The sequence below is a fragment of the Rhinopithecus roxellana genome, chromosome 11, assembly GCF_007565055.1.
Source record: "Rhinopithecus roxellana isolate Shanxi Qingling chromosome 11, ASM756505v1, whole genome shotgun sequence".
Lineage (NCBI taxonomy): Eukaryota > Metazoa > Chordata > Mammalia > Primates > Cercopithecidae > Rhinopithecus > Rhinopithecus roxellana.
The window spans coordinates 77,268,236-77,340,324 of NC_044559.1; the positions used below are offsets into that span (position 1 = coordinate 77,268,236).

General features: G+C 37.1%; 1 protein-coding gene across 14 annotated transcripts; it reads right to left on the bottom strand.

Annotated features, from left to right (window-relative positions):
• Positions 1-8,620: 8,620 nt before the first annotated feature.
• On the bottom strand, positions 8,621-43,131 carry ZNF518A (zinc finger protein 518A). Of its 14 annotated transcripts, none has more exons than XM_030940273.1 (7): positions 43,013-43,131; positions 40,455-40,539; positions 39,478-39,543; positions 20,833-20,978; positions 16,990-17,040; positions 16,316-16,439; positions 8,621-16,164 (listed from the first exon to the last, which is right to left on the bottom strand). In XM_030940273.1, exon 7 carries the CDS (start codon positions 16,036-16,038, stop codon positions 11,593-11,595), a length of 4,446 nt encoding a protein of 1,481 aa, XP_030796133.1. In that variant the 5' UTR covers positions 16,039-16,164; positions 16,316-16,439; positions 16,990-17,040; positions 20,833-20,978; positions 39,478-39,543; positions 40,455-40,539; positions 43,013-43,131; the 3' UTR covers positions 8,621-11,592. The 14 variants fall into 14 exon arrangements, with proteins under 14 accessions (XP_030796133.1, XP_030796137.1, XP_030796135.1 ...); XM_030940277.1 differs by having other exon boundaries at positions 16,968-17,040; XM_030940275.1 differs by adding an exon at positions 23,803-23,950 and having other exon boundaries at positions 16,316-17,040.
• Positions 43,132-72,089: the final 28,958 nt, after the last annotated feature.

Below are 72,089 nucleotides of genomic sequence, written 5' to 3' on the forward strand. Positions count from 1 at the left end.
ATGCATAATGCTTTATTTGATTGCCTTTTAATAAGAGAAAGGAAAATGAAGATGCAATGATATTCTCTTTTACACTTAATTACTTCTATGTAATGTCTCTTTTTTCCTGTGAATTCAAATTATTGTCTGGTGTCATTTGCTTTCAGTTTTAAAACTTTTAGTATTTGCTGAAAGGTAGGTTTGCAACCAATGAATTCTCATTTTGCTTATTTGAAATATCCATTTTGCTTTCAGTTTTGAAAGACAGTTTTGTTTCTCTTTCAAAACTTTGAATATGTTATCCTCTTCTCTTTAGCCTCCTTGGTTTTGCTGAGAAGTCAACTATTAATCTTATTGGGGATTCCACGCATCATTTTTCTCATGATAATTTCAAGATTTTTTTTTCTGTCTTTCAACATTCTGACGATAACATGTCTACTTATGAATCTCTGCATTTATCCTACTTGGAGTATGCTGAACTTCTGGAAATATGTTTTTCACCAAACTTGGGAAGTTTCTAGTCATTATTTCTTTGACTACTTAAAAAAAATCTCATTACACGTATGTTGCCCTTAATGGTGTCCCACATTATACGTGTCTCTGTGTGAGTTACTAAGATATCATTTGCACACCATATAATTCACACATATAAAATGTATACTTCAATGGTTTCTTAGTAAATTCCCAGAATTACACAACTATCACAATTTTAGAACATTTTATCACTCCCTGTCCTTTAGCAGTCCCCTATGTATTTCCTTTAAATGCTTTTAGCTCTAAGCAACCACTACTAATCTACTTTCATTCTTTCTAAATGCGCCTGCTGTTGACATTTCATATGAATGAACTCTTATGTTTTTGTTACTGGCTTCCTTCACCTAACCTAATGTTTCCAACATTCATCCAAGTTGTAGCATAAATTACTACTTCATTTATTTTTTTATGATTGAATAATATTCAATTGTACATATATATCACATTTATTTGTATATTCATCAGTTGATGGACTTTGGGTTATTTCCACTTTACACCACTATGAATAATACTGCTACGAACCTCCTTGTATAAATTTTTGTGTGAACACCTGTTCTAAATTATTTGGGGTATACACTTAGGAGAAGCAGCTCTGGGCCACAGGGTAACATTACATTTAACCTATTGAGAAAGTCCCATACTGTTTTCTGAGATGATTGTACCATTTTGCTTCCCAACAGTGTATGAGGGTTCCAAACTCTTCCTGGCCTCATCACCTGGGTTTTTATTTTCTCAACACCCATCCAAGAGGGTATAAAGTGGTATCTCACGTGATCTTGGTTTTCATTTCCCTAATAACTAATGATGTTGAGCATCTTTTCAGGTGCTTTTTGGCCATCTGCATGTCCTCTTTAGAGAAATGCTATTCAGATCTTTTGCCCACTTTAAATTGGGTTACATGTCTTCTAAGTTGTAAGGGTTCATTATTCTAAATTAAAATGCATAATCAGATGTATGACATACAATATTTCTTCCCAATCTGTGGGTTGTCTTCACTTTCTTGATGATATCCATTAAAGCAATAATTTTTTTCAAATTTCAATGAAGTTAAATTTATCTATAATGTGGTGTCAGTGAAAACAGCAGAGTAAAGACTTTGAAACTCTGCCCTAACATAAAAGCAATTAAAAGTCTGGCAAAGAAACTGTCAGAATCAACTTTTTTGGAACTTTAGAAACTAATCAAAAGCTTTCAGCATCCCAGGAAATGCTTACCCAAGAAAAATGGCTGAATCTCAGAACAACAGCTTTGTGGTATTTTAAGTTACTCTAGTCTCATTCTCCACTCCTTACCTCAGCAAAAGCCCTGAAAATAACAGCCCTCATTCCCAGTACTAGAGGAAGAACAGACTTCAATCACAAAACACTTTAACTATTTATACTGACCTGTCTGGTGGCTCCCTGGAAGACCAGCTCAGAAGGCCTGTCTTTATTTTGCCTAACTTGGAGTTGGTCCAGAGCTAAAGTTGCTAACTAGGGATAATGTTTAAAATATTAGCAGGCAAATGCTTTAATTGCTGCTGCCTGGGGTGACAGACAACAAATGGGACAGGCAATAGAATAACCAAAAAGCTTGGAAGAAAAGCCTGGGAAATGAGATGTCCACAGGGACTTTGGAAAGCTTTAACATATTCCTGAGAATTTAGAAGGTCACACTCATGCCCAGGGCCGTATGTGTGCTAAGAAAAGATGTGAGAAGGCCCTAAACTCTCACAATGGCCACTCTGGAGGCTGAAGGTGAAGGCAGAGTTGTAAGCCACCTGGCTGAATGTTGAAGATGTGTCACGAAAACACACAAGTCCCTTAGCAAACACTGGAAGATTTATTCATTCCAAGAGTTTATCTCTGTCTACTTATTAGTTGACCATTAAACTCACAGAACAAAGACTTTCATGGCCACAAATGGCAAAGAATACAAGCATTACAAAATCAGTTCAGAAAAGTCACTAGACAACAAGTACAAAATGCGGTAAGAATAACAAACCTGAGAGATCGGAGGGGAGAATCTGATTTTCAGTTGCCACATTACAAAATTCACACTTTTAAATTATTCAACAACAAAAAAATGAGATATGTAAAGAGGAAAGTATGACCCATACATAGAGAAAAAAGCAATAAACAGAAATTATCCCTAAGGCATCGTACATTTTGAACAAAGACTTCAACTCAGTTATCTTAAATATGTTCAACGAACTAAAACAAACCATGTTTAAAGAACTAAAGAGAAATACAGCTCAACCAGAAAGAGAACATCAACAAAGAGATAGAAATTATTAAAAGAACCAAATTGAAATTCTACAATTGAAAAGCACAGTAACTGAAATAAAAATTCACCAAAAGGGCTCAACAGTAGATGTAAGCAGGCAAAACAAAGAATCTGTGAACTCTAAGACTGATCAGTTGGCATACAGTCTGAGAAATAGAAATGAAACCAAAAAATGAACAGAGCCTGAAAGACCTGTAAGATACCATCAAGAATACCAGCATATGGCCAAACACAGTGGCTCACACCTGTAATCACAGTGTTTTGGGAGACCAAGGTAGGAGGATCCCTGGAGGCCAAGAGTTCAAGATCAGACTGGGCAACAAGCAAGATTCTATCTGTACAAAATTTTTTTTTAAAAGTTAGCTGGGCTATTTGGGAGGTTGTGGTGGAAGGAATGCTTGAGCCTAGGAGTTCAATGTTGCAGTGAGCTATGACTGTACCACTGCACTCCAGCCTGGGCAACAGAGCAAGAACCTGCCTTTCTAAAATAAACAGTAACAATACCGGCATACGCATAAGATGAGTCTCAGAAAGAGAGAAAAAAGATAATTCATCAGGAAGAATATCTGAATAACTGAAAACCTCCCAAATTTAATGAAATAAAAAAGAAATTTAATGAAAAACATTCATCTACCATTCTACAAAGCTCCAGAACCTCCAAGTAACATAAACTCAAAGATATGGACACTGGCACATTATAATCAAACTGCTGAAAGACAAGGACAGAAAGAGAATCTTGAAAGCAGCAAGAGAGAAAGAAGTGAGTCATCACATCCAAAGGACCTCAGGAGAATTAACAGCTGATTTCTCATTAGAAATCACGGATGCCAGAAGGCAATGGAATGACATATTAACAGTGTTGAATGGAAAATTAAAAAAAAAAAAAAAAACTATCAACCAAAAATTCTATATCCAGCAAAGCTATTCTTTTAAAAAGAAAAATTAAGATATTCATAGACGGACAAAAACTGAGTTTGATGCTAGCAGAATTGCTCTACAAGAAAAAAAAAAAGCTAAACGGAGTATCAAGCTAAAATCAAAGAACCCTAGACAGTAACTCGAACCCACACGAACGAAAAAAACAAAAACAAAACAAAACAAAAAAACAACACTGGAAAGACAAATATATTCACCAGCACAAATAAACATAAAAGAGTCTTTTAACTTGGAACACAAATGCTTTATTTAAGGGTGCATCTCAATTCCCATGTGGTGAGCAAAAAATAAAATAAAGGAGCAGATCCTGGCACACCATTCCCATTGGCCAAGTGGTTGAACCCTGCATCCAAGACCCAGTGAGCAGCCAAGTGAGGTGCAACCTCTGGGCCTCTCACTCTGACTCCAACAGAATAAGCACGTTGCCCTTGTGCATGGGGCTTTTTACATGGCAGATTTTGGAGCAGCAAGACAATGTATATCTGTTTGTAACTCTTGTTCTTCCCTCCTATCTGATTTTTAAAACTGCATAATTATAAAACTATGTTGATGGACACATAATTATTATAAAGATGTAGTTTGTGACAATAACAGCATGGGCAGAATGAAAAGTATATAGAGCAAATTTTTCACTATTGAAATTAACTTGAAATTAATCTGAAACAGATAAAACAGACTACTTTTACAATCTCCTGTAATAAAAATGCTGTCTTTTAAAACAAATTATCTATTGCATTTTTTTTTTTTGTTTTTGTTTTTGGTGTAATAGCTAAGAAAGCTTTGCCTAGAGAATGATCACAAATATTTGTTTATATTTTTTGTAAGAGTTTTACAGTTTTTGCTTGTATTTAGGTCTATGATCCACTTTGAGTTCATTTTTGTATACATAGTGTGAGGAACATTTTTTCTTCAAACTTATTTTTCTGTTTCACGTTGCATGTCTTCTATTAATCTATCTGCAGGTTTGCTGATTCTATCTTCTGCCAGCTCAAATCTAGTATTGAGCCTTTCTAGTAACTTTTTAAATTGTAGTTATCGTACTTTTCAACTTCAGAATTTTCATTTAGTTCTTAAAAAAAAAGTTCTCTATGTTCTCTACTTGGTGAGACATTAGAATACTTTCCTTAATTCTTTACACCTGGCTTTCTTTAGTTCTTTGGGTTTATTTATTTATTTATTTTGAGGTGGAGTCTCACTGTCTACCAGGCTGGAGAGCAATGGCACGATCTTGGCTCACTGCAACCTCTGCCTCCTGGATTCAAGCAATTCTCCTGCCTCAGCCTCCTGAGTAGCTGGGACTACAGGCACCCAACACCATGCCTGGCTAATTTATTTTTAGTAGAGGTGGGGTTTCATCATTTTGGCCAGGTTGGTCTCAAACTCCTGGCCTCAAGCGATCCACCCACCTCAGCCTCCCAAACTGCTGGCATTACAGGCATGAATCACTGCACCCAGCCTCTGATCACATAACAGCTGTTTAGCATTTATCCTAAATTTGGTATCCCTCAAAACAACTTTGTATTTCCTACATTTCTCTGTCATATGGGACACATACTTTTCTGTTTCTTTGCATATCTCAATTTTTGTGTTGAAACTGGACATTTTAGGTAACATAGGATCTCTGCACACTGACACACTGATCATCTTCCCTTTAGTGACTTGGCTTGACTAATTAATGTATGGCTTGAAGACTGCTTTCACTACTTAGGGAGTTTACAAGTTTGCCCTGCATTTGGCCAGGAACTTGTAGTTTAGAAGTTCTCTCTGGTCACTCCTCTGAGATGACAGCCTTCAGTATGCACACAGTCTTCCTGATGACAAGGAATGTCTGTAGTTTTATCTAGGTTGTCTCTTTCCCTGATTTTTTTTTTTTTTTTTTTAGACAGTCTCACTCTGTCACCCAGCCTGGAGTGCAGTGATGCAATCTCAGCTCACTGCAAGCTCCGCCTCCCGGGTTCACGCCATCCTCCTGCCTCAGCCTCCCATGTAGCTGGGACTACAGATGCATGCTGCCACGCCCGGCTAATTTTTTGTATTTTTAGTAGAGACGGGGTTTCACTGTGTTAGCCAGGATGGTCTCGATCTCCTGACTTTGTGAGCCGCCCATCTCGGCCTCCCAAAGTGCTGGGATTACAGGCGTGAGCCACCGTGCCTGGCCTCCCTGATCCGTTCTTGAAGCTTCTGGTTATCTGTTGGTATGACCTGGCAACTGTTTAACTTCCACTGTTACTGACTGCTCAACCTCCACTGTTACTGACTGCTCTACTGTTTTCTACAATACTCTAAAGTCTGTTACAAATAAAGTCAGGTCCTGTGAGAGTTAATTTTCAGTGTCAACTTGAATGGATTAAGGAACACCTAGAGAACTGGTGAACCATTATTTCTGGGTGTGTCTGTCAGAGTGTTTTCAGAGACTGGCATGTGAGCCATTAGACTGAATGGGGAAGATGTGCCCTCAATGTGACTGAGGCACAATCCAAACAGCTAGGAGCCTGGCCTGGACAGAAGGAAGAGAAAAAACTAATTCTCTTTCCCCGAATCTTCTCCTCTCAACCCCAACCGCATACCCCAGGAGCTGAGACAGCTTTATTCTCATGCCCTTGGACATCAGAACTCCAGGCTTTCAGGCACTTGGATTCAGGGACTTACACCCATCGCCCCTTGGTTCTCAGGACTTCTACGTCAGTCTGAGAGTTATACCATCAGTTTTCCTGGTTCTGAAGCTTCTGGACTTGGACTGAGTCATGCTACCACCATCACTAGGTCTCTAGCTAGCAGACAGCCTAGTGTGGGACTTCTCAGCCTCCTTAATTACATAATCCAATTCCCTCAAGACAAGACCTCTTACACTGGTTCTGTATCTCTGAAAAACCCTAATTCAGGCCTCTTGTAATGGTGTGTAGTCAGTTTTTGAAGCTCACTCCAACCCTCCACTGAACAGAACCTCTGTACCTTTATGCTATGGAACAGTTTGAGAGAATGGGAAATCAGCTCCTCAATGAATGCCCAAACCACAATCCTCCCTGTAGAACAGTTCTGTTGCAGGAAGAGGGGAATAGGGGTAGGGGTGGGGGACAAAGCTGTAAAAATGTAATCTGCCAAGTGGGTATATTTAGTCTTCCACTCAGAAATACTATGTATCTCCCAGTTACATCTTACAGGTTTGGTTTGGTGTCTGGTTTTGTTGTTGTTGTTGTTTTGCTTGCTGTTGTTTTTTGGCAGGCTCGTATTACTTTGTGCCTCTTATTATACACAGGTCTTATCAGCTGGGTGTGGTGGCTCACGCCTATAATCCCAGCACTTTGGGAGGCCAAGGCAGGTGGATCACTTGAGGTCAGGAGTTCGACACCAGCCTAGCCAACATGGTGAAACCCCATCTCTGCTAAAAATATGAAAATTAGCTGGGCATCGTGGTGGGCACCTATAATCCCAGCTACAGGAGCGGCACTTGAACCCGGGAGGCGGAGTCTGCAGTGAGCCAAGACTGTGCCACTGCACTCCAGCCTGGGCAAGAGTGAGACTCCAGCTCAAAAAACAAATAAATGGGTCTTCTTTTATTGTTTCCCAGTTGATTACTGTTAATTGTTAAGGAACGGTAATTTTCAGTGTACTCCTTTAAACTTTCAAGATATTAAAAGCATGTCATCTACAATTATGTTGGTCTCTCTCCCAAATTTAACTTTCATTTTGCTTTCCTATTCTTTGATATTAGCAATAGCTTATCATGTAATTGACGATAGCACGCAACATTTCACTCCTTAATTGAAAGACGTATTTCAAAAGCTGCCACAAAAACATAACCCTCACTTTTGGTTTAAGCACTTTAAAGTATATGGAAAAATTCTTATTTTAACACGTTAGAAATGTCTTCACTAAGTATTCAAATTGAGCACATTCTTGGCATCTCCTAAAATCATGACTTCTAAAATTGATGTACATTATATTTTTTCCACACTATTTACTTGAAAGTTTCCACTCTTGTAACAATTATTCTCTTTTCAAACAGAAAAGATTCCTAAATTTGGAGGCATTAACAGAAGCTTTGTTAAACTAGTCAAAAAGCACCTCAAAGATGACTTCATGAAATACTTCCTCCAAGATACTAATTACTTCTCAATTCTCCACTTATTGAGCGAGGCATACATAAATTAATAAACATCAAACTCAACCATTTCAACTCTCCATTATAGGGGAAATTTTCCACTAATGCCATACTCTGCGAACTAGCAACAACCAGCACCCTGAAAAATCCCCCCAGTAAGTTTTGCTAGATGAGATCCCTAATGGGTCAAGGTAAATATGCTGACAGCAAGGATCCTAAGAAGATGCTAAGGCAAAGAACAGAGCAAATGTCCCAAATGGCTCTGTTAAGAAAGTTAAGGAAGGAAGTAGATGTCAATGGTGAAAAGGAATCTTATTTTTTAAAAATCAAGATAAGTTGTATGGAATTAATATATAATATTCTGTTTTTAATTCACCTCCATTTTCTCCCATCCCAAGAACTTCTATTACTTTTTCTTAACAGCTATTTCAAATCACTATATCTAAGTCCTTTTCCCAACGAACCTGCACATAATTTCTCACAGCATTTCTGCTCTCATTTTTAATCCCTTCGTAAGTTGCATTACTCTTAGCACACAAATGACCTATTTTACCCACTAACCACTGTCATTACATTTACAGTCTCTTCATTTTTATACAAATACATCTACCCTAGAAACTTTATATACATACATTTTAGTTCGTACACTTTGTAGCCCTTTTACACAGGTGGAGTACATCACCAAACTTATCAAGCTTGTGTTTTGTAATAAAAATCCCACTCTGAAAGCAGACTTTAGGGAATTCAAGCAACAGTTGGTAAACTATGCCTGGTAGCCCAAATTCAGCCCACTTCCTGTTTTTGTAAATTGTTTATTAAAACATAGCCACACTAATTAATTTATATATTGTCTACAGTTGTTTCTGCGTTGTGAGAATTGAGTAGTTAAGGACAGAAACTAGAAGGCCTACGAAGTTTAAGTTATTTATCTGACCCTTTATTGAAAAAATTTGCTAGCCCCTCAATGAAAACATTTTTCATTAAAAAATGTATTACATTTCAATTCGTATTACTGAATACTTAGCAAGATAAATTCTTTGAAAAGTGAATGCTTTTTAAGTAGATGCCAAATAGTGAGAGACGCATTTCAGTGGAGATGGACAAATTGGAAAAAATAAAACAAATTCCTGACCCAGAATTTCAACTGCAAAACTAAAACTAACTCTTCAATTGTAATAAGAACCTTGAACTACTGAATATATTTTGGAAAGTCCTCTTTGAAAAGCCACAAAAAAATAAAGGATACAGGATTTTGTTTTGGATTTTCTGCAATGGCAAAAATGAAGCTCTAAGCAGGTTTGCCTCCCTCAGAATAACCCTAAGTTAACAAAATCAGAAAAAGTTCCAACTAGAATATCTGGAGCATGAAGCTTAAATGGCTGTTAAAACTTTAAGGCAAGAAGTACATATCTCGACATTATTTTCCTGATAGGGCTATTCTGAAATGTAATTTTATAGTGCTGCGAATATTAGCAGGGAAGTTCCTTCTCTCTCCTCTCTATTTACAGCAAATGATGCCACTGTAACAAACAGAGCATTTTATGTATGTAACAATCAGAGCATTTTATTTTTATTGCCGTTAGGGCACTGAAGACTATAAGCCTCTCTATGGCTTACCTTGCCAGCATAACCATAGTAAAATTATGGTATCTGTTACCTTTCTTAAACAATATATCATCTATGATTTGGGGAAGAAAAAAAATCCCACACTTTATCTTGTACAGTTAACTAGCATTGAAAAAACACATACACTTTAAAATCTGTATTTCCTAGTTAGGGAATAAAATGTCCATTAGATTTTAGCACAGTAAAAAAATTCTTGTGTAAACACAAACTTAAGATAAATTTAATTGAAAATGCTCATTACAGAAATTAACAATGCTTACCATTCTTTAAACACCATATACATTATTAATATATACTGTATATTTCCAATTAACTCCATTCTTAGGCTCAATTTAAGAAACACAATTGTAACATTTTATACAAAAAAATACTTCACTAAGAAAGTAGACAAACTGCACAAAACAGTACAAGTATAATGTGCATAGCAAGATAGCTTGAAGCATTCTATGTATGGCTTTCTTTAAAATAAAACTATTAGGGGAATGGGCCCATTTGGGACCTACTGTTACAGTTGACATATGTAAACGGTTTCACATCTTTTTTAGGCACTTGCTAACAATAGTGTTCAATCCCTGAAAAACGAATTTACCTCAAAAACAAAATCTACATCTGAAATAAAAACCAAGAAAATAACATGGGTAAAGTCTTATATATTCCTTTTAAAGTAAACAACCAGTTTTATTAGTGCATGCACAGAACTAAACTGAAAGAAAATAAACTTATGCCAAAAATTTCTGTGCAAAATTTACATAAAAGGTACAAAAATATGTACAGATTTAATTTGATATATACAGAAAAGAAGCCCTGAAGTTTTCATCAATCAATGAAAATGTCATTAACACTTGTAACAATGTAACAAAAAATCATGTAGCACGTAATTTTGTAATACAAGAACTCCATCATCCAAAGATCCAACAAAATTTGATTCAAACTTACAAGGTGAAAAATCTAAATCTATGATTCTGTTGTCATCATGAAAACATCCATTTTAAAACTCTGTTGGGCATGTCCCTTAGGAATCTATCCCAAGGTTTTATGCACTGCCTCTGGGTCCACTGTTGATGCTTCCTTTTTCAAATGCCAACAATCTGTATATATGTTTTGGGTTGTCAGTCACACTGAGAAGCAGCTAACCGAAATGGTTTGTCCTAATTTGGACATGTTCAAATAATAAAGTAAATACAGACAAAAATACATTGTTTTGGTAAAAAATTTTAACTTTCAAGAAAAGCCACTTCCTTGGAAGTGCTCCTATGTTCCATTCTTTTTAAAGGGATGGGAACCAAGAAGAAAAAATGGCCATTTGTTTATGGTGGACAAACAACTTAAATGAGATAAGCATAGTTCTGTGCCAGGGGATCATCAGAGAACATAATCAAATTCACAACTATGTTCAAGTTCTTTAACCAAACTTTCAATGAGACAAAAAGTTTAAATTCTTCTCTTGAAGCTGCCCATCTACTGAAATGTTTGACATAGTCATTTAGAAAAAGAAAATCACCTTGGGAGAGTGTTCCCAATCTCTGATACGTGACAGAGTTCAACTGGAAAACAAATTTACTTGCCAAAAACTCTTCAAGCATTATATGAGGTGTAACTGTAGTGAGTTAAATGTATTTTCAAGGAGCCTAATATCCTTCAAAATAACTATATTTAGCAGACATAGACTAACTTCTTTACCCAAATTCTCTCAAAGTATCTTCACAAATGTGAGAAACTCCTTCAGTTCTATGATGAAAGAGCTCTCCATCTCCAGAGGAGCTACACTTAGATGCATAAGGCTGGTGGAAGAAGAGAGGGAATGGGGGTGTCAGCCATTACCCTCTACTAAGAGTCACTAAAGAACTAAAGTGGGAAAATTGTTTTATCAAAATTTTCTTTAGCCCTAACTTCCCAAGAACACGTTTAAAAAATTAAATCAAGGTACTTCTGTGCTGTGATTAGTTTCTTTCAAAACTTCTGAGTGCAGGGATAGCAGTTTCAAATATCATACATACAACTTTTACTCTTCCACAGAAATATAATCAACTTTTTAAATGTTCAATTTCAGGTACTATACTGAAGTAGAAAATGTCTGCATTACGGTAATTCAACCCATTGTTTTCTCCTAAGGTAATTTTACTTCTCTTTTCCTTGGTAATTATGGTCAACTATTCTAACATGTTCCAATCCCGAGTAGCTTCCATTAAATGTCTCTGCCCATGACCAGCCCAAGTATCCTGATTGTCAAATACTCTACCACAAAACCAACAGTTAAATTTAGCCTTCAAAATATTTTCAGAGGTAGTCTTCACAATCTGGTAATTGTTTTTGCTTGTCTTTTTGAGTGTTAATTTTAGCACAAATCTTTCTTTCACAGAACTAACAGGTTTAAATGTTTTGTGCCTCTTGGAAAAATCATCGTAAGTTGTTTTAGGAGGGTTATAACAAACTGGTTTCAGTAAAGCATTTATAGTTCTTTTTGACAATGAAACCTTAAGTACACGTCCATTAAATTTAGCAATAGTTTTCATTACACTTACTACTTCTGGTGCATCTGCATCAGGATGATTCAAAACTACAACTGGTTGGTTCCTCCTAGGACATTTCACAAGCTGTTTAGAACTAAAAGGGAAAAGCCGCAAAGTTCTGACGGAATCTTTTGAAAGCCTAGGTCTGCTAAATCCAAATGTTTCACGGACATCTTCAGGTTTTGCCTTTTCTTTACACTTCCTATGCAATGTTGCTTTTCTTCTTGGAGGTTCTTGGTAACTATCCCTACACTTTCGTTTACAGTTTCTGTTTTTAGATACAAAGGCAGTTTCAGAATCTTTACTTCCATGAGTTTTTGTTTTTGAAAAAACTTTTTTGGAAGTCTTTTTTCTATTGAAGTTCCTCTCAACTGTACAATTTGTTTTACACCTTAATACTCTCGACTCTGAACAGTCACTGACACATATTGGTTCCGCAGAAGATTCTGGGCATGTTGCAGTAGAAGTTATCACAATTTCATTTGCTGGCATTAAGTCATCTAGTAAGAAGGGTAAGGCATCTCTAGAAGATTCTGGCTCTTTCTGCTCTCCTATAATCTGATTAGATGGTACATTGTCTTTTTGCAATGAGGATGCAGAGTTGCTTACTGACAGATTATTAGCAGCAGTCACATTTAAAACAGGGTTAAAAATTTTCAGCAATATTCTTTGTGGTGTTCCTTCAGGTTTCTTTGGCTGTATATTTTGATAAGTACTATTTTGGACTAATTTGGGCTTAAGCAGCTCAGTTTTATTTGGCATCACACACTTTAAAAAAACAGCTTGTTTGCCATCAGGCAAGAAGGTATAAAGAGGTGGTTTTGGAAAAATCTCATTCTGCTGTTTTACTGAATCAGAGATATTTAACTTAGTGCTCTGTTGCTCAGATAGCACGTTAGGAATAAGAACAGCTTTCACAGAACTTGTTGGTTTCAAAATGTAAGGGCCTTTTAATGGCAAAGTATTTTCTGAGCTACTTTTCATGCTCAAACAACTGCCAATGCTGGAACAAAGTCCAGGTGTAAGACAATTATTGTTTGGTTCTACCTTCAAAATAGGTGTTTTGCAAGGCTCCTTAGTCACAGTTGCATGAGCTTGGGCACCCTCGGTTTTGACAGCGGAAACACCTTCAAGTTTCCCATTATTAAGTGTTAAAATCATCCCAGGTTTCTTGTTGACAACAAGGGAAGCAGGGATACCTTGTGAATTAACCAATGGAAGTGCATTTCCGGGAATAACCGGTAGCCCAGGCTTGTTAGTAATGTTCAATGGTATTAAAAATCCTTTCGAAGTCTGAACAATTATAGTTTTTTTTTGTTCTGAATTTAAAAGTGGACTCTGCATATAAAAAGAACCTAAATTTTGTGTGGTGGCTCGTAGTTTGTCTTTTACAAGCTGCTGTGTTATTATTGCATCTGACTGAGTCTTAAGTAATGTGCCAAAACCTGAAATTCTAGGCATCTTCTCTGAATCTCTCACATCTTGTGGCATTGATGGCACTTGTTTTTCTTTTCCAAATTTCAAATTCAAATCATTTGTAGGCACATTCATACCCACACTGCCAGGTGGAACTGGGAAGATGCCTTGCACTTTGAAATCTTTCGAAGATTCAACAATTTTGCTTTCTCCCTCATGTTTTTGAAATGACTGGTCACAATGAAGTGGTAGGCCTTTATTTGGAGTGTTACTAGAGTCTTGTTTTACATCAGGTTTTATTTTCAATACATCCTGAAGCAATTGGTTTACTTCAGGTGGCAGAAATTCTGATGCCTGTTGGCTCTGGAGAGAGAAAACAGATGTGATTCTAGGCATCATAGGTGAATCGACATTAGAAAAGTCATCCCATTTAGATTTTTCAGTCGCACACTCTAAATTTTGATTTTCATTACTGTACAGGTTTTGTCCATCAATGTTTTGTCCTTTTTCTAAAACATACTGTTCTTCAATTTCAGATTTTGTTTTTAAAGTTCCATCTTTATCATTTAAAAGGCTAATAGATGCTAACAGGCTATCTGGTTTTGAGGTCTCCTGCCTCACTAGTGATAAAAATGATTCACTAATTGGTTGTTGGACAACTGTTTTGCTGGATGAACATTCTCTTTGAGGGTTTTCATACACTGCTGTTCCTGAAAACCTACGACGTTTATTAGAATTATTCACTTTTGAGTAATTATGAAAAGGTAATGATCCTTGGTTGGAGGATTCAACAGGTAGCTCAGAGTTGACATAATTAATGCAATAATTATGCATATCTCCACTGCTGTATGCATTTGGTTTGGCAACACAGTTGACTTTATCTGGACTTTTAATGGTGGTACCTAATACCTCGGGGTAACTCTGAGTGAGATGATTTCCCCAGAAGTCAACATTATCTCTTGTTTCAAATTTTGTGGTCAAATTCACTGATGATGTAACCAATTCTGACATTGTTGACAAAGAAGACACACTTTTCTCATTATCCATTGTTTGAAGCTTATTATTCCTTTGAGATATCAAAGTCATTTCTTTTTCTGAACTTGCTTTCCCTGAAAGTATAGAAGATGAACACGAAAATGGAGTAGCTGCTTTCATATAAACTGTGTCATTTAACTCAGTTGTTACTCCTGTCAAAAATCCATTAGTGTCCAAAGTCTGGGGCTGCAAATTAGCAGTACTGTCCTTTGCAGCACCTGAGTGTGAGTCTGGTGAACATGTATTTTGTTTGATAGGCACCAATTTTAATACAATATGCTGTTTTCCATCCATCATCCTGAAGCCCATAAACTTAGCACTATAGTTAGGGGGAACTGCTATTTTATTATTTTTCAGCATTAACAGCGTAGGTCCTAGTACAGCAGTCTTCACGAAACCTGAACTAGCATTTGGTCCCTCTTCAGCTCTATTACCTTGCCCAGTGGACACAGGGGTTGGCTTCTCTGACTCTGATTCAGGGGCTTTATCATTACTCTCACAGTGTAGTCCTTCATCCTTTTCTTCACTTAAATGCTCTTGAACAACATGGCTCTGGTCTTCAGATTTCGTCTGTGTTTTGTTCAGTTTTTGAAGCACTTGCGTGTTCTTTTCTATAATTCTATCACTTCCACTGTTAATTTTCTTACGTTTCCAGAATGTCTTCCTTGATGCACCTATTTTATATCTTTTCAGTATTAGCTTAAGTCCTGCTGAAGTCTTTGCCATTTTTTTTTCATATTTGTCTTTTTCCAGTTTTTCTTTTGCATATAAATGTTCTTTGTGCAAAGTTATAACATGTCTTACAAGGTGTTCTCTCTTGGTGGCACCATAGCTACAATATTGACAAGTGAAGGGAAAAGTACCAGAATGAATATGAAGGTGCTTCTGAAGCTCTCCTTTGGTAAAACATACATGATGACATTTACCACACTTATAATGAATTTCGTTATGTCTATGAATGTGCTGAACAAATGTGCCAACATCCTGGGTGGAGAACTTACACTTTTCACATTGAAAATTACCATTAACACAATGCGTGGATGTGAAATGCTTTGTCAAGTTCAGTAAAGTATATACACTCTCATTGTTACAAATGTCACATTTTACTAAAGTGCTTCTATGGGTTCGTCTGTGTTGTTTAAATACCTGAAAGTCATTTGCTGAAAAGCTACACATTTCACAAGGATATGAAGGTAATTCGCCATGGTGCCACATTTGAAAGTGTTTCTGCAAATCATTTGGACTATATCGAGTGTTGTCTCGGCATTTTAAACAGCTGAAATTGAGTATTTTTGCAGACATTTTTATACCCTCTTCTTCAGCTCTCTCAGACTTATGAAGCAATGTACACTCCTCTACACAGCTTACAGTCTTTATACTGATAGATTTTCTTGCAGTCTGCTGTTTACTCTGAAATAATTTTCTGTATTTGTCAACTTCATGTTTCAATAGGACTTCATTTGGAATATTTATTTTTGGCAAATGAATTTTCACATTTTTTAGTTCATAATGAATACTTTCTGAAATTTTTGGTTTAAGCACTGATCTATCAACTATCTCATTTTTCACATCATAATCTTTTTTTAAAGTAGTTTGTTTTTCATCACAAAATAACTCTTTCTGTTCAGATGGCATGATTTAACCAAAAAAGTCCCAATTTCTTTTTTTCTGAAAACTCTTGAAGTTATCTGTAATTTAAACAGGAAACGATACTGTGTAGAGACATCTTCAAAATACAGGATTTTTCCCACAATAACTCACCTAAAATTAAACAAAGAATTGAAATTCTCATCATAAAAAATAATAGTAAATTTTGTATCTGTAAGTTCATTTTGGCACAAAGTAGGAATGTTAATCAAAAACACAAATTAAATATACAAAAGACTTGTTAAGTATTTTAAGAACAGCTTACCAAGAAGTAATAGTTTGAAGTAAAAATAACACTAATCTGGAAGTCAGGAAATGCAAGCTCTAGTTCCAGCTCTGCTGTGTGACCTTGGGAAAGCTTCAACTTCTCTGGACCTCAGTTTCCTCATCTAAAGAAAACCACAGTTGGATAAGTACGCTCAAGCGCTAAGATTTTTATATTAAGGTGATAACACAGTTTTTAAACAAGACTTTAAAAATCTCAGAATCCTAAAAAGTTCCAATTACACACATGTGGTTTATCCATATACTATTAACTTTTTCATTTGCTTAGTTGATCTAATAGCTATTCCCTGTGAGAATCCCAACAGACTTCTCTCCAGATTTTCTACTTCCTTAGCTCCTCAGAGATAATCTACAGTTAAAACAAAAGCTTCATTCATCTAACAGAAACAACCAAAGACAGTATCTGCTTATCATTACTAACAGGTTAGCAAACAAACAAACAAAAAGAACAAAGAGGAAGAAATTTAAAAGAACAGCAGCACCATTTTCCTGGTGTAGTCCTAAAGTTTATCTACTTACTACCTTTCTGGTTCCCTACCATTTTGCTATGTGGATTTATATCCCTAGAACTCTAGCCAGATGACAGCAAGGAAAAGCCCTTGGCAGATTAGAACATACCCATCACTACCTACCTGCATTAATTCAAGCACTTACTGGTCATGTTACTTTAGACAAGTCTCAACCTCTGTGTCTTAGTTCCTTCATCTGTAAAATGGGGGAAAAAATTAGTACTTCCCCTATGTCTTTCACAATGTTGTTGTGAATATAAAATGAGAAAATACATGTAAAAATATCCTTAAAAGTGCTATATAAATCATAGCTACCACTATTACTCTATGTGATTATCATGTGTGGGACATAATATATTGTTGAGACAGGAATCTGAATACTGAAGGTTCAGTCATTAAAATATCAAATTGCATTATTAGAAAAATTACATGTTTTTAATTTTGTGCTATATATATATGAATAGACAAAATCAGATAAGCTAAACAAAACATAGTATAAATCACATTAAGCTCCCCTTCCATAATGTCTATCCAAAGGTCTCAGCTTTAAACTTCAATTAATCTAAATACCTATGAACTTTAGTGTTTTAGAAATCCTTTACTGAGGGAATGATTAAAAGTTGAATTACTTACATATTAAGAGATCTATAATAAATTAATCAGAAGGATACCAATTATTGAATTGTTTTACATGCCACGACTAATACAGTAAAATGTGAATCTAGAATGGGACGTTTGTCATAAAACTTTAGTATTACAAAGAAAAAGTAATACAAGATGAAGGCCTTATGAAGGGTTTTTAGGGCCCTAAAACAAGAAAAGCTGAAAAAGTAACTGGAACTGTCAGGAAACCAGGAGAAAAGGCTGAGAAGAATTATCTGACTGCTATTCTTAAACAAAGATGGGGCTTACAGATGATTTCAGAATGACTAGCAAAGCAGAGCACTTGCCTTTCTAGGAGAATGAACTAGACACTAATTACCAGTAAGAGAAGGCTCTACAATCCAACAGTCAGGTTTTAACTCACTGCTTTGTTAAGAGAAAAGAAAAGAAAAAAAGAAAAGAAAGAAGAAAGGAAAGAAGGAAAAAAAAGAAAGAAAAGAAAGGAAGGAAGGAGGGAGGGAGGGAGGAGAAAGAAAGGAAGGAAAGAAGGAAAGGAAAGGAAGAAAGAAAGAGAGAGAGAAAGAGAAAGAAAAGAATGATGACAGGGTCTCACTCTGTCGCTCAGGCTGCAGTGCAGTGGCGCCATCACGGCTCACTGCAGGCTTGACCTCCCAGGCTCAGGTGATCCTCCCACCTCAGCCTCCTGACGAGCAGCAGGGATTACAGGCATGCGCCACCATACCCAACTAATGTTCTGCATTTTTTGTAGAGATGAGGTTTCACCATGTTGCCCAGGCTAGGTGTAGAAAGAATTGTATGAGTTTATTAAAAAGAAAGTAGTATTACTAAATCAAGTGTTCAGTTCTCCTTCAGGGACTAGGGCAAGAGTGGGGAAATGGAATATATGTAGAGGTAGGAAATCAAACTGTCTAATCTTGTAAGATACTCTAATATGTAACTCAGGAGTCAAAATGGTTGTGAAATAAAACATAACAGCTTTGGCTTCCTTCTCTAATAATGTCTCACTTAGACTTTGAGAATAGGATTATTAAAATGTAATACACACTTTTTCTGTTTGAGTATCAAAAAATTTTAAGATGCCTAGCAGATGGAAACTCAGTATTTACACTGCTTATGTCCTATTTCACATTTGACACCTCTTCTGTGCTACTGGAGTTTTCATGTGTTTTCACTAGTTTCAACTTCAAATACAAGAGGTTCAAAAGCTTCACTGGGAACATTTTTGTAAGTCAAAAAAATGGCATTAACAATAAGGATAAAAGAGACCATCTTATTAGGAAATCCACTTAGCTCTTACTTAAGCTTGGTAACTGTTAAATAAAGTTGAATGTCAATCTTTTTCGTATTCAATGGCATATACAATATAGCACTAGAGGAGTTTGTGTATTTTAGGTAGTTTGGGGTTATTTGCCCTCAAATTTTAAGTTTCTCTGGAGAGTCTATTATATGTCTTCAATTATGTTCAATTTGTTGCATGGGGAAGCAATCTGTGATGGTTAATTTTAGGTATCAACTTGACTGGATTAAGGAACACCTAGAAAACCGGTAAAACATTACTTCTGGGTTTGTCTGTGAGGGTGTTTCCAGAGACCAGGATGTGAGTCAGTAGATTGAGTGTGGCAGATTTGCCTCAGTGTGGGTGGGCACCATCCAATCGGCCAGGGGCCTTGGCAGAACAAAAAAGGAGAGAAAAGGATTTCCCCTGCCTCTCTCTTGGAGCAAGGATACTCTTCCTCCTGCCCTTGGACATCAGAACTCCAGGCTCTCTAACCTTAGGACTCCAGGACTCAGACCAGCAGCCCCGCTTTGGTCAGGCCTTTAGCCTCAGACTGAGAATTGGACCATCGGCTTCCCTGGTTCTGAGGCTTTTGGACTTGGACTGAATCACACTACCAGCATCCCAGGGTCTCTAGTTTGCAGACAACCTGTTACAGGATTTCTCAGCCTCCATAACCGCATGAGTCAATTCCCTTAATAAATCCCCTCTCATGTATTTTTATATCTATCAATCCATATACACTCAATGCTGCATAATTATGTTTTAGTCAACAATGAACCAAATAAACGTGGTCTCAAGAGATTATAATACTGTAATACTGTAATTTTGCTGCATCTTTTCTACATTTAGATACACAAATACTCATCATTGTGTTACATTTGCATACACTATTCAGTACAGTCACATGCTATACAGGTAGCCTAGAAGCAGAAGGCTATACCACATAGCCTAAGTGTGTAACAGGTTCACCATCTAGGCTTTTGTAAGTACACTCTGATGTTCACACAATGACAAAATAACCTCATGACTCATTTCTCAGAACATATTCCCATCGTTAAACAAGGTATGACTGTGTATGTATCTTATTGGTTCTGTGTCTCTGGAGAATTCTGACTAATACACAAACATGATATCTGACAGTAATTTATACAAAGGTTGCCACGTATGGACAAAACATGTTGCGAACATCTCAACATAAAAAAAGAAAAATTTTATTACAATTGTAATCCTCCAACCTATGAGCTAATGTTCTTTTTACTACAGTCCAATCTCTACCCACCAACAAAGACTGCTGGTTTTATTTATTTATTTATTTATTTATTTATTTATTTATTTATTTATTTTGAGACAGTGTCTCGCTGTCGCCCAGACTGAAGTGCAGTGGTGTGATCTCAGCTCACTGCAGCCTCAACCTCCCGGTCTCAAGTAATCCTCCCACCTCAGCCTCCTAGGTAACAGGGACTATAGGTATACACCATCACAGTACACTAATTTTTGTATTTTTCTGCATAGATGAGGTTTTGCCATGTTGCCCAGGCTGGTCTTGAACTTCTGAGCTCAAGTGATCCACTCGCCTTGGCCTCCCAAAGTGCTGAGATTCTAGGTGTGTGCCACGACGTCCAGCCCAGATTACTGGTTTTAAATGTGCTAAACTACTGCCTTCTATATATTTATTATTACAGCATAAGACTTGACCAACATCTCAATAAGTCTTGAAATAATACAATTTTGTAAAAGTATTACAATAATCTGTAGTTTCCTATAAGAACATGGCAACTGAAAACATCTGACTTCCTCCTCCTCCTAACTGCCTAATGAAACAACCAAACAATATAACGTAAAAACTCCTACAAAATGGCTAGGAACTAGAAAAACATTCCATATACATACAGCAAGGTGTCTGATAGGAAATGGTCTGGTGAGAGGGGAGTAAAAACAAATGCCTACCCACTGCCAACCACCATTTTTAAAGAGGGAGTTCACGAGGAACATTCATCCAATCAATATTTAATGAGGATCTGCCCATTATGCCCCAAGTAAAGAAGTGAGAGATATAATTCTGACTACTCCTACCCCTAAACATACCTTGGAAGATAAAGTGAGGCCTGAGTGAAAAAAAGCTGGAACACTTTGGGTGACAGAAGGCTCAGGCTGAGGTACAAGGAAGAAGGAAATTAATCCGGAACTTCAAGCTAGGTCCAGAGGCCAGAGTAGGGGATTGTTAGCACCAACTGTCAGGAGAGATGCAAAGAGGACATTATTTCTGAACAAAGATGAATCTTCCTACACCCATGGCTATCTTCCTCTGCTCAAGAGCCCTGTCCTTTTGCCACATAACTGAATTATCTCTACGCTGTCAGAAAAATAAATGAGGTTAAATCTCAACTTCCCCTTCTCCTAACAAAAACACTGAGAAAATCTTGGTGTATTCTCTAGGAATTCATCTTAACCACCAATGCCAACAAAAAAAGGTAAGTAGGCAGAAACATCACTGGATACAGCAGCTCTAAAAAGAGAAAATAATCTGAACCCTCTGAGAAACCTCTCCCCTGTTCTCCCATCCAGCTGTGACCATAATGAAAGTTATTGCAGTAAGGCCAGGAGTAAGTGGCTCACGCCTGTAATCCCAACACTTCGGGAGGCCAAGGAGGGCAGATCACCTGAGGTCAGGAGTTTGAGACCAGCCTGGCCAACATGGTGAAACCCTATCTCTACTAAAAACACAAAAATTAGTCAGGCATGGTGATGGGTGCCTGTAATCCCAGGTTCTCAGGAGGCTGAGGCTCAAGAATCACTTGAACCTAGGAGGCAGAGGTGGAGACTGCAGTGAGCCGACATCACGCCACTGCACTCCAGGCTGGGTGACAGAATGAGACTCTGTCACAAAAAAAAAAAAAACAAAAACAAAAAACAAAAAGAAAGCTACTGCAATTAAAAGAAAAGAGAAAACTTAAAAAAAAATCAGATAATAACTAGCATATTGAAAAAAAGAGCACATTGAGGGCCGGGCGCGGTGGCTCAAGCCTGTAATCCCAGCACTTTGGGAGGCCGAGACGGGCGGATCACGAGCTCAGGAGATGAAGACCACCCTGGCTAACCCGGTGAAACCCCGTCTCTACTAAAAAAAAATACAAAAAACTAGCCGGGCAAGGTGGTGGGCGCCTGTAGTCCTAGCCACCTGGGAGGCTGAGGCAGGAAGGCAGGAGAATGGCGTAAACCCGGGAGGCGGAGCTTGCAGTGAGCTGAGATCCGGCCACTGCACTCCAGCCTGGGCGACAGAGCGAGACACCATCTCAAAAAAAAAAGAGCGTATTGACTGTCATAAAAGAGAGAACAAAGTAGATGCGCGAGGAATAATGATTTTGAAAATGAGAAAAAATTGTACCTAGGTTTTTGTTTGTTTTCAATAAGACCTAAATTTTTTTTTTGAGACGGAGTCTTGCTCTGTCGCTCAGGCTGGAGTGCAGTGGCCGGATCTCAGCTCACTGCAAGCTCCGCCTCCCGGGTTCACGCTATTCTCCTGCCTCAGCCTCCAGAGTAGCTGGGACTACAGGTGCCCGCCACCTCGCCCGGCTAGTTTTCTTTTGTATTTTTCAGTAGAGACAGGGTTTCACCGTGTTAGCCAGGATGGTCTCGAGCTCCTGACCTCGTGATCCGCCCGTCTCGGCCTCCCAAAGTGCTTGGATTACAGGCTTGAGCCACCGCGCCCGATTTTTAAAATCAAAGGCTCTCCAAATACCAGGCAAGATTACAAGGTAGAAGGAGAATATAAAGCTCAGAATCTACAACTTATTCTTGTAAAAATTTCTAGCTTAAAAGATAAAAATGAAACGCTATCCAAAAAGGTGGTGATAGTCACCTAAAAAAAGGGATTTTTCATCAGCAACACCACCTTTAATCAGATATCAATTTTTTAATTTATTTTTATTTTTATTTTTTTTGAGACTGAGCCTTGCTCTGTGGCCCAAGCTGGAGTGCAGTGGCGCAGTCTCGGCTCACTGCAAGCTCCACCTCCCAGGTTCACGCCATTCTCCTGCCTCAGCCTCCCAAGTAGCTGGGACTACAGACACCCACCACCACGCCCGGCTAATTTTTTTTTTGTATTTTTAGCAGAGATGGGGTTTCACCATGTTAGCCAGGATGGTCTCAATCTCCTGAACTCATGATCCACCTGCCTTGGCCTCCCAAAGTGCTGGGATCACAGGTGTGAGCCGCCACACCCAGCCCAAACACCAATATTAATCAGACATTTTATTCACAACTCTAAACTCGAGAAGAAAATGGAATAATATTTATATAAAGTTCTGAGATAACCCAAGATTAATTTCACATCCAGAAAAGTTCCCATATGTGAGGGAAAAGCACAATTTTAGATATGCAAAGATTCAGAAAATATACTACATATGTACTCTTTAAGGAAAAAAGTTTTGAGTAAATACTTCAGCAAATTCAAATTTAAATCACAAAGAAAACTCAAAAAAACTAATATACAAGAAATATCTGTGAACAATATAACCTACAACACAGAAATGAATATAAACATTGTTATTAATATAGTTAAGAAAGCAGAAAAGACTGGAGAAAAAGAACACTTGCGACAACAAATATTTAGAATCCCTTACAGCAAAATTCACAACGGAAAACAGAAGAGGAAACAATAGCAACAAACTTTTGGATACTGAAAAGCACATAAATGACCTTGCAGACAGTTGGGAAAGCTAGCAACTAACACATTTTACATTCTGAATCTTTACGAGGCCTAAGAACTGGCAGCACCAAGCAACTATGAAATGGGAGGAAGGAGTGAGGGGGAGGCTAAAACAGAAATTTGGAGAAAGCTGGTTGACTTTTAGTTAGATGCTAAGATTCTCTTCCTCACTCTATCAAGCTATCAGTTACTGTTGCTTCCCCACTACGGAAGTCTAGAGGCTTACTCTCTACAGTGGGTAAAACAGAATCTTTGTTTTCGGGGAGACCAGGCACAGGTGAGAGAGTAGGCACTACACCAAAACCAAGAGGATTAAATCACCACATACATGAGACACAAACCCTCACCTCATATCCCCTTTTTTTTTTCTGCTTCTAGGTTGGCTCCTAGGCGACAACAATGCTCCTTAAACTATGGTCTGCTGATGGTCCATAAGCCATCTGTCACCAGTCCATGACAAGGTAAGTACCGAAACCGAAAATAAACATTTATAACCTATTACACAAATTTTCAGAGTTAGGGTTATTATCTGTTAAATCTAATAATAAAAATACATACTTGTGTTTTATATGTCTTCATTTTTAAAATTTCATTATTCTGGCAATTTATTTTTATTATGCTTTAAAACTATCAGCTGTAATAGACTGAGAGGCAAAAGGAAAAAAAAAAAATCAGACCAGGCGCGGTGGCTCACGCCTGTAATCCCAGCACTCTGGGAGGCAAAGGCAGACAGATCATGAGGTCAGGAGATCGAGACCATCCTGGCTAACATGGTGAAACCCCGTCTCTACTAAAAATACAAAAAATTAGCCAGGCGTGGTGGCGGGCTCCTGTAGCCCTAGCTACTTGGGAGGCTGAGGCAGGAGAATGGTGTGAACCCGGGAGGCGGAGCTTGCAGTGAGCTGAGATTGCATCACTGCACTCCAGGCTGGGTGACAGAGTGAGACTCTGTCTCAAAAAGAAAAAAAAGGAAAAAAAATCCTGGAGCTTCACCAGTTGGAGAAGCACTGGGCCAGATTCTGGTGCCTGGCCCAGTCCAAAGAGCTCCCCACAGTGGGAATCAAAACCTTGTGTTACAAACCCTTCTATGGGTTCAGACTGGGCTTTCCAGGAGCTTCTGAGACACAAGCAGACAGCCAAGGATTACCGGATAGCTGAGAAAACCCTCTAATATTAGTTCAAGATCCAGACCAAATAAATTTTAAAAAGTAATTTGTTAGAAACTGAGACTATGTATTAAGACAATTTTTTTTTTTTTTTAGACGGAGTTTCACTCTTGTTGCCCAGGCTGGAGTGCAATGGCACGATCTTGGCTCACTGCAACCTCTGCCTCCCGGGTTCAAGCAATTCTCCTGCCTCAGCCTCCCTAGGAGCTGGGATTACAGGCATGGGCCACCACGCTCAGCTAATTTCGTATTTTTAGTAGAGACGGGGTTTCTCCATGTTGGTCAGGCTGGTCTCGAACTCCCGACCTCAGGTGATCCACCCGCCTCAGCCTCCTAAAGTGCTGGGATTACAGGTGTGAGCCACTGTGCCCGGCCAAGACAATACATTTTTAAAAATTCATTGCTTTCCAGGGATATAAGAAATAAGAACAGGATGCCACAAAAAGGGAACATCAAAAGAACAAAAAGAACTCTAAGAAATAAGAAAACATAAAGAAGCAAAAAGGGGCAATGGAAGGGCTGTAAGGTAAAGGTGAAATAACTTCTCAGAAAAAAACAAACACAGAGATGAAAAACAGGAGAAACAAGGTAAGAAAGTTAGAGGAGCAATCTAGGAGGTCTAACATTTGACTAACAGGAGGGCAGGAAGAGAGTACAAAGAAAAAGAGGAAGGAAATCATCAATAAAATAACTTTTTAAAGTACTGAGCTGTAGGAAAGCAGTTTCCTGGATGAAAATGTCCACCAAATGGACATTTTCAGGTGCTCAGTGTAAAGTACGAAGGCATATCATTGCAAAGATTCGTAACAGTAGAGGCAAAATCCAGTTTCTAAAAAGAAACAAAAAAGGTCAGAAAACAAATCAGAAATCAAATAACAACAATAACAAAAATAACAGATGGACAAAGACAAAGGGGCAATACCTTCGAATTCTGGCATAAAGTTTCAACCGAGAATTTTACATTTTGCCAAGGGTCTAAGTAAAAGGGTAAAATGAAGACATGCAAAATCTCAAAATTTACCTGCCAGACATCCTCCCCCAAGTTGTTACTATAAGATATACTCCACCAAAATGAAAGAATAAACCAAGAGAGAGAAAGACATGAAATATATGCATTGTGGGATCAAATGGAAGAGAGAGAAGTAGATAATATCCCCAAGATGATGGTAAAGGGAAATACCAGGATAACAAACAGTTGGACCACAGATCACATGCTCCTGTCAGTCCAAAGACAAGACATCTTGGACACCAAAAGACACACTGAGGACTTCCATCGCCAAAAACATCACTGACACTGTACCATCTTTTCAACCATTGGACAGAATCCCCAGGTGAGCCTGGCCCAGATTCTTATCTGTATTTGGCTTGTATTGACATAAACTCATCATATTCCTGCTTTTCCCTCCATACCTTTATATCCAGATCAACTGCATGGTGAGCTTAGAAACCGAAATTACAGAGCAGCCTCTCTCAGACATCCACTATCTGGTCTATACTCTGGGCCTGCCAGATTCTCTGATTACAGTGAGCCCTAAGGTTGCTAGGATTCACTCATGACTTACCTAGACTTCCCCAAAAGCGGCTCTGGTAAATTCTAGGGAAGCTAAAACCAGACTGTGATCTAGGTATGCTGTTACCTTAACTTCTCCTGGGAGCCTTCATCTACTAGCGGCACTGTTACCCTTTCACTGTACAGCCAGATTTAGGCTTGCTACCAAATTTTCAAAACTAAACAATTTGGTGTTTATAGTCATCAAAATACCAAAAGTTAGAATGGTAGTTTCATACTGGTTAGGAGCAGAGAGGAGGATATGACCAGAGAGAATACAATGAGGGTAGAGGAAAGGAGCTTCTGTTTCTCAAACAGTTGGTATGCAGATATTTATCTTTAAACCATATACACAGTGTGCATTTTGTACATAAACACATTTCATAATAAAAATAAAAACAAGTTACAAACTGGGCAAAAGACCCAAAGAAGAAAGTCACAGAGGAATATAAGTGAAAACATGCCCAACTTCACTAGAATTCAAAACAAAAAATGAGAAAACTTCTGCCAATCAGACTGCAAAAGATGTTACATATTTGTAATACCTAGTGTTGGTCAGTGAGGGAAAAAAGGCACAATGATATACTAATGATGGAGATAAAACTGGCATGACCTTTATAAAGAACAGTTTGCAATACATACATAAAAAGTCTGGGGGAAAAGGCATACAACTTTTGATTCACTTCTAGAAATGCATCCTAAAGCTAATAATCAGAAATATTATTTGTGCTATTGTTTATAAAATCACAAAATTAAAAATAAGTGTCCACCAATAAATAATGATTAAATCAAGTATGGTATTTTAAGGGAATATTATGCAACCTAAAAATCAATACTGTAAACTCACATTTATTAACATGATGATATGTAACATACCTTAAGTGAAGAAAAAATTAACAATAGACATAATAGAGTTTAATTTGTTCAAATGCTGATAGATGGATACAGAATGGATAAACAAATGTGTAAAAAGTAAAAAGTCAAGAAGAACACACATACAAAAATGTTCCTAGTGATCACTGGTTACTCTTAGGTCAGTGTTTCATAAAATGCTGTCTTAGATCACCAGGGCCTCCACACTGGCATACTACCTTATGATAGCACAAGCAAACAACTTACATTTGGATGTTGTGAAAACAGCAATCTTTTTGCCTCTAGACTGCAATTTTATGAAACTTTATGAAATAAAGTGGCATGAAGCCATGATAATTTTGAAATTCTCAAACAAAGCAAGTGACTTCTGTGGTAAACCAACTGAGTTTTTCTTGAACAAACTCAAAATTATATACTTGCTGCCAATATAAAATAGGAGAATGTTGACACTAAAGATGAAGAAGAGATCAAAACAATATAGGTATCATTCAATTCTGTGTTCCCCATATCAACACACACATACCCACTCATATCAGTGCAGAGAACACTTTAACACCAGCGTCAAAGTTAATGGTAAACACTCAAGAAAATGATGAATTATGTTACTAAATTTCACTCATGTTATATAAATTCATGCTGTGCTTTTAGTTTGTTTAACAATTAATTTGTGAGGAATGAGGCTACCTAAAAAGTAATCGGAATTAATACAACCAGAATAGCAGTTATGTATGCAGTGTTGTTACATAAATAAAAAGATGTGGTTGGGAGCAGTGGCTGACACCTGTAATCCCAACACTTTGGGAGGCCAAGGTGGGAAGATCACCTGAGATCAGGAGTTCAAGACCAGCCTGACCAACATGGTGAAACCCCATCTCTACTAAAAATACAAAAATCAGCTGGGTGTGGTGGCCCATGCCTGTAATCCCAGCTACTCGGGAGGCTGAGACAGGAGAATCGCTTGAACCCAGGAGATGGAGGTTGCTGAGATCGTGCCACTGCATTCCAGTGTGGGCAACAGAGCGGGACTCCATCTCAACAAAAAAATAAAAAAATAAAAAGATATGTGTATTTTATATAAAAACAAACGATATTCAACTCACAATATGGTTCCTGATCAACTCACAATATGGTTCCTGATCTTGATACTGTTAAAAGAAATACTAAAAATTTTAACACCCACTTAATTTTGCCTATATATTTCTTTCTGTATGCTATACAAAGAAATGAAGAGCAACTATAATGAGCTATTTTTGCAATATGCAGCATATTAATAAAGTGCTGAATTTCATCTGACAAAATGTTATTTAGACTTTTTTTTCTTTTTTTGCTATCTATAACAGTTTTGGCAGTGGTATTACAGAGGGTTCGTAAAATGGATTGCAGCACTTACCACTATTTCATCTGCTCTGAAACAGTTCACTAACCAAACTACTGACCACAGTTTAATTTTTGTTCTTTCCTTAAAATTATACAGACTGCACTAAGAACACCATATGGAACTAGTAACACTTCAGCTTTTTAGACCTTACACCCTTTGCAAGTTCTTCTATGGTTTCTGGGCTCTTTAGACTTTCTACTGCTTGAGTCACTTTGGTAATTTATATTTTCCTTGATAATACTCAATTTTGTATACTCACAAAAACCTCACTTTTAAGAATATCCTACCCCCTAAAAAGCGTAACATATAAATATATATATACCAGTATCACTTAAATGCCCAGGAATAGGAAAATTATAAAATAACGGAACATCCACATGAAATTATACAGAAAGAAGTATGTGTACTGAATTGACTTCAAACAATATTTATTCTATGTAATTTTTTTTTTAAATTTTGAAAAGAAGATGTAGGCTGTGCATGGTGACTCATGCCTATAATCCTAGCACTTTGGGAAGCCAAGGTGGGTGGATGGTTTGAGTTCAGGAGTTCAAGACCAGCCTGGGAAACATGGCGAAACCCCATTTCTACAAAAAATACAAAAATTAGCTAAGCGTGGTGGCATGCGCCTGTAGTCCCAGCTATTTGGGAGGCTGAGGTGGAAGCATTGCTTGAGCTTGGGAGGTCAAGGCTGCAGTGAGCCATGATCATGCCACTGCACTCCAGCCTAGGTGACAGAGCGAGACCCTGTCTAAAAAAACAACAACGAAGGAAGCTGCAGACTGAGGCACAGAATACATTTTTAAAGTAGGAGAAATGATCCTCATTTTCATGTCATTTTCATGCTAAGAAGAAAGATCTTATAAGCATACGTGTATATAAGCACAGATCTGCAGAAGGGTATCCTCCAAACTACTGACAATAGTTTAATTTTTTTTTTAAGAAATGACAGCATGGCATAGCAAAAAACAAACCAGAAAACCAAATCAATAGGAGAAAAATAATCAGCTCTCCTAAGAACCCTGACTGAAACCAAGAGGGCAATGTCACCACCACAAGCCTTTATGAGGTCTGCCTATATATTCCTACTCCTGAATTCCAGGAAATTCTGTATCCTTAAAATAATTTCCGCTTTCAACATAAGCTAGCTCACATTGGTTTCTACTGCTTGTAATCAAAGGCTTCTTACTTAATACAAAAAGTTGACATATCAATGATGACTGTGTTTACTTCATAGAAAGGTAGGTTTTGTGAGAACCCTTTAAAGAGTAGCAGGACTTAAACATGTAAGAAAGGAGCAAAGGCAATCTAAACCAGAAGAACAGAAGAAAGAAACAATGAAAGAAAACTATTTTTCTCCCAAGGTACCACAGGGTCTAGATCAAAAAGAGAATGCACGATGGGGAGGTTAAGTGAGAACAGACTACAGAGGACAGATCTGAATTGGAAATGAAAGATTAACAGAAGCAATTGTCAATTTATGAACAGAAAAAAGTTATAAAAGATGTACATTAGAAATATTAGAAGGGTACTAGAAAGCAAGATAAACTGGAGAAAGAGTAAAAATAGAAATGAGGAAATTAAATGACTAGAGTGACAACCCAAATAAAAAGTGAGGAGCCAAGGAACTAGTAACGTTAACACACATAGGTCAGAAATCACGGGTGGGCACAGTGGCTCACCCCTGTTATCCCAGCACTTTGCGGGGCCAAGGCGGGCGGATCACCTGAGGTTAGGAGTTCAAGAACAGCCTGGTCAACATGGTGAAACCCCATCTGTACTAAAAATACAGACGGGCATGGTTGTGGGTACCTGTAATCCTGCAGGAGGCTGAGACACGAGAATCACTTGAACCCAGGCGGCAGAGGTTGGCAGTGAGCCAACTGCCAACTGCACTCCAGCCCAAGTGACAGTGAGATTCTGTTGCAATAAAAAAAAAAAAAAGAAAAAAAAATAGAAATCACACATTGGGTCCAGAAAGACTTTTAAAAGATAATTCCCAAAGTATAATACCAAAGATAAGGAAGATATGAAGAGTTCATCAAAAGGCAACATTCCTAGAGAGTTATATTTGCTTTCTACGATAATTAAAAGTCAAAGGCATTCTACAGAGTCTAAAAAGGAAGAATCTATGTGCTACTTAACTATATTCAAGTTGCTTAAAAACCAAAGAAAACTAGAAAACTCTAGTTTTAGCTTAGCTATATTCGTGACTCAGCATGTAGCTCTGTAAGTTGTCTCATCACATAAAAAACTACTGCATTCCTTAAGTCATTCAATCCTTTTTCTGCAGATAAATACAGGTAAAACAGTCATATGAATGAATACATTAGTGGTGATAAAACCAAAGCAGCATGTACAGTAAAAGCTTACTGAAAAATATAAGGTTCTGCTAAAAGAAGTCTAGAAACACACACACACACACACACACACACACACATCCCCCTAAGAATATTACTTTCAAAGCAGAATCTATTTTAGTACCCTCAAAATAACTATTATCTATTCATTACTTGAAACAAACATCTTGGGCTTACCTTTTTTTGTACCTGTTTTAAGTTTTCCGAAAGTTTACCTGCAAGACTAATGCCTATCACATTTTAAGAGAGTGCAAGAAATGGTTTTATACAGTTCACATACATAACCAAATCCAGCTCTTTCCAAATCACTGTGGTTTAATGAACAACTTAAACATGGAAAAAGAAATGTAGGCTGGGCACGGTGGCTCAGGCCTATAATCCGAGCACATTGGGAGGCAGAGGCGGGAGAACTGCTTGAGTCCAGGAGTTCAAGACCAGCCTGAGCAATACAGTGAGATCTCATCTCTACAAAAGCATTTTAAAAATTAGGCAAGTGTGGTGGCATGTGCCTGTATTCCCAGCTACTCAGGAGGCTGAGGTAGGAGGATCACTTAAACCTGGGTGGCAGAGGTTGCAGCAAGCCAAGCACCACTGCATTCCAGCCCAAAAGAGCTAGACCATGTCCCCCCCACCAAAAAAAAAAAAAAAGAAAGAAAAGAAAAAAAAAAAGAAAGAAAAAAAAAAAAGAAATGTAGGGTTAAATATGCAAAACTAATTAAATACAGATCTAGAAATGTTCAAAATTCTAGTGTATCTGTGGGTCACATACCATTCTGGTATGCAGTTGATATTGGTATACAATTATAAAGGAGTTTAAAATTAAAAATTAAAATACAGAAGCAGTTCTTGGTTCAGGTAAACCTTAGTCTTTATTACTCCCTGAAACTATGACTTCTCACTGTGCCCAATATAAAAGATGCTTACCCACACATACACCTTTATTGACCTTTGTTCTGTTCATATAATTTTCGGTCACCAGGCATGGCATCTCTTTCCCTCTATCTAAATTCAATACTATTCAAACTTCCTTTCAAATTCTGCTTCCTATAGGGACATGTAACCTTCTACAATACACACTAAATCTCTCCTTTCTCTGAATATCCACTTAAAGAGTAGCCAGTGCTCACCATTTATTACAAACTGCTTTATACTATTACATAATTTCATTATTTAAGTTTTACCTCCCCAGATAATTTATAAGCTTCCTAAATGCAAGTTTTACTTAATATTTCTCGTTTTTCCCTCACAAAAACCAGAAGACTGGGTAAACAGGTACCTAACCCATATATTTTTAAGTGATTCATTCTCTCATTTTCAAATCAAATATGACTATGATTTTAGATTAAATCAATTTATAGCAAACTTCAAAGAGCATGTAAACTTTTTTGCTGCAATAATTTGGAACTTGGTTTAAAACACACTGAGTCAGAAACCACTCCCACAACCCCCCATCTTTTTTTTCACTCTGTCTCCTAGGCTGAAGTGCAATGGCATAATTATGGCTCACTACAGCCTCGCCCTCCTGGGCTCAATTGATTCTCCCACCTCAGTCTCCCAAGTAGCTGGGACTACAGGTGTGCACCACTATGCCAAGCTAATTTGTCCAATTTCTTTTTTTTTTTTTTTTTTAGAGATGGGGTTTCACCATGTTGCCCAGGTTGGTCTTGAACTCCTGGTCTCAAGCAATTTGCCCACCTCAGCCTCCCAAAGTGCTGAGACTACAGACATGAGCCACCACACTCTGGCAGAAATCACCTTTTTAATAGGTAGGAATTGGGAGAAAAATCTGAACTAATTTGTCCAAAGTGACATAAGCACCATTGAATTCAGTATAGGAAAGGGATTATTTTCATCTCTTGCTCTTTTCTTCTGTTTGTCATTTCGCTGTGACAGTGATTTAGAATAGGCAGATTTTGATTTGGAATACACGAGGGGAGGGAAGAAAATCAAAAGACGTACTGCTGTTTGCTGGGAGAACATGTTATCACGTGATCCATTCCTGCTCAGCTTCACTAAATAATATAAATGGTTTAATTTTTCTCTAGGTCTATACAGCACCTGCCTCCATGATTAGAAACTGCATGTCCACATCTTAGTATGTAGCACTAAAATCCACACACTTTCACGAGCCAGAAATCAAGATTCATCCTTGATTCCTCCATCCCTTACTCCCCACATTAACCCATAAGCAACCCCGGTCAACTCTTATCTCAAAACCAGATCTTGGGCCGGGTGAGGTGGTTCACACCTATCCTAGCACTTTGTGAGGCTGAGACAGGTGGGTCACCTGAGGTTGCAAGTTTGAGACCAGCCTGACCAACATGGAGAAACCCCGCCCCTACTAAAAACACAAAAGTAGCCAGGTGTGGTGGTGCATGCCTGTAATCCCAGCTACTCGGGAGGTTGAGGCAGGACAATCTCTTGAACCTGGGAGGTGGAGGTTGCGGTGAGCCAAGATCGCGCCATTGCACTCCAGCCTGGGCAATAAGAGCAAAACTCCATCTCGAAAAAACAGAAACAAAAACCAAAAAAGAAACAATAGCTCTTGTATTTCCCTTCTTCTCTTCCTGTCCACTGTCATCATCTTAGTCCAGGCCACCATCATTTCTAACATGAATGAAAATAGTCCTCACAACTGGCATCCATGCTTCCACCTTGTCTACCACCCTCCTCTGAGTCCACTCTCCACACAGGAGCTAATGTTCTTCTTAAAATAAAATAGATCACAAAGCTCCCCTGCTTAAAGCTCCTTGGTGGTTTCCCAAGTGTCTTACTCTCTTCTGGCTGCTGTAACAGAGTACCATAGACTGGGTGACTTATTTCTCACAATTCTGAAGGCTAGAAAGTCTAAGATCAAGGCACTGGCGATTTGGTGTCTGGGGAGGGCCTACTTCCTGGTTCACAGAGGGCCATCTTCTCACTGTGTCCTCACATGACAAAATAGAGCTCTCTGGGGTCTCTTTTATAAGAGTACTAATTCCATTCTTAAGGGCTCTGCCCTCATGACCTAATCACCTCTTAAAAAGGCCCCACTTCCAAATGCCATCACACTGAAGAATAGGTTTCAATATATCAATCTGAGGATGGCAAAGGGGGACATAAACATTCAGTCTATAGCGACAAGGCACTTAAAATTTAAACCCTTTACAAAGGCCTGCAAGAAACAGCAGTATCTGGTCTTGGGCCTTTTTCTTCAACTTCATCTCACATCACTCTCCTCACTGTACATATACTCCAACAAGCTGCCACAGATTCTCAGCTCCTCAAATATTCTTCCTATCCTTCCTATCTCAGGCCTTTGCATCAGCTGTTTCCTACTTGAAATGTGCTTTCTTCCATTCTTCAAAAGGCTAGATCCTTCTCATCTTTTAGGTCTCAGGTCAAATGTCACCACCCCAGAAGGGCCCTTCCCTATAAACCATCCCCTCCTCAAAAAAAAAAAAAAAAATTATTTGCCACTTTATCCTTTTGTATTTTTTTTTTGTAACACTTACATCTTACATCTCTGGCAATATTTTATTTGCCAATTTCTTTTCTATCTATCTCTACCACTGGAATATAAGCTGCATAAGGACTGAGAACTACATCTGTAATGTTCTTTACTGTATCACCAGCATGTGGGATGGTACCAGGCTTATAACTAGCACCACATCTACATTCTAAGCATTGGGAATATGGCAGTAAACAAAAAAGACAAAAATCCCTCCCCTCACGGAGATAACATTTTACTGATTATTTAGGTAATAAGCAAAGCAAGTAAATTATAATGTATATTCAAAGGCAACAACTGCTACAGAGAAAAATAAAGCAAAGATAGAAAGGCAGAATCAGTGCTATAATTTTAAATATTAAGTCAGGGAGCCCTCACTTGAAAAGGTCTTTTTGGAGTCAAGATCTTAAGGAGCTGAGAAAGCCAACAATCCAAGAAAAGAAAACAGTAAGTGCCATGACCCTGAGTGTGCAATGTGCCTAACACATTTGGGGAACAGCAAGAAAATCAGTATGACCACAACAGAAAGCATTAGAGGGAAAGCTAGAAGATGAGGTCAGAGAAGTAACAAGGGGACAGAAACAGGCCCTGATAGAAACTATAAAGGCTTTGGTTTTATTCTGAATCAGAGAGGAAGCTACTGGAGCATTGTGGGCAGAGAATTACCATGAGTTGAATTACTTCTATCACTTGGGCTGCCATGCTAAGAACAGAGTATTCAGGAGGGATTAAGAGAAAAGACAAAGAATATACAGTGCAATTATCCGAGTAAGAGTTGATGGTGGTTTGGTTGGTTTAATGAGGCATGGTAAGATTGAATATATTTTGAAGTTAGCACCTACAAGATATCCTGACATGCTTTCTCTGAAAGCGACATGTCAAGGATAACTCTAGAAGTTCTGACAGCAATGGAAAGAACTGAATTGCTATTTACCGAGATATAAAAGATTGTTAAAGTAGTAGGAAAGTATACCAAAAGTTCCATTTTAGGCATGTAACATTTGAGATGTCTATTTGACATCCAAGAGGAAAGGTGGACTGTGTGGCTGGATATAGACTACACAGGGCTAGGTGGATGATGAAATTTGGGGAGTTATCGGTGTGCGTATATGTACATATGTACTTTCAAGTACCTGGAGCAGGATGAAATCACCGGGAAAATAAACAAAAAGAGCAGTCCAAGGCCTGAGCCTTAAGATTCTATAACACATTCAACAGAAAGAGATTAAAAAGAACCAGCAAGTGAGACAGGAAAGAAAAGACCAATAAGACTTAAGGTAAATCAAAGCAAAATGAAGAAAATGTTTCCTGGATAAGGGATTGAACAACTCTGTCAAGTAAGAAGATGACTAACTAGACTTAATGTGAAGATCACTGGTACCATGGATTAGAAGAGTTTCAGTGGAGTTATAGAGGAGAAAGGCTGACAAGCTTGGATGTAAGGCAAAATGGGAAGAGAGGAAGTAGTGATGTAGTGCAGACAACTCTTTCAAGGAGTTTTACGATAAAGGAGTTGTTTTGTTTTGTTTAATTTTATTTCTTGTGTTTTAAAGGTGGGAGAAATTACAGTATGACTGCATGCTTATTAAAATAATCTAGTAAAAATAAAAAAATTGATGATGGAGGATAGGAAAGAAACGCAGCAGCGAAGTCCTTCAGGTTAGAAGGGACGAAATCTAGTGAACGAGTTGAAGAGGTGAACTTAGAAAGGAGCAAACATGATCCATCTATAGTAACTAGAGGGGAGGATAAATAAAGATGCTAGCAGGTGCGCAGATGTGACTGAGAGAGTCTGTGGAATGAAATGACAGCCTGCGGGCCAAATCTGGCCTGCTGCCTGTTTCTGTAAATTAAGTTTCATTGGAATACAGCCACACTCACTCATTTACATATTGCCTATGGCTTCTTTTGTGTTACAATAGTTGCACCAGAAACCATATGGCCCACAAAGCCTAAAATATTTACTATCTGGCCATTTACAGAAAAAGCTTGCCAACCTTGGAATAATCCAACTGGATTAATCCAACTGTTACTGAGTTGAGAGTCAGATGCGAGGCTATGAGGAAAGAAGGTAGGCAAGGACATAGGAAACTACAGCATTTAATGAGACAATGACCCAACAATAAGTTTTACATCATTCCTAGTTTCTGGAGCTCAAAATGAACATTCTATGAGCAATCAATCATCACTTTAATTTTGTCCCTTATCTTTAAAAACATTTTTTTTAAATAGAGATGGGGTCTCACTATGTTGCCCTGGCTGGTCTCAAACTCCTGGGTTCAAGCAATCCTCCCAGCTCAGCTGCTCAATGTGCTGGGACTACAGGCATGAGCCACCTCCCCAGCCTTTAAATGTTTTTACATCTATTGCTACATTCATTTCAAACTGGCTTTATTGATAAGGAATAGGGTATGGTTTTGACTATTACTAAGAGATCTCTCAAAAAGGGAAAGGTAAGAAGAAATGTTATATATATTTGTTTCTTCTTACCTTTCCCTTTTTGAGAAAGGTTATACATACATATTTATAAATTGGCATTTCAAGTTATTTGCTATTTTTAAAAAATCTTCAAGACAGATGAATATAATAAAGGTTTTCACCATAATGAATAATTTTACAGTATTCCATCATACTTTATATTTCAGCGTACAAAAATGAAATTATATGAAAAGAAATATACACATTTTTTCAAAGAAATCTCCATCTTAGTAGAAAGCCAAAATTTCTGCTTGGTTTTCCAAAGGCCTCATATAAAGATTTACCTTAAACAGTCACCTTATTTTCTACTACCTCATTTCCAAAGAACACATACTGTTATAGTGAAACCAATCTCCACTCCAACCTGGATCAGACTATAATCATTTTTAACTCCATCCTCTCTTCAGTTATTCTCTGTGCCTATCAAAGCCACATTCATAACTAGAAATACATTTAAAGTTATATATTCTTCACAAAATCTTCCTAAATGGGTCAACCTGCTCACTTCCTTCCCATCAAAATTGACTTAAAATACAATTGTGCATTCATGTATCTGTTTTTTCTGTTGTGTTTGCTATATATTAATATGAACTCTTTAACTAGAAGACAAGGAATTCTTATTCTCACGTTATTACTTAGATGCCAAGCACCACAGTCATAATTCTCAACACATGCTTGTTGATCTGTGCACCAGAAATAAAAAAAAAATAAGTCATATATCCACCATCCACTCAGTCTAGTACATATAATCCTTGCCTATCCATGCAGTTGCACATACTCATACATAATGGACACTTAAAAAATGTCTGTAGGTTGAATGAAAGTGGATTGAACATATGCACAAATGATGAATAAATAAAGGGAACCTTTTATAAGGTATAGGAAAGTGGCAAACTACAGAAGGATGTGACTGATCAATCTGAAACTTTAGACCTTAAATTCATAAGGGCCATATATTCATCAGAACACTTTCTGCTCCAATTCAAACCAATTTATACATAGAATTCTGGCACAAGGACTGAGAAGGACACCAGGATAGCTCACAAAATCAAAAGTAGGTACCACTTACCATGTTCCCTGAGACTGAAAGTGGCACTACCACCATCCATCTCCCATCTCCTTATGGCATCACTTTCTCCCACTACACAGATGTGCTTTTCATACACGTGGTAAAGAATGTCACCAGCACCTTCCCAGATCAACAATTTCAGAGAAAAGGTACTACCTTTGTCCTAGCATTCGCCTATAAACTTTGAAAAAGGATTCTGACTGGTTCTGCATGAGTAACAGCAATCACTGTTGCAATAGGGATGACCAAGCTCAGGTTATAAGACAGTAAGACTGACGGAGAGCCCACCAACCACTCAGAATAGGGGAGGAGTGGTTCCCTAAATGAAGTGATACTGAGTTGACAAAAACAATATATGATATGTCTTCTACCAGCTACAGCCTTCAACAAACCAATTTTAATCAGGAGTTGACGATAAGCTTACTACATTTTGAAATTATTTGACTTTCCTCATGAAATGACACCTATGTGAAGCCCACTTAATTTTCTGAAACTTCACATCATGTACCTTCATTCTAATATTCTGACACTTGTTTCATGCAGCCATACCAGTCACAGCTTTAAATTTTTAGTCAGACTTTGCTCACAACTTTTCAAGATAAATTAATACAAATCATTTTGGTCAGTCATCACATAGCAGTCTCTTATTTACTTTACTACAACTAAAGCTTTCATTCTTCATTACATTACTTTTTCTGAGTAGTTTGGTTCAAATAGTACAAACTGAATATTCCTTAACCAAAATGCTTGGAAGTAGGCCGGGAGCAGTGGCTCATGCCTGTAATTCAGTGGCTCACCCCTGTAATCCCAGCGCTTTGGGAGGCCGAGGCAGACAGATCACTCGAGGTCAGGAGTTTGAGACCAGCCTGCCCAACATGGCGAAGACTCGTCTCTACTAAAAATACAAAAAAAAATTAGCCAGACATAGTGGCATGCTCCTGTAGTCCCAGCTACTCGGGAGGCTGAGGCAGAAGAATTGCTTGCACCCGGGAGGCAGAGGTTGCCGTCAGCCGAGAAGATCACGCCACTGCACTCCAGCCTGGGTGGCAGAGTGAGACTCCATCTCAAAAAAACAAAACAAAACAAAAAAGCTTAGAACTAGAAGTGTTTCAGATTTCAGATTTTTGAGGATTTTGGAATATTTACACTACTTACTGGCTGAATATCCAAAATCCAAAATGTTCCAATGATGATTTCCTTTGAGCTTCATGTCAGCACTAAAAAAGTTTCAGATTTTGGAGTATTTTGAATTTCAGGTCTTCAGATTTGGGATGCTCAACCTTTAGGAAAATTCTTAGCGTTCAGAATTACTTTATCTCTTCAGGAATAACACAGTACCCATGTGAATCTCATGGGAGGAAGTCAAACAAATGTTATACAGGAAAAAGTTACTTAATGACATAAATGATAACGTGGTATCCTCAACTCAGCTCTACGGCTCTCTACTCAATGTACATTATTTTCTGACAAAATAAAAATTCATGCCTTTGTAAAAAAATGGCCCTGAACAGAAATCCATTTGCTGGTGAAGTTCAGAGAAGAACACAGTTATGATAATTAAACCAATAATATAAGGTGGTATACTATACAATAGCTATTTCAGTAGTTAAATAAATAATCTTATTCCTAATTTATGGTTATACTTATGTGTATACTTACTGCATTTAGAGGAATTTTATGATACTGTAGTATCCAAGAATCTTAGGATTTCAAAGATCCCAGGACCTATCCAACACAAACAGTAAGAGACATCTGTGTTTCGAGGGTAGAAAAAACATGTTTTTTTACACGGGTACAATATTTTCCACTACATTTCCAAAGTTTTCCTTATAACACCATAGATTTGTTGGCATATTTTTCCTCCTTTTTTCTCTACACCCAGACATTCACGATTGTCTTCAAGAAACTAATCATAACACGATAGTGATTCCCAAGTCCCGTTCCTGATTCATAATGAAGATGCTATTAGTCACAATATAAACATATATGAGATAACTTTTCTTTAGATACATTGCTTTGCACTTACTAGACCACAACCACACTCTTCTGGCCATTCATACAGCTTTGAAACATCTATCTGCCACCTTTATCTCCACTGTTCATTACCCAGAAGCCTTTAATGCCACCTTTCTATTTAGAAGGATGATACAGTTAAAGTTGTATTTGGATCTCTAATAAAATGTTAAGCAATAAACTATGAAACCAAAAATTACCTTTTTTGCTTATATTAAAATGAAAACCCATGTTTAAGTATTTTATTTTGGCCAAAAAATAAAATACAACTGTAACTTACATAACTTATGAAAACTCATGTATACGTAAACTACAGGTTGAGGGTCTATTATCCGAAATGCTTCGGAACAGAAGGGTTTCATTCTTTTTTTCTTTTTCTTTTTTAGGATTTTAGAATATTTGCATTATACCAGTTGAGCACCTCAAATCCAAAAGTTCAAAATCCAAAATGTTCCAAAGAGCATTTCCTGTGACCATCATGTCAGCACTCAAAGAATTTTGCATTTTGGATTTTTGGATTTGGGATACTTAACCTGTATTTTATTTTATTTAGTCCAATATTAAAACATACTAACTTACTACTTAATAGACTATATACTCCAGTAGTTCAATCTTTACCATACCTCTTTCTTCAGGAACAAAAGGCACACAATTTAACACTTGCACAATGTCACAATCAGGAACAGTGATCAAAAGAAGAGATGATATCTGGAAATGAAGACCAAGATTTTAAAACTTTTGACTACAAAAACTGTTCAATTACACGTCACATTCAACTTAAGGTGTATAAAGAAATCTAAAAACACACACACACACACACACAAAACTAAGAAAACCTCCCTACACTTAAGCATATATCATTGATGCCCAGTGATAACATGTCATAAATTTGCAAAAGTCACAATCTAAAGCCTAGAATCAATCTGACTCAGTATCTTCATTTACTACAAGAAAAAGAAAATGAGCCTTGCCCAAAGTCACAAAACTAGAACTAATATCTGGATCTGATTCCAACTCAGTTATCCTACAACCACAATACTAACCCTTAACACTCATTTCTGGTATCTAATACGCCATGAAAACTGCTCACCATGAGACGCCAATACCCCATACAGAATTGAAATACTCACAGCCTACACACCTGGGACCAGACAATAAACAAAAATTTCAAGACTGTGTTAAAACCTTTTCTTCTGCTTATAGCACTTTGCCACAAAACCTTCAGTAGCATACCTGAAGGAATGTCGGCAAGATTAAAGTCTCCTATCACTAAAAAAAAAAAAAAAGTTGTATTAAGTGCTCTAAAGTATGCAATGTCAGAACGCCTCAATGAGAACAATTCTAAACAACTATATACAGAAAAGCAAACAATAAAAATAAACTTAAAGGGCATTTAAAGTATATCTCGAAGTCAAATTATAGATTTAGGCTAAAGTACAGTCCCTCTGTAATGTTTCAAAATACAGAAACTTCTGGGATTACAGCATACTATTACCAGAGAGACTAGAACAGAATCCGAAGTGTGACCATGGCAAAAAACTGAAGCATTTAAAAGTTCATACATTATCAATGCACATAGTGGGTGTTCATTGTGGTCACTGTCTTTTGTCCTTCCATAAAACCAGATATAAAACGTTTTAAGTGGTCATTATACTTATTTTCACTGCAACAAACAGGAAACATTTGGTTGTGTAACATACCTACATTTTATTCTCCTCCCCCTTTTGTTGGCAATTTTCTGTATCTAGGGATGATCTAATCTATAGTTTTTATAGCAAAAATCAACATTGTTTACTATGCTTACCTTCCCCAGGAAATCCCAATACCCTCAAAGTGTTAAAAGAACGCAATGTCTCTTTATAAATTTCAGAAAAGAGAATTTTGCTGAAAGGTAGTGAATGCATTTCTATAAATTTGCAGTTAAACTCTGAAAACGTTAGGAAATTCCACTGAATCAATTTAAATGTTTTAAATTAAATCTGAGGATACCAACCTTAGAGTATACTCAAATCAGACCCCTTGCTGCAGAAAAAGCAATTCAATAATTACCAGTAACTAGATCTAACATGCACATTTTCAAGTTAATAGAATTCCTATCCTGACAGTTTGGTGTCTTCATGTTTTATCACTGTGACAACTGTACAAATTCCAACATTCTTATGAATTCCTTGAACGTTGACTTTATTTTTCTAGGGTTGTTTTAGACGTTTGACAACATACTCAACAATGTTTGCACTCAAACAGCTCATATACACTACTTGCTATCAAATTTAAACCTAAAAAGAACACTGAGTCTTAACTGTTGTATTCTAAACTTTAAAGCTACATCTGTTTGATCGGTCCGCTTAAGAGTTAAAACATTTTTCCTTATATACATTCACTCCATATACTTTTCAATTACCACAGCCACCTAGGAAGAGACTGTCTACTTGACAAAGAGGACACCATGTAAAGAATAGAGGCAAAATGAACCCTACATGTGAGAAAGCCAGTTACAAAGAAATCCATCTGCCACTGGGTGTGGTTAGGGTCTGCGGGGAAGAGCACCTTTGGCCAACTCTGGAGGAGGGCGAGCGCTTCAGGGAGCTGGGCATCTCTGCAAGAAATGGCCCCCAATGACCATAGGCTGGGCCAGCAATGGGGACGCCGTCGAGTCGGGCCCGCGACCTATAGCTCGAGGGGTGCGGTCTGCGGGGTGCCCTTGCTGTCTCCACCAACCAGGAAACCCGCCGAGTGAGTGCTTCGAGCGCCGCGCGCCCAGCTTCGCCCCAAACACCGCGCCCGATCCGCCCCTTCCTCCGGGGTTCGGCTGCCCCGCGGCGGAGCGCGGAGGCACACCGTTCCCTACTCCCACCCAGCTCCTAGAATGTAGGAGAGTGTAGAGTTCAAAAAACCCGGACGTAAAACAACCCCAGGTTTAGAAAGTAAGGGTTAGCTCTAGCAGCCTGCAAAAGCGCTCGGCAAAAAAACCCCGACTTCTCCAGAAAAACTTTGCGGCAAGTTAGGCGGAAGCGCTGAATGGCCGGGACTATTTAACTTGCGCTTCCTCTCACAAGAGGCGGATCCCTGGACCTGTTTGGGGGACCCTGACGGTCCACAAACTCGCCGTTTGCCTGTTGGTTGGCCCTCTAGAAGTTCCGGCATCCTAAAAAGTCTGGGCAGTCCCGCTCACAGGGAGTACCTGTCGTAGTCCCCATTGCCTGCGAGTCCCTGATGGCGGCCATTACACTTCCATCCGGGTATTGCTGAAAAGCTGATCGCAGCGCTACCAGGAGCGCACGCTACGGCGGAGGGATCTGCGCTGCACCTGGGACAAGCGGAAGAGAACGGAAGCCGGCAGGGTCCGCGCTCGGTCTGACGAGACTAGGCCATGGAGCTGGGTTCGCCGCTGACCTTTCCACGTAGGGCGCTGCCCGGGCGCCCACCACTCCAGTGACTCACTACCACCTCTTTGCTCACCAGCAGCTGCTGATCCTACTGCCAGTGAAATGGCAGACAAACGTCCACTTTGTGCTCTTCAGAGCAGACACCAGGAGCAGGGACTGTATGCACTTCGCAAGCCTTTGCTGACTGGGAATGGTCTCCACCCTGAGATTTTAACCAGTTCCGGTTTAGCAAATGGCGCCTCCCCACCCCTTGCTTCTGGCACACAGGTTTTAGCAACCATTGTAGCCCATGTCAAGGAAAGAAGCTGTCGCCAGTAGTTCTAGAAGACGTACTGAACTTCAAACATGTACATATTGAATAATTGATCAAAAACTGTCTTTACAATGAGAGAGGCTCGCATCCCCCTCAAACGAATACTTCCTCTACCTCACAACAGGGCTGGACAGTTAATATGGTTGGCTTTACCCCAAAGGCCAGTATGGCTCCTCTTCTGTTCTTTATAAATCCAACCTATTAATTGATACCTCACTTTCTACATAATTCTACATAAATTATCTTCCTTTTAAAATGTGGGAGGGAATAAGTAGCGGCAAACGTTCAAGCAACAACAAAATACCTTGGCGCAGAAGGATATACCAATAAATTAAAAGCAAAACTATGATCTGATTTTTCATTTTTTTTTTATTCCATGTTTTCTTAAGTAGCATGTATGGCATTGACAATTTTCTAAAAACTTTAAAAATGTGTGTGATACATAATTGTCTCAGAGTAGGCTTTTGAAAATGTCAACCTGTAGCCAAATGCAAGATTTTCTCCATCCTTTAATAAAAAGCACACTGAGAAATCCTCACTTTGTCTTTAGGAAGCCTTCTTTATTATTGTGTTTATTGGGCTGCACAATTCCACCTAGAAAAGGCAAATGAGCGGAAATTCACATTAGTCATACTCACGCTTGTGTAAAACACACAAGGAGAAATCTTCTGTAAATACCAAAGGGGATGCCATTGTGGAATGATGAACATGTTTACAAAGTGGATTTTACGCTGCATCGTACATCCCCCGTCTCTCTTCAGGTCCTCATTTCCGTGCAAGCCAGACATGCACACACATCACAGCAGAAAGAGAGAACAAGATTTTTCTTTTAATGACAAAAAACGATGTTAGTTTGGAAAAATGGGTAGAGTTGTTTATTCTGTGTTTTGATGTAGTTTTTGTTTTTCAGATTAGGATATTGCATCCCCCCCCAACAGTATTCACATTATAACTTTATTTTACTTCTACGTATACATTCACCTACAAAATCTTGCAAACCTGCATTTATGTTACAGAAGAATTGGAGAAAGTTAAAATAAATTGTTAGTCAGACTTACCTTATCTCTTCCCCTTTCTCCTCCACCATTCATCTCACCTCTTCCACCATTCATGTGACCTTTTTTCTTGCTAACCTCTATGTTCAAAACCTGAAAGTTATCTCTTGATCTCCTTTCAGGTTTTGAACATATTGGTTAGCAAGAAAAAAAAAAAACAGTGAGGGAGGAAAGGAAAGGAAAGAGGAGAGTGAATCAAGAAGGAAGGGAAGATGATTAAAAGGGAGAAAAAGAAAAAGGGAGAGGGCTAAATCATAGCTTAGGAAAGGATTCTGGAATACTTTTTTACTTGAGAAGGATAGTTAGTGGGGATAGGGCATTTGATTAATGCTTTAAATATTTGATCCCTCCGAAGACCTTACTACTGTTTACTAGGTGATAGCATTTAACCTCTGAGTTTCTCAGAGCTGTGCAACGTGTAACTAATATGTTATATATTGTTTGATAGATTGGAGAGAGTACTCAATGCCATTGCACCAAGAGTGTAATGGAAATGATAAAAGTGACGATGGTGGTGATAGTAATGAAGTTTCCATCTTGATTACAAACCTCTTTCTGCTTTTCAATATACAACTGATGCCAGGTGCAGTGGCTTGTGCCTAAAATCCCAGCGATTCAGGAGACTGAGGTGGAAGGATAAAAAAATATATACATACAATTCATGGACACTGTCATAAAGCAGCTCACTTTAAGACAGTGAAATTTTCTCCTAAAAATAATATATAAATGGAAATACATCTCTCTCTAAGGATTCTCACCTGTAAATCATACCAACAAACTTGTATTTGTTCTTACAACAATGTAAACATACTTTTAAGACATAGATAAGTTGGTACCTCATAAGCACTGTGATAACAAAAGATTAAATGATATTAATTTGGATAATAAGAGTCTCTTAAAAATGCCTCTCTTCTTTTTGCTGATCTATGAACTCAAGCCCAGGTTCTCTACCCCCAACAATATAATCAAGTGCAACCAGAATTGGGAAAAAAAAAAAAAAAAAAAAAAAAGAGATAGGAAGAGTCTGGGTGATACAACATACAGTGGTTACACATCTTGGTCAAAGATATTATGGCTTAATTACTTGTGGCAATCTATCATACAAGTGTTAGTTGGTCTTTAAGTATTATTCTTCTCAATGTTCTTTTCAATTTTGTTATTTAATATTTATTAAGCAGACATTTTCTTGACTACCTATTATGTGCAAGAAACTGCTAGCAATAAATAAGACATGATTCCTCATGGAGTACCATCAATTCGATGGAATTTTCTTGAATATTTAAAAGATTTTATGATCCAACAAAGCAATTCTAAAGATGAGATTTCAGATCCTGTAACACAGGATGAGAAAGATTTTTCTTTAGGTTGGCATCCTGACAGTTTCCTCTCAATTCACACTTCTTAGATGACCAAGACATTTTTATTAAGTTTTTATGAGTCCCTCTTTCTTAGTTCTTTTCATGGATACTATATTCACCATAAAGAACATTAAAAATGAACTGTATAAACTATATTGGTCTTACCTAAGTATTTTAGGGTACCTCTCCCCACCTCCAATCACATCAAATTCTTCCTAATACTCTCCGCATCCTGAGGGAACGATAATAGATAGTACAGTTAATTCAAGTCTTAGAAAAAGAAAAAAGAATTCAGTGGAATACTTGTTAATTACATTTAAGAACAAACCTGGTACATATATATGTTATATATACTCCTTTATTTCTCTTGTATATGCATAGAACATTTCATTATTTAAAGTTTTAAAAGAAAAAAAGTATACGGTTTTCCTTTTCTTTTTTGTTAGTGGAAATTAATTGGTTTTTTGTCTAAAATGGCTTAAAAGATAAATCTGATTTTTGTGAGATCAATGCCATATGGACTATGCTAATACCAATAAATTATACTTGAGAACTTGTAAAAGTAGATAATTATGGTTCATTACATTTTAAAGAAAACTTTTAATAAAAGTTTGATGGTTCATTAGGTGTCCAGCAAGAGACATAATGAAAAAACAAAAAACAAAAAACCCAACCCTGATACATTATAATGAAATTGAAGAATATCAAAGACAAAGTGGAACTTCTAAAAGTTTCCAGAGATAAAAAGATCACTTATACAGAATAAGAATCAGACTGAGATCACGTAGCTATCACAGCAGCAGGCATTGTATCCTCCCTCAGCAGTAAGAAGTGAGAAAAAGAAAAAAAAAAAAAAGATCTTTCTTCTCACACTTTTCCAAATTTTACTGGAGAGAAAAACCTTTTCTAATGAACTTCTTATATTTCATTTGCCAACATGGAATCACATACTCATCTCTAGAACAAATTGATAGTGAAGAAAAACAGTATTGCTGTGATTGACTCAAACCAATCATGACTTACACCATGAGACTGGGCAAATTGACAACTGAGCAAAATAGTGGTTCTAACTAGCATGGAGGAAGGATGAATAACTTTTGGTTAGCATATAAAAATGTTTGACTTCTGTCAATATCACACAAAAAATGGGAGAAAACCAGTCATTATGGGAAAACAAGGGTGCCTATAGCACTACCAAGTCACAGGAATTACAGAGGTCAGAGAAACATACTAAACTACACAATGAGCAAAACCAACTATAAACTTTGTGAAACTGTATAAGACAAATGACCTGTTTTCTCAACCAAACAAAAAGTTGCACAGAAAAAAGAGATGAAAGAGAAAACCTATAGATTAAAAGAGACTTAAATTACATATCAATTAATCATGTGTGGAAGTTACTTGGATTCTGATACAAGCAAACAGACAAAAACACATTTATGACATGTATGAGACAATTGGAAATTTGAAAACAGGATATTTGATTGTATTAAATTGTTTTGTTAATTTTTAGATGTAATATATTTGTTGTTATGTCTTTAAAGTTTATCATTTAGAGACACATGCTGAAATATTTACAGATAAAATATAAGACCACATTTCATGTATGTCCACAAGTCATAGGTCTTCACTTTAACTGATCCTGGCACCAAGATGACCAATGTTCTTTAAACACAAGAAAGCAGAGATATGGCAAAATGAACTGACCCTCTGGACAAAATGCAGAGATTCAACAGATTTAAATGAAAAATGCCCCTATGTAGACAGAAATTACCTCACTCCCTTTTTTTTTCTATCTCCCCAACCTCCTCAGGCAGCTGAGTAACTGAAAAATAGAAACTATCAACATCCAGCTCCTAGCTTAAAGTCTGACAGAAGAATTAATACAGTTTCTAGATAAACAGGAAAGGGAGTTAAGAGGACTGGACCTATACAATTATCGACGCAGAAAGATTAATTTAAAAGTTAATAATAAAAGTCACTGATAAAACTCATGGGGTACAGATAAAATTTCTTCCCCTCCAAAAAACAAAACCAAACCAAAAAGACTTAAGAACAAAAGTTTTTAAGAGAGGATTCTGGGAAGATGGCAACACAGGAAGCAGCAGGAATCTGTCAACAAGTGGTACTGGCAGGATATGTCTGATATAACTATTTTGGAACTCTGACATCTATAGAAGGCTTGCAAGGTAAATTGCAGTTTCTGTCAATTTCAGCTCTTAGCTCCGCAATAGCTACCATCCCCCACCCTGTAGCCTCCAGCAAGGCAGCTGTGCACTTGTTCCTGGAGTCCCTTGCTTGCAGTTTGCTGGGCTTGGGTGGCAATAAGGAGCAAGTACTCATCCTCCAAATACTGGGGATCTGTGTTCTGATTGCTGATTGCTACTTCTGTTCCTAAGAGTGTCCGCACAGAGTTGGACAGCCATTGTTGCACCACCACCACCCAACCCCTCCTCCAGGGTGGCAAGTCCCTCCCCCTCAGGCTGAAGCAACTGCCAGGAGACTTAAAGGGCCAGCGCCTTTTTCCTCTCCTTCATTTTCCTTTTTGCCCTTTTGGGAGCCAAACATTAAAGACTAGGACTTTCAAAGGCAACTGCTTATCCAGGAGAAATAAGAAAGTCACTGCACATGCCCAGGAAAAGACACAGGCTCAGAAAACACCTGAGGAGACTGGTTTACACCTTAGGTTGATCCTTGGCTTGGCATGAGTACAGCCTACAACAACCAAAACCCAAACAACAAAAAACAGCAAACCCTGTGGGAATGGGGAGGACTCTGATTACCAGCTGCCACATTATTAGATTCCAGTGGCCAACTTTCAACAAAGAAATCACAAGGCGTACAAAGATACAGGAAACCATGGCACAATCACAGGGAAAAAATAAACAAAACAAAAATTGCTCTGCAAGAAATGCTAAAGATAGTTCCTGCAGCTTGAAATAAAAGGACACTAGACAGTAACTCAAAGTTATATGAAAACATAAAGGTCTTAATAAAGAAAAATACATGGGCAATTATTAAAACTAGTTTTATGGTGACAATAACTTGGTTTTTTGTTGGTTTGTTTTTTAAGACCAGGGTGTCGCTCTGTGGCCCAAGCTGCAATGCAGTGGCATGATCTCAGCTCACTGCAACCTTGACCTCAGGCTCAGGTGATCCTCCCACCTCAGCCTCCAGAGTAGCTGGGACTGCAGGCATGTGCCACCATGCCTGGCTAATTTCTTGTATTTTTCGTAGAGATGGAGTTTCGTCATGTTGCCCAGGCCGGTTCCAAATTCCTGGGCTCAAGCTACCCGCCTCAGCCTCCGAAAGTACAGGGATTACAGCCATGAGTCACCACGCTAGGCCAACAGTGACTTGTAATTCGACTTTTTTTTTTTTTTTTAGACCAAGTCTCGCTGTATCGCGCAGGCTGGAATGCAGTGGCATGATCTCTGCTCACTGTAACCTCTGCCTCCTGGGTTCAAGCGATTCTCCTGCCTCAGCCTCCCAAGTAGCTGGGAGTACAGGCACCCGCCACCACGCCTGGCTAATTTTTGTATTTTTAGTAGAGAAGGGGTTTCATCATATTGGCCAGGCTGGTCTCGAACTCTTGACCTTCTGATCCACCCGCCTCAGCATCCCAGAATGCTAGGATTACAGGTGTGAGCCACTGCGTCCGGCATAACTCCACTTTTTGTTTTATATGTGATTTAAGAGACCAATAAATTAAAAAACAATTATTGGTCTAAAAGCTAGTATTCTTATAACTTTGGTTTGTAAATCCATATTTCATTTTCTACATAATTTAAGAGACTAATGAATTTTAAAAACCAGTGACTAGTTTATGTTTTTGGATGCACAATATATAAAGATGTAATTCTGTGACCTCAATAATAAAAAGAGGTAGACATGGAGCTGTAAAGGAGCAGACTTTTTGTACGCTATTGGAAGTTAATCTGGTAAAAATTCACATTAGAGTGTTATAACTTTAAGATGTTAAATATAATCCCCATGGTAACCACAAAAATAATTATAGAATATACACAAAAAGAAATGAGAAGGGAATTAAAACATTTCACTATAAAAAGTCAACTAAAGATAAAAGAAAACTGTAAGGAAATGAGAGACAAGAAAGTTATGAGTCATATAGAAAACAAAGCAAAATGACATAACAAAGTCCCTCCTTTTCAGTAATTACTTTAAATATAAATAAACTCTCTAATTAAAAGACAGAAATTGGAAGAATAGATAGAAATACACGATCCAACTGAATGCTGTCCACAAGAGACTCAGTTTAGATTCAAAGACACAAATAGGTTGAATGTGAAAAGATGGAAAAATACATTTCATGCAAATAGTAAAAATAGGATTACCATATGATCCAGCAATTTCACTTCTGAGTATGTACCTAAAAGAATTAACAACAGAATCCTGAGGAGATATTTGTATACTGTGTTCATAGCAGAATTATTCACTACAACTAATAGAAAACATAAAAAATTAAAACCTAACATCCAGATAATAGGAGCTCCTCTTTTCCGTGAAGAGAAATGAGAAGAAATTATTAAACAAATACAATAAAATGCCCTAGAACTGGAGGATGTCACTTTCTATACTGAATTTCACACTGAATGTCACCAAAATGACCATGCTAAGATACATCACTGTAGATTTTAGAACATCAAGATACAAAGAGCCTAAAATCTTACAAAGAGAAAAGAGAGGTCACATGCAAAAGATAGTAAATAAAAATAAAATCAGATTTCTCAACAATTACACAAATAACTAGACAACAATGGAGTAATACCTTTAAATTCTAAGGCAAATTAAACAATTAAACATAAGAGTAGAATCAAGACATTTTTAGGAAGGGAAATGCTCTAAAACTTACCTCCCTTGCGCTTTTTCCCAAAAAGGTAATGCTTCACTAAAATTCAGGGAGTAAATTAAGAAAGAGTAAAACTCAGAAATCAGATAATAGGAAGTATAAGTCAGGAGAAAGTGTAAGAAAATCTCAGAATAATAGAAAAACGAAGTACCAGGAACAAAACAAAATTATCCACTGGCTCTCTGGGGAACTGTGTTAGCCTCAATTTACTCTAAAACAGAGGCCTGTCATCTGTAATATGAAATCTCCTTCCAGCCTGACGGACTGGGGTAGGCTAAGAAAGACAACTTCAAAATAACTAAATGAGGAAGAGTGAGCAGAGAGCAAGATCAAGAGTGACAGAAAGAGAAAAAGAAAGAATGGCCGGGCGCGGTGGCTCACGCCTGTAATCCCAGCACTTTGGGAGGCCAAGGCAGGTGGATCACAACGTCAGGAGTTCAAGACCAGCCTAGCCAAGATGGTGAAACCTCATCTCTACTAAAAATACAAAAAAATTAGCAGGGCGTGGTGGCAGGCGCCTATAATCCCAGCTACTCGGGAGGCTGAGACGGAGAATTGCTTGAACCCTGGAGGCAGACGTTGCAGTGAACTAAGATGGCACCACTGCACTCCAGCCTGGGTGACAGAGTGAGACTCTGTCCCCCCCACCAAAAAAAAAGAAAATGAAAGAAGGAAGGAAGGATAAAATTCCTATTCAAATTGACTCTGCAAATTCAACTCCAAACCCCATAATCTAATGCTATGAAAGTAGCCAATAAATCAAACTTTATAATGTAAGTTCACTCCTGAAGAAACTAAACTGTCTTACAAAAAGGTAAATGAAAAAATGATGGTATTAAAAACAGTAAGCAATGAATTAATAAGCAGGCAGAAATGAAGCACAAGTAGAGTTATATTTTAAAAGAATGTATTAGAATTATAATTAGATATCTTGGAAATAAAAAAAAAATAGCCATTGAAATATTGTAAGTTAACAGATGGAATAAAGCCTACAGTGGTTATAATAAAGAGAATCAATGTGAAAATGACCCTGAGGAATTTCTCTGAAATGCAGTAAGGAGAAACAAATACATTGAAATACATGAAAGAGCTTTTAATAGAAATGGAGAAAGATTGAGTGTTTTCAACATACACCTGTTATAGGAGTGCATGCAAGTGTGTTAATGGAAGAAAAGCAGTATTGGAAGAGATAAAGGCTAAGCATGTTTCTGAATTGGAGAAAACACAAGATTCCTCCGGAGTGGGTGGCAGGGATAGCAGGGAGGTGGGGATGGTTAATGGGTACGAAAAAAATTGTAAGAAAGAATGAATAAGACCTGGTATTTGATAGTACAACAGGAGGACTATAGTCAATAATAACTTAACTGTACATTTTAAAATAACTAAAAGAGTATAATTGGATTGGTTGTAACACAAAGGAAAATGCTTGAGGGAATGGATACTCCAATTTCCATGATGTAATTATGAATTGCATGCCTGTATCAAAATATATACATGTACTATGTACCCACAAAAATTAAAAAAATAAAATAAATTGTAACTAAAAACATAAAAAGAAAAGAGTCCCCATTTGAAAATGTGCTACAAACACTGGATAGAATAAATAAAAACATAGCTGGACACACCATAATAAAATAATGAAAATAAAAAAAAAAAGAGAATTCTTTTTTAAGTCACCAGAAAGAAAAGACAATTAAATATAAAAGAATTAGACTAAAAACAGAATTTTTCAATACCTCATAGATACTATAAAACAACATCATAATTTTTTTAAGTGGTGAGAGGAAATGACTGTATATAGGATTTCATACCTAGCTGAACTATTGTTATGAGGGCAATTTTAAAGATATTTGCCATCATTTAAAGATTAAATTTACCTCCACATATTCTCTGCAAAGGAATATTAAATAATGAACTTCAGCCAGAAGGTAAGTAAATCAAGAGGAAAAGTATAAAATATAGCAAAAATGTTGAGTTCTGAAACTTACAAAATATGTGAGAAGAGTAATGGACTCTTCAAGAAAACATTTTCTAATCTTCGAAAAAAGTTGAAGCTAAAATGCTATGCAACAATTACAAGGTTTGGAGTTGGTCTTGATGCTCAATGGATAAAAGTCATGTGGTGTTCAGAAGAAAGATACAAATATTGGGTAATCACAGGCTGAGCGTGGGTCATGCCTGTAATCCCAGCACTTAGGGAGGCCGAGGAGGGTGAATTACCTGAGGTTAGGAGTTCAACCAGCCTGGCCCACATGGTGAAACCCTGTCTCTACTAAAAATACAAAAATTAGCCAGGTGTGGTGGCACACATCTGTAATCCCAGTTACTCCGGAGGCTGAGGCAGTAGAATCACTTGAACCCAGGAGACAGAGGCTGCAGTGAACTGAGATGGAGCCACTGTATTCCAGCCTGGGCAACAGAGCAAGACTCTGTTTCAAAAAATAATAATAATAATAATAAAATAAAAATTGAATAATTACAGACATTGTTAAAAAATTTATATGGAGTTATGTACCTCAAATATTAAGGGTTCCTATTAAAAGAAGAGAAATATATTCTATAGCTTCTAAGCCAAGAGAGGAATCAAAAGGCAATACATTTGTTTTTCAATCCGATCTAAGGAAGGAAAAATAAAGACACAGTGATAAAAGATGGTAAACAGAAAATGTAAATGCAAATATTATGATAAACATAAGTTCATCAATCATTTTAACAGAGTAAGCTTACATATTGAGACAGATAGATCCTCAGAATATATCTCAAAAACAAATTCCATCACTGTGTTGCTTACAAGAGAAAATAACAAACCTATAAAGTTTGAAAGTAAAAGTTAGGTAGATACACCAAGAAAATATTAAACTAATGGAAGATGGCTTTACCAAACCAAACCCGGCCAGTTTGCCTGCGAAACACAAAGCCAAACACGGAAGCACCAGGTTTTTGCAACGTAAAAGGGTTATTGTGACTGCACTGGCAAGTAGACCAGAGGAGGAAACACTCAAACCTGTTTCCCCAAGCTGGGGGTTGGGCCAGGTTTTTGTTTTCGTTTGGTTTTTTTTTTGTTTTTTGTTTTGTTGTTGTTGTTCAGACGGGGTCCTCGCTCTGTCACCCAGGCTGAAGAGCCACTCCCGAGTAGCTGGGATTACAGGAGTATGCCACCATGCCCGGCTAATTTTTGTATTTTTTTGTGGAGCTGGGTTTCGCCACATTGTCCAGGTTGGTCTAGAACTCCAGGGTTCCAGCGATCCACCCACCGCGGCTTCCCAAAGTGCTGCGATTACAGGCATGAGTCACCAGCGCCCAGCCTGGGTCAGGTTTTTAAGTATAGGATAATGAGGGGTGATCTGATTGGAGCTTGCAATGAGTTGCTGCTGGGAGTCATGATGTCAGTGGTGTCTGCTTCTTAATTCAGTCCCTGTTCCTTGGTCTGAGCACTTAGGTTCCACCAGTGGTTGCACATTTGGTTCATCTGGGGATGCTCAGGTTACATGGCCTTGAACCTGGGAGGTCCATAGCAACTGAAAAGCAATTCACAACTTTGTTACATAGAATTTGAACCCGATTGGTCTGGTTCAGTTATAATAGGTTAAAAATATTAACATGAGTCCAAAATAATCATTTAAAGACAAAAGCTTTAATAAGGATTAAAAATAGTCACTACATAGTAATTATAAAAGGAACTATTAATGAATAAGGTGTCATAATCCTCAACTTATAATTAACAACATAAGATTGGAATTTATAAAGTAAAATATAACAACCAATAGAAAAAAATTGAGACATCTACAATCATGGAGGAAGATTTTAATACACTTTTTTTAGAAACTGATAGGGCAAACAGATTAAAAAATTTGTGAGGATGTAGAAGATTTCAACAACAAAATCAGTAAGCTTAAACTAATTTATATACTCCTGCACTTAAGCTGACAATAGATAAGTGGAATATTTACAAAACTTGAACCTTTTTTTTCAACACCTTTCCTAGAATCAACACCATGCAAACTAGAGATTGTAAAACTAGGACAAAATAGCAATATAGATAGAGTTGTGTCTTATTTCATATAGTGTTGAAATATGAGTGAAGATGGGTATTTTCTTTTCTTTTTTTTTTTTTTTTTTGAGACGGAGTCTCGCTCTGTCCCTCAGGCTGGAGTGCAGTGGCCGGATCTCAGCTCACTGCAAGCTCCGCCTCCCGGGTTCACGCCATTCTCCTGCCTCAGCCTCCCAAGATGGGTATTTTCTTTAAAATTTCCAAGATTAATAAACTTTTTAAAATAGAAAAGCTAAATATTAAGCACATTTCAAATACAACTTAAAAACATACAAAACAGCATGCAAAACACATTTTTGAACATGCCTATTGCTCAAATAAAATTTTTAAAGCAATAACTAAAAATCACTCATTAAAAATACTGAAGCACTACCCCAAAATGGATAAAGTTTATTTAAAATGAAAGATAAAAAATGAAGTAATATTTGATGATTTTTAGAAAATGCAATCTTCAAAACAAAGTGTGTGTCAATGGTGTGTCAATGGTGACATCCTTGAGTTGCAAATGGATTTTGCGTACATTTATTCTGGCTGTTTCTTCTCTCTTTTTTTTTTTTAAAACCCTTCTGTCCTAGGACCAGCTATTTCTTCTTGTGTCTATTTTATTGTTATATTTTCCAAGATTTTGTCCAGTTTTTCTTAAAAGGCAAATTACTAACAATACAATTTACTCATTTTCCCATCTGTAGGATATGTTTTGATATCCACTTATACATTGCTGATATTATTTGTGATTTCTCTTTCAAAATCATTATCTCAGAGATTTTTCCTTTTCTTTTTTTTTAAGTCATTTTAAAGAATCAAGCTTTTGGGTAAGTTGATCTTCTATATTTAATATTTGTTTTCTATTTTATTCACTTCTGCTATTTATATTATTTCTTCTTTGTATATTCTTTGGTTTAATTTGTTACTCTGTACCTAACTTCTTGAGAGGAATCCCTAACTGATTTCAGTCATTCTCCTTTCTTATGTATGCAAAGTTATAAATTTCCCTCCAAAACTACTTTAGCTATATCCTACAGTTTTTGATTTGCAGTATTTTCATTAACAATGAATTCAAACTATTTTTAAATTTCCATCGTGATTTCTTTTTAATCCATGCTATATTTTGACATGTATGGTTTAATTTCTAAATACATGGTGTTTCTTTCCTTTTTCTCTTTTACTGTTTACTTGTGTGTGTTGTTTTCGTATTGATTTCAAACTCAGTTCCCTTGTGATCAGGAAACACATATTCCACAATTTCAATCCTTTGAACTGTATTGAGATTTGTTTTATAGCCTCGGATATGGTCAACATTTATAAATATTTCATGTGCTCTTGAAAAGAATGTGTATTCCATGGTAATGGGTGTAGTGTTCTGTGCATGTCTCTTAGGTGCATTTAAATCATTGCTTTTACTCCTTTGTCTTCACTGGTTTTCAAATTTTTTTTGTCTGTTTATTTTTTCACTTATTGAGAGAAGTATCTTTAAAAATCCCGGTATGATTGTTGATGTGTCTGATTTTCCTTGTAGTTCTGTTATTTTGCTTTATGTGTTTTGAGACAATGTTATTTATGCACATATAATTTTAAAATTATTGTATCTTCCTGATAAATTAATTTTATCTTTATGAAATAGGACTGTATTTCTAGTCAGACATTTTTTCTTGAATTTTACTTTATCTGAGAGTGATATATATCTATACCAGGTCTCTTTAAGTTGGTGTTTACATGACATGACCTTTTATCTTTAAGCTTTTCTTTCATTACAGTTTGTCTCTTATAAACAGCAGATCATAGTTTCTCTTCCTGAGAAAATGGTTTGCTCCTAGCTGGACAATAGAGTCATTTATCCTTAATATAATTAGATAGGGATGTATGTGAACTTAAATCTACTATTTTGTTGTTGTTGTTGTTTTTTCTACCTCTTCCACTATCATTTTTCTCCTTTCCTTTCTTCTTTTGGATTGATTGGCTGTTTTATTATTCCTTTTATCAGTTTTATAGTAAACTATTCTTTACTTGTCTTTAAGTGCTTTATTATAGTTTATATTATTTACCCATGGCTTATTAATGTCTAATGTATATCAGTACTTTTTCCTTTTTCTTGTCAATTAAGAGAACATTTTAACTCAGTTTAATCCCATCTTTCTTAGTTTATGTGCTATTGTTTATAAATTTTAATTTTCTCTCTATCGTAAGCCCCAATAGACATTGTTATTACTGCTTTACATAGACATAATTGCATAATTGATTCAGATTTACTTTTACATGCTTTCATAATATCTTGCAACTCCAAGCTTCCGTCTGGGATCCTTTCTCCTCTGCTTGCAGGGGTGATGGAGGAAACACTTGATTTTTTAGTGTAGGTTTACTGGTGATAAAGCTTTTTGTTTTTGTTTTCTTGAAAATGTACTTACTTCACCTTCATTACTGAAAGACGGTTTCGTTTGTTATGGAATTCTAGGTTGGCAGTTGTTTTCTTGAAACCACATTGACGATAACTTTACGGTGCCTCTGACTTTCATTGTTTCTGTTGAGGAGTCACAGTTATCTATTCAATTTTTATTCTATTGAAGATAATATGTGTTTTTTATCTTTCTATGAACAGAATTTTGCTTTTAAAAATTTCCCTGTCTTGGCCGGGCGCGGTGGCTCAAGCCTGTAATCCCAGCACTTTGGGAGGCCGAGACGGGCGGATCATGAGGTCAGGAGATCGAGACCATCCTGGCTAACACGGTGAAACCCCGTCTCTACTAAAAAATACAAAAAACTAGCCGGGCGAGGTGGCGGGCGCCTGTAGTCCCAGCTGCTCGGGAGGCTGAGGCAGGAGAATGGCGTGAACCCGGGAGGCGGAGCTTGCAGTGAGCTGAGATCCGGCCACTGCACTCCAGCCTGAGGGACAGAGCGAGACTCCGTCTCAAAAAAAAAAAAAAAAAAAAAAAAAATTTCCCTGTCTTTGATTTTAGCAGTTTGGTTCTTATGTCATTTCATATATTTATCCTTCATGTTGTTTTTTTGGGGAAAACCCCCCTCGGTTTTGGAAAAAAATTATGTTATTAGCTATCTATGGCTGCATTTAAAAATTACCTTCAAAGCTTAGCAGGTAAAACCAATAAACATTTATTATCAAGCTGGGCACTGTGATGTATGCCTGTAGTCCCAGCTGCTCAGGAGGCTGAGGCAGCAAGATCGCCGAGCCCAGGAATTCAAGGCCTGCCTGGGCAACATATACTCCATCTCTTAACAAAACAAAAATACATTTATTATCTCATAGCGTTTATGTTGGAGGGATCTAGAAGCAGCTTAACTAGGTGTTTCTGACACAGGGTCTCACATGAGATAGCAGTCAAGATGCTTGCTAAGACTACAGTCATTTAAAGGCTTGACTAAGGTTGAAGATCCACTGCCAGGGTATCTGATTACATGCATGGCAAATCAGTGCTGACTATTAGCAGGTGGTCACAATGCAGTGTCACATGGATTTCTCCATTGGGCTGGGTGAGTATACTAGCACAGCAGTTGATTTCTACCAAAGCAAGTGATCTAAAAGAACACAAGATGGAAACCACATTGTCTTTTATTATATTGTCTCAGAAGTATCAGTTACAGAGGCCAACTGTATTCGGAATGAGAGGGGACTACCCAAGAGTTTAATACCAAGAAACAAAAATCACTGGAGGTCATCTTGGTGAGTAACTACCACATTCCACCTTCTGTAACCCAATTATTCATGTCCCTCTCATACGAAAAAAAAGTCACCCTCAAAAGTTTTAATCCATTACAGCATGAGCTCAAAGTACAAAACTTTATATCAGGTCCAGATATAGGTAAGTCTTCTTGGGTGTAGTTCTTTCATAAAAGCTCAAGTATTGTTCCTTTCAATCTGAAGGCACGTGAACTAAAGTGACAAGTTGTTAGTGTCTCCCATGTCAAACAGTATGGTGGCACAGGCAAAGGATAACTGCTATAGATGCTCCTGTTTAAAAGGATGGGGGAATGAGTACAACACACAGTCCACAGCAATTCTGAAATTCACCTGGACAAATTTTTAAAGTCCTTGATCGGAATTCATTGCGAATCCTGCACAGGAACAATTCTCCATATCTCTTGGCTCTACCATCTGGGGTCTTGATTCTTTTCTTTGAGTTATTCTTCCTTTTTCATAAAACACTATCATTGGTTTTGGTTGCATGATTTTCTTGGCCTAGTTCATGCCTATAAATGTTTCCAAATCCAAGGACTTATTTTCCTTTTTGCTATTTCTGACCCATTAAGTCCAAGCTAGTGGTGTTTCCACCAATAAAAGTATCTTTAAAACTGTGGGTATTCTGTGAAAGTTCTTGGATTTACTACTCTATTAAGCAAAAGCCACACCCACAAATCTCATTGAAGTGATCCCTTTTCTACACTGGACTTCCACTGATGCTGCTGATGACAGCACACCTAGGAGTCACATAACCTTTATTCTCTGATTAAAAGTATCTAAAGCATCACCTTGGATCCTTCTGAGCTCTTTTTTTTTTTTTTTTTTTTTTTTTGAGACGGAGTTTCGCTCTGTCGCCCGGGCTGGAGTGCAGTGGCCAGATCTCAGCTCAGCTGCAAGCTCCGCCTCCCGGGTTTATGCCATTCTCCTGCCTCAGCCTCCCGAGTAGCTGGGACTGCAAGCGCCCGCCACCTCGCCCGGCTAGTTTTTTATATTTTTTCAGTAGAGACGGGGTTTCACCGGGTTAGCCAGGATGGTCTCGATCTCCTGACCTTGTGATCCGCCCGTCTCGGCCTCCCAGAGTGCTGGGATTACAGGCTTGAGCCACCGCGCCCGGCCCCTTCTGAACTCTTTAAAAGGATTTTATAGGCACACTCTCAGCTTCATCTTTAGACCAAGTTTTTCTTAAATTGTCTTAAATTTGACCTTTGTCTAGAAGCCATTGTTAATTTCAGCATTCTGTGTCATTTGGAGAGGCTGAGAATGTTCAAATCCAATGATTTCTGGCTTCTCTTACTAAACTTTTTAAAAGCAGTTCTATTTTTTGCTTCCTCTCACCTTTCACATTTTCCTATAAGCAAAATGAATAATCAAGGAGGCACACAATACTTTGCCTGAAAATTGTTTTTAGCTAGATCACATAGCTCATCAGGTATGTTTGCTACTTTCCATGTTACTGCAGGTACTAGTTTTGCTAAACTTTGTTTTTACATAAGGAAGATTTCCTTTCCTCCAATATTCAGTAAAATTTACCTCCTTTTCATTTTAAGTCCTCACCTGCAGTCTTCCAAAATGCCATCAGGTTTCTACTAACAAACACCTAAAGGCTCTTCAAGGTTTTCACCATTTTGTGTTTTGTATACTGCCTAGTTCCAAAGCCATTACATTTTAGGTTTTGGTTACAGCAGCACTCCAACTCCAGGCCTCAAAAATCTGTATTTGTTATTTGTCACTGCATGCAAATTAGCCCAAATTTAGTGGCATAAGACAATAAACAGTTATTATCTCCTACAGTTTATTTAGGGTGAAAAACCTGGGAGCGGCTTAATGATTATGGCTGTGACTCAGGGTCTCTTAAGGTTGAATAACAGAAGACAGCTAAGAATGCAGTTATCTGAAAGTTTGACTGGGCCTGGAAGATCTGCTTCCAATTACTCAATTGGCTGCCAAGTTAGTACTGTTTTTTGAAAATAGGCCTCAATTCCTGCCACATGGATCTCTCCATTGGGCTATCTAAATGTCTTCATGGCATGGCAGTTAGCTTCTCTCAGAAACTGATCTGTGAGAGCAAGATGAAAGGTGAAATGTCCTTTATGCCTGGCCTTGGAAAGCACACTCCATCCTTTCTGCACTCTTTTATTGGTTATACAGATTAGTCCTCTGCAATGTGGGAGAAAACTATATAGGAGGCGTGAATACCAGGAGGCGAAAATCACTGTGGAAATCTCTAAGCCTGGAGATCACTTTTCAGTTTTGGGAAAATCTCAGCTATTATGTCTTCAAACATTATTTCTGTACCATTCTCTTGCTCCTCCTTTTCTGGGACTCCAATACAAACATGTTATACAATATGCAATGCCTTTTCATTTTATTCCCTAGTGTCTTAAACTTTTCTAAATATTTTCTTTTTTCTCTTGGTATCTTATTCTTCTGATGTTTTTCTCTGACATATCTTAAAGTTTACTAGTTAATTTACTAATTATTTTCTTCTTTTGGATGACTCAAGTATTTTTATTTTATTTTCCCCTTATTAGTTTATTATACAGTCCTTAATAATTTAGCATTTACATTATATATTCTTGACTTGTTAGAGTCCCTATGAAATTAGTAATTTTATCTCTTCACAAACAATGAAAGAGCTTTACAAATTTTAAATCCATTTACCTGCCCCCCAATTTGTCCTATTGTTGTCATAGATTTCATTTTATAAATATTTTAAGCCCAAGGCATTATTTTTGTCATTTGATAAAGTCAATATTCACTCTAATATACCCACATATTTACTTTTCCCAGCACTCTTTATTTCTTTTTGTATTCTGTACCTGGGACCATTTCTTTTCCCTTTGAACAACTCCCTTTAATATTTCCCTTAGTGAAAATCTGCTGGCAAAACATTCTTTCAACGTTTTTGCCTGAAAATATCGTTATTTGCTTTTCAATTTTTTTAATTGTGAAGAATTTTTTTGCCAGTTGTAGAATTATAGCTTTATGGATAGTTTGTTTCAACAACTTAAATATATTGCTCTATTGTTTTCTGACTTTCATTGATCCTATTGAAAAGTCATTTATCTGGCTTTTCTCACTCAACTGCCCATTTGAAAGAAACATCTCATTTTTCTCAGGTTGCTTTTATAATTTGCTTGTCTTTGACTATGCTGATCTCAAGTATGATAATCTGTATTTATCTTACCTATGGTTCTTAGAGAGCTTTTCAAATCTGTGGTTTGATATCTTTCACCAGTAGAAAAATATTCTCAGCCAACATATTCTGAAATACTGCTACTGTTCTATTCTCTCTCCTCCTTTTCTGAGATTTATACACAAGTCAGAAGATGTCACCATGTTCTATATATTCTTATCTTTGTTATGTATTTTCCATCCTTTTTTCTCTGTGCTTTAATCTTGATAATTTCTACTCATATGTCTTCCAGTTAAAATATCCTGTTTCGATGTGTCAGATCTATTAAACACATCAACTTACTTCTTAATTTTAGTTACAGATTATTTTCAATTCTAAAATTGCCATTTGACCTTTTAAATAGATTCCAAGTGTCAGCTGAAATTCTGTCTTTCCCTTTGTTCTATCGGCTATCTTAATTATTGTTTTTAGAAACATTTTTTTCTTTTTTCTTTTTGGTCAGCAATTAAACATGGATCATCATTATTTTAAAGTCTCTGTCTGCTAACTTCAATATCTGAATCACTGTGAGGCTATTTCTCCATCTGTTTTAAATTTGTTTTTTCGTTATGTGGTTCTTCTTATAGCATGCCTCATAATTTTTACTGAATACCAGACTTTGTGTATTAAAACTGTAAAAGGTTTAACTAGTGTTTTCTCCTTCCTAAGTCAGTTTTCTTCTGACAGATGGGACAGATTATCTTAATTCTATATAGGCCTGGTTTTAGGCTTTGTAAAAGATGATTCAGTTTTTTGTTTTGTTTTGTTTTTTTGCCCTTACTCCTAGGATATGGCTTTCTGTGGTATCTTCTAAAAGTCTGTGGTATTTATATAGTTTTTCCACCTTTGCCGATCTTTTTAACTTGAAGCTCTGTGTCCCTACCACCCCAAAGCTGCTGAAATCCCTGTTCGGCTCTTTAGCCTCAAAGATGCTTCTTTATCCTGGATTTCTTGAACTTTCATCTTGTGCATGTAAAGCTTAGGAACTGGCAAATGTCTTGAGGGAAGATGGCATGCAAGTTTTGGATTTACTTTCCTTGATTTCCTCTGCTCTGATATTTTGTCTCTCAATTTCTATTTGTTTGTCTCCTCAGCCCAGTGGCACTAGTGTTTTCTGTTTGAATCTATCTTATTTAATCATCTATGTTAAAAATTGCAAATTTCCCTCAGGTAAAAATCCAAGAGTCTATCAAAACTGGCCAGAGAAGTTAACAAAGTACCAGGTAGAATTTCCAAAAAGCAAAAACATAGTAATTGAAAATTAAAACTCTGGAACTGGATTAAACTAAATATTAAAAACACATGAAAAAGTAAATGAAAGATCTGGCAACATTTCCTGAGTGCAGCGTTGAAAGTCGAAGGGATGAAAATAATGAAAAGGATGTAAAATACACAGAAGAAAGACTAGGAATTTCAACACCTGTCTAATCAGAGTTCTAGTAGGAAAAAAAAAAAAATGCTGGAGAGGCAGTATTTGAAGAAATAATCACTAAAAATCTCTATAACTGATGAAAAGACACCATGACCAAGTGGGATTTATACAAACTATGTGAGGCTGATTCAGTATTTGAAAATCAATTAATGTTATATCCATCAAATCAACAGGTTAAAAAAGAAAAATTACACAGTCATATCAATAGATGCAGAAAAAGCATCTGACAAAATCCAATACCTATTCATTATAAAAACTCCCAGCAAACTAGGATAGAGAGGAACTTCTCAACTTGATGAAGAATATCTACAAATACCATAGCTGACATCATACTTAATAATGGTAAAGTAGATGCTTTTCACTAAAATTAGGGATGAAGCAAAATTGTTTCCTCTCTCCACTTCTGTTCAATATTATATTGAAAATCCTAGGTAATTCAGTAGGACAAAGAAAGAAAATAAAAAATATACAGATTGACAAGGAAGTAATAAAGTTTTCTTTGCTTACAGATAACATATTTATCTATGTATAAAATCTCAAATAATTCACCAAAAAATGCTAGAACTAATAAGTGATTACAGCAAGGTTACAGGATACAATGTTAATTTACAAAAGTCAATTCCTTTGCTATATACCAGCAGTGAACAATTGAAATGTGAAATTAATAACACAATACTAACATATCAACCACACTCTTGGACCACAGCACAATAAAAATAGAAATCAACACTGAAAAAAATCACTCAAAACCACACAGTTACATAGAAATTAAACAACCTTAAGACTGTTCTAAGAAATTTCCAAAAACATATAGCACTTAAAGGAATGGCCATTTTCTCTGAAAGAAACCGCTTTGATAGCCATGATCTTATTGCTAGCTGCTTTTACCAAAAGTCTTTTGTTGAAACTACCACCTACACTCTTTAAACAAGTAAAAACTGAAATCTCTTGCAAAAAAAAAAAAAAAAAGAAAGAAAGAAAGAAAAAGAGAAGAAATTAAACTATCTGCTCCTGCATGACTTTGGGGCAAATAATGAAGTTAAAGCAGAAATAAAGAAATTCTTCGAAACTAATGAGAACAAAGATACAATATACCCGAATCTCTGAGACACAGCTGAGGCAGTGTTAAGAGGGAAGTTTATAGCACTAAACACCCACATCAAACTGTTGGAAAGATTTCAAATTAACTACCTAACATCAAAATTAGAAGAACTAGAGAAACAAGAGCAAACAAACCCCAAAGCTAGCAGAAGACAAGAAACAACCAAAATCAGAACTGAACTGAAGGAAACTGAAATGTGAAAAACCATACAAAAGATGAACAAATTCAGGAGTTGGCTTTTTAAAAAAAATAATAAGATAGATAGACTGCTATCTAGACTAATAAAGAAAAAAGAGAGAAGATCCAAATAAACACATTCGGAAATGATGAAGGGGATGTTACCACTGACTCCACAGAAATACAAAAACCTTCAGAGACAACTATGAACAACTCTATGCACACAAACTAGAAAACCTAGAAGAAACTGATAAATTCCTGGATGCATACAACCTCCCAAGACTGAACCAGGAAGAAACTGAATCCCTGAACAGACCAATAATGAGTTCCAAAATTGAATCAGTACTGAAAAGCCTGCCAACCAAAGAAAATATCTAGGACCAGATGGATTCATAGCCAGATTCTGTCAGATGTATAAAGAATAACTGGTACCATTCCTACTGAAACTATTCCCAGAAATTGAAGAGGAGGAACTCCTCCCTAACTCATTCTATGATGCCAGGATCATCCTGATACTAAAACCTAGCAGAGACACAACAAAAAAAGAAAACTTCAGGACAATATCCTTGATGAACATAGACACAAAAATCCTCAACAAAATACTAGCAAACCAAAACCAGCAGTACATCAAAACCAGCTTTATTACTGTGATCCAAGGTTAGTACAACACATGCAAATCAATAAATCTGATTCATCAAATAAATAGAACTAAAAACAAAATCCACATGATTATCTCAATAGATGCAGAATAGGCTTTTGATAAAATTCAACATCCCTTTGTCAGAGGCATTCAAACCAGAGTGACTCCATCTTGAATAGGGGCTGGGTAAAATAAGGCTGAAACCTACTGGGCTGCATTCCCAGGAGGTTAGGCATTTTAAGTCACAGGATGAGATAGGAGGTCCGCACAACATACAGGTCATTAAGTCCTTGCTGATAAAACAGGTTGCAGTAAAGCTATAGCTTTATATAGCTTTATATTTAGCTTTAGTATAGCTAAAACCCACCAAAACAAAGATAGTGACTAGAGTGACCTCTGGTTGTCCTCACTGCTCATTATATGCTAATTATAATGCATTAGCATGCTAAATGGCACTCCCAGTAGTGCAACGACAGTTTACAAATGCAATGGCAACATCAGGAAGTTACTCTAGATTGTCTAAAAAGGAAAGGAATCCTCAGTTCCCAGAATTGCCCACCCCATTCCCAGAAAACTCATAAATAATACACCCCTTGTTTAGCATATAATCAAGAAGTAACAATAAGTATCCTTAGTTGAGCAGCTCAAGCACTGCTCTGCCTGTGGAGTAGCCATTCTTTATTTCTTTACTTTCTTAACAAACTTGCTTTCACTTTACCCTGTGGACTTGCCCCGAATTCTTTCTTGCGTGAAATCCAAGATCCCTCTCTTGGAGTCTGGATCAGGACCCTTTCTGCTAACATTTTCATGTTAAAAAAAACCCTCAACAAACTAGGCATTGAAGGAACATACTTCAAAAGAATAAGAGCCATCTATTACAAACCCACAGCCAACATCACACTGAATGGGCAAAAGCTGGAAGCATTCCCCTTGCAAACCAGAACAAGACAAGGATGCCCTCTCTCACCACTCCTATTCAACATAGTACTGGAAGTCCTGGCCAGAGTAATCAGGCAAGATAAAGAAATAAAAGGCATCCAAATAGGAAAAGAAACCAAACTATTCCTGTTTGCAGACAACATGATTCTATACCTAAAAATTCCCATAGTCTCTACCCAAAAGCTCCATAAGCTAATAAACAATTTCAAAGTTTCAGGATACAAAATCAATGCACAATAATCAATAGAATTCTTATACACCAAAAATATTCAAGCTAAGAACCAAATCAGTAATGCAATCCCATTCACAATAGCAACAAAAAAGAATAAAATACCTAGGAATACAGCTAACTGAGAGGTGAAAGATCTCTACAAGGAGAATTTCAAAATGCTGCTCAAATAAATCAAAAATGACACAAACAAATGGAAAAACATTCCATGCTCATGGATAAGAAGAATCAATATATTGTTAAAATGGCCATACTGCCCAAAGCAATTTACAGATTCAATGCTATCCTTGTCAAACATTCTTCACAGAATTAGCACAAACTATTTTAAAACCCATATGGAACCAAAAAGGAGCCCAAATAGCCAAAGCAATTCTAGGCAAAAAAAACCCAGAAAACAAAAAAACAAAGCTGGAGGCATCATGCTACCCAACTTCAAACAATACTACAAGGCTACAGTAACCAAAACAGCAAGGTACTGGTACAAAAACAGACACATAAGCCAATGGAACAGAATAAAGAACCCAGAAACAATGCTGCACACCCACAACCATCTGATCTTTGACAAAGCTGACAAAAACAAGCAATGGGGAAAGAACTCTCTATTCAATAAATGGTGCTGGGATAACTGGCTAGCTATTTACAGAAGATTGAAACTGGACCTCTTCCTTACACCATACACAAAAATCAACTCAAGACAGATTAAAGGCTAAATGCAAAACCTAAAATTATAAAAACCTCAGAAGATAACCTAGGAAATACTATTCTGGACATAGGCCTTGGCAAAGATTTCATGACGAAGATGCCAAAAGCAATGACAACAAAAACACAAATTAATAAATGGGACCTAATTAAACTAAAGAGCTTCTGCACAGCCAAAGAAACTATCAACAGAGTAAACAGACAACCTACAGAATGAGAGAAAATATTTGCACACTATGCATCTGACAAAGGTCTAATATCCAGAATCCATAAGGAACTTAAATGTAAAAGAAAAATCAACTCCATTAAAAAGTGGACAAAGGACATGAACAGACACTTTTCAATAGCAGACATACACATGGCTAACAAGCATATGAAAAAATACTCAACATCACTAATCATTAGAGAAATGCAAATCAAAACTACAGTGAGATACCATCTCACACCAGTCAGAATTGCCATTATTAAAAAGTCAAAAAATAACAGATGCTGGTGAGATTGTGGTAAAAAGGGAACACTTATACACTGCTGGTGGGAATACAAAATAGTTCAGTCCTTGTGGAAAGCAGTGTGGTGATTCCTCAAAAAACCTAATTACCATTTGACTCATAGATCCCATTATTAGGTATTGCCCAAAGGAATATAAATCATTATGTTATAAAGACGCATGCATGTCTATGTTTGATGCAGCACTATTCACAATAGCAAATACATGGAATCAGCCTAAATGCCCATCAACAGTAGTTTGGATAAAGAAAATGTGGTACGTATAACCATGGAATACTATGCAGCCATTAAAAAGAACAACCTCATGCCCTTTTCAGCAAGATGAATGGAGCTGGAGGCCATTATCTTAAGCAAACTAATCCAGGAACAGAAAACCAAATACTGCGTGCTCACATTTCTGGACACAGAGAGGAAAAACAGACACTGGGGCCTACTTGAGCATGGAGGGTGGGAAGAGGGAAAGAATAAAAAACTACCTATTGGGGACTATGCTTATTACCTGGATGACAAAATAATATGTACACCAAATCCCGTGACACACAGTTTACCTATATAACAAACCCGCACATGTACTCCGAACCTAAAATAGGAATAAAAGAAAAAAATAACACAATACTATTAGCATGAAGAAATGAAGTACTTCGGAATAAATCTAACAAAATATGTACAATATCTATATGAGGAAAACTGCAAACTCCAATGAAAGAAACCAAAGAATATTTAAAAGAATGCAGAGACTATGTTCATGGATAAAAATACTCAATATTGTTAAGATGTTTGGTTTTCCCAACTTTATAGATTCAATGTAATTCAAATAAAAAACCCAGCAAGCTATTTTGTGGATATCAACAAATTCAAATTTATATGGACAGTCAAGAGACCCAAAGTAGCCAATACAATACTGAGGAGGCAGAATAAACTGGGAGAATTAATATTACCTGACTTCAAGGCTTAGCATAAATGTATAGTAATCAAGACAGTGTAGTATTGGTAAAAGAATAGACAAACTGATCAGTGGAATAGAATAGGGAGCCCAGAAATAGATCCACACAAATATTCTCACCTGACCTTTGACAAAGGAGCAAAGGAGATTCAATGGAGACAGGCTAGGCTTCTCAACAATTGCTCCTGGAACAACTGGCCATCCACATGTTAAAACAATATATATACTGACTTCACACATTTCACAACTCATAATTCAAAACAGATCTTATACCTAAATGTAAAATGCAAAACTAAAACTTCTAGAAGATAACACAAGAGAAAATTTAGGTGACCTTGTGTTTGGTGATAACTTTTTACATACTACACCAAAAGCACAATTCATGAAAGAAAAATTGATAATCTGGACTTCACTTAAAGTTAAAACTTTTGCTTTGTGAAATACACTGTTAAGAACATTAAAAGACAGGCCACAGACTGGGAGAAAATATTTGCAGAATACATATCTGACAAAGAACTTGTATTCAAATATATAAAGAAGTCTTAACACTCAACAATAAGAAAACTAAGAACTTAATTTAAAAAATAAGCTAAAGATCTGAAAAACACGTCACCAGAGGAAATACACAGATGGCAAATAAACATATGAGACCACATACACCATACACCATATGCCTAATGACATAATAACACCTTATGTCATTAGGGAAATGCAAATTAAAACAACAAGATACCACCTCACGCCTATTAGAATGGCTCAAATCCAAAAAGTGACAATACCAAATACTGGGGAGAATGTGGAGCAATGCAAACTCTCATTTGTCACTGGTGCAAATGCACAGTGGTATAGCCACTTTAAAATACTGTTTGACAGTTTCTTACAAAGTTAAATATAGTCTTACCATAGAGCTCAGGAATTGCACTTGTAGGTATTTGCCCCAATGAGTTGAAAATTTACTTTCACACAAAATCTGCTAGGAATGTTTATTACAGCTTTGTTCACAATTGCCAAAAACTGGAAGCAACCAAGATGTCCTTCCAAAAGGTGAATGGATAAACAAATTGTAGTATATCTATCCATGCAGTGAAATATTATTTAGTATTTAGCCATTAAAGGAAATGAACTATCAAGCCACAAGACCTGGAACAAACTTAAGTACATATTTGCTTGATAAAAAAAGCCAATCTGGGCTAGGTGAGGTGGCTCACGCCTGTAATCCTAGCACTTTGAGAGGCTGAGGTGGGTGGATTGCCTGAGTTCAGGAGTTCGAGACCAACCCAGGGAACAGGGTGAAACCCCCATCTCTACTAAAACACAAAAATTTGGCCGCGCATGGAGGCTGAGGCAGGAAAATTGCTTTAACTCAGGAGGCGGAGGTTGCAGTGAGCCGAGATCACGCCACTGCACTCCAGCCAAAAAATAAAATAAAATAAAATAAAATAAAATAAAATAAAATAAAATAAGAAGCCAATCTGAACATGTCTAAGGTCTCCAATGTAATCTTGAGTAGTAACAGTAACAGAAAATATCTATGCATCTATATAGCGTCCTAACTTTTATAAAAATGCTTCTAAATGTAACCATTAAGTGATAATGGTGTTAAGTGAAAGTATTTATGGGTTTTGCACTGATGTCAATCATGACATTAAGAGGTGTCTTTCTTTTCCTCTTTTGCTAAGGAGTTTTTGTTTGTTGTTGTTGTTTTTTAAGAATCATGAATAGATTTTAAATATCATCAAACAGATTTTCGTCATCCACTGACCATTAAAATGGCCACATTTTAAAATTTGATTCCTTTATATTGTGAGTTACAATGATATAATTTTAGTTGTTGAACCACTGTTATATTTCTGATGTAAAGTTGTCACGGTCTATTTTTTAATACGTTGTTTGATTCAACTTGTTGATATATTTAATGTGTTTACATCCATGTGCATAAGAGAAATGTGGCTATAATTTTCTTTCCTTGCCCTTGTATGGTCTCAAAAAAATTAACAGGTCATGCTTCCTCTTTTTTTTTTTTTCTTTTTCTTGAGTCAGAGTCTTGCTCTGTCGCCCAGGTTGGCGTAGGAGTGCAGTGGCACGATCTTGGTTCCCTGGAACCTCCACCTCCCAGGTTCAAGTGATTCTCTTGCCTCAGGCTCCTGAGTAGCTGGGATTACAGGCACCCACCACCATGCCCGGCTAATTTTTGTATTTTTAGTAGAGATGGGGTTTCACCATGTTGGCCAGGCTGGTCTCAAACTCCTGGTCTCAAGTGATCCACTCGCCTTGGCCTACCAAAGTGCTGGGATTACAAGTGTGAGCCACCATGCCTGGCCGTGTTTCCTTTTAAAAGAATTTTTTTTAATAATCTTTTAGCAGTTTGTGTAAGAAGAGGGTTTAGTTGTTTCTTGAACATTTGTTAAGACTGCCTATAAATCTATATACAGATAACATCTTTATTGTAGAAGGTAGACATTTTAATATTATTGTTTTTGAATGATTATTTATTTGCTCAGATTTTCTAAGCTTTATTGGTGACTTATATTTTCATAGAAAATAATCTATTTCATCTAGGTTTTACAAATTTATTGAATATGGCTATTCAAATGATCCTTCTAAGGCTTTTTAAGTCTCTATGATAGCTGTTTTTCTTGTTTTGATTCTTTATGTTTTCCTTCTTTTTGTCTCTATCTCTATATTGGTCTGTTTATTATTCTTCCAAAATAAAAAAAAACTTTTGGAGGTATTATCTCTTTTTCTGTTATTTTGTTTTCTAAATAATTAAATTCTACTCTGCTTGTTTTCTTCTATATTATTTGAGTTCATTCTATCTCATTTTTAACTTCATGAATTAAGTACTTGGTTTATTTATGGTTTTTTATTTATTGTATTCTAAAATGTAAAGCCTATCAAGTTCCCTCTAAGTTCCATTTTAGCTGCACTGCACCAGTTGTTTATCTGGAGTGATTTCACTATCTTTTGGTTTCTTAGTTGGCCCTTGGGTTGTTTGGAAGTAAGGTTTTGTTTTCACAACTAATTTTTAACTGTTTGTATTGATTTTTAATTTTATTTCATGTTTGTCACAGAACACTGTTCCTATATCAGCTTTAAAAAATAAAAATATAGACAGATTCTCACTCTGTCACCCAGGCTGAAGTACGGCGGTGTGATCACAGCTTGCTGCAGCCTTGAACTCCTAGGATGAAGCCATCCTTCTGCCTTAACCTCCTGGGTAGCTGGGACAACAGTCATGTGTTACCATGTCCTGCCAATTTCTTACTTTTTTTTTTTTTTTTTTAAGAGATGGGGGTCTCTCTATGTTGCCCAGGCTGGCCTTGAACTCCTGGCCTCAAGTGACCCTCCTGGAGGTTTGTTTCATGGTTGTATTGTGTGATGCTGAGGTTTGGGGTATGATTGAAGCCGTCACTCAGATAGTGAGCATAGTAACCAATAGGTAGTTTTTCAACCTTTTCTGTCTCCTTCCCTTCCCACTCCTGTAGTTCCCAGTGTCAATTTTTCCCATCTTTATGTCTAATCTTGTTTTTTTTTTTTAATAAGCATCCTTTTATTTGCTTACGCCATTACAAAAACCGATTACATTAGCAACAAAAAAAGTGTTTTCTTGAGTTGAAGTCAGAGGCAGTTACTTCTCAAAATGTTGAGTAAAACAGTGAAAACAGTGTAGGTACCCATTGTTTAGCTTCCA

Excerpts from the sequence above, each read along its gene's own strand:
- ZNF518A (XM_030940286.1), bottom strand. The coding sequence starts at position 16,038 with ATGCCATCTGAACAGAAAGAGTTATTTTGTGATGAAAAACAAACTACT.